This window comes from Salminus brasiliensis, chromosome 1 (genome assembly GCF_030463535.1).
Source record: "Salminus brasiliensis chromosome 1, fSalBra1.hap2, whole genome shotgun sequence".
Taxonomy (NCBI): Eukaryota; Metazoa; Chordata; class Actinopteri; order Characiformes; family Bryconidae; genus Salminus; species Salminus brasiliensis.
The window spans coordinates 82852558-82924646 of NC_132878.1; the positions used below are offsets into that span (position 1 = coordinate 82852558).

General features: G+C 40.2%; 1 protein-coding gene across 1 annotated transcript; it reads left to right on the forward strand.

Annotated features, from left to right (window-relative positions):
- Positions 1–405: 405 nt before the first annotated feature.
- Positions 406–60290, forward strand: tmx3b (thioredoxin related transmembrane protein 3b). Its single transcript, XM_072691214.1, has 16 exons — positions 406–464; positions 710–770; positions 1714–1753; positions 2667–2790; positions 5500–5545; positions 8574–8654; positions 9131–9230; positions 16390–16467; positions 18358–18424; positions 29138–29236; positions 31611–31668; positions 32030–32083; positions 35923–35979; positions 43414–43543; positions 45455–45523; positions 55086–60290. The coding sequence occupies exons 1-16, from the start codon at positions 431–433 to the stop codon at positions 55362–55364; spliced, it is 1377 nt and encodes a 458-aa protein (XP_072547315.1). The 5' UTR covers positions 406–430; the 3' UTR covers positions 55365–60290.
- Positions 60291–72089: the final 11799 nt, after the last annotated feature.

Sequence of the window (72089 nt, forward strand, 5' to 3'; positions counted from 1 at the left end):
AAATTACAATAATAACAATAAATAGATGTAAATGTAATGATAAAAATAATGATAAAAATATATAATAAAAAATATTTAAAATGTGCATGTGAACCAAGCGGAGATGAGAAGGCAGTGCAGTTAAGTATAAGGAATAAGTAATGAATAATGCGCAGGAGGGGTGGGTTATTAATATGCTTTCTCGATATTCTGAGACGATTTCTCGTTATTTTTAGAGACCTGTAAATGGTTTGTAATTAATCTAAATGTTTAAACAGTATTTAGTGAGAAGAGGGCCTCCATACAGAAGGCGATCTTTGAACACATCAACAAATCAGAGCCTCCTGAACTTCCCCTCTGCCCGCTCGTCGCTCGTCACTGTTACTGCGCATGCTCAGTGAGTCCTCAGTTACTTCTCGCGTTTCCTGGCCGTTGCTCTCATTCGGAAAAGATGGCAGGAGCGAGAGTCACTTTAGCTTGTGGAGGTAAAGTACACTCGCCCTTCTTTCAGTTTTATGTGGCCGGCGTGCTTCTTCATTCACTAAGAGCTGCAGCCGTATAATCACAAACCTTTCATGTGCACCAGAAATGTGATTGTAGCCCCAGTCTCCCTGTGTGAGCCGAGCTAGCTCGCTAACAGGCTGAGGCGTCGTTGAGCTGTCCGTGCTGCTGCTGTCAGTGTGGCTCGCTTTTTTCAATGACTGTTTTAACCCCACTTGTCTTTCCACAGTTCTCATAACGGTTCTCCTAAGTTCAGGGGCTTTTGCGTTTGTCGAGGATCTAGATGACAAGTAAGTGCTTGTGTGTATTCACTTCATTTAGCTTTGGAGAGGCTTTGCCCGTCGTGGCTAGCTACTGAGGGCTATAACTGAGCACACTGTGCAGTGGGACTGAACGATGCGCCTCTCAAATCCTTCACTGTGCCATTTAGCTACCCCCTATTATAAAGCACTTAGCACTAAATAACGTTATTGTGAAGATGTTGCACTTATTAAGAGGCCGATCAACATTTTTTCCAGCTCCTTTGCTGCCGGAAACGTGTCTGTAAAGGTCAGCTATGTTAAATGCAAGCAGAGGAAACGCTATTTCAGCTTTCTTGCATGTTCTCCTAACTTGAGGTGAACCTGGGACCTGAAACACCAGCTAGACAGAGAGGAATATACAGTGCTGTGCGAAATGTTGAGTGTAAGAATGGGGAAATAAAAGCCTTATCTGCACAGTAAGTGTTTAATTGCTCAGTGAAACACTAATATTACAATAAACATGAACAATTTTCATAGAAAAAGGAGTGGTTTTACGTCACTGTGTCCAGTAATGATGTGCTGGTGTTGGAATTGAACTAATCTATGCGCTGGCTCGGGACGTCCAGCAGAAATCTGGAGCCAAGCTTCGTTCATGTTTAACTGCACCTGTTCCGGTGTGATCTGGTGTTTTTACAAGCAAAGACCCCCTTATTGCAGAGATGAATGCTTTTAAGCAATGTGCTTTGGTGTCGTAAACCTCTGTGCAGTACTGTATGTACTGTATGAGGCCATGTGATGTATCCTCTAATCCAAATGTGGCCTACACTGATGTCTCAACCAGCCATTTCAGCAAATCATAGTCAGCAAATATTGGGAATCGGAAAAGAAGAGGCATCATGTGTAAGCACTGGCATCTGTGGCATTGACTTCTCCTTTGCAGGTGAACATGGTGACTGAAGTTAACCTACCCGTGTCCCTTCTTTTTGTGTAGGTTCAAAGACAACAGAATGGATGACGTTTGGCTGGTGGATGTGAGTGTTTTCTTTTCCTACACTCACACGCTGTCACCAGGACCACATTGTGGTTTAGTCCAGGCGGAAGCACCAGCAAGTAGAATGAGGGGCTGTGCACCAGGGATTTCACTGAAAGGGAAATCATGCATGCAGGCACAGAAGAGAGGCGTTTGTTGGTATAAGACTGATGGGGTGGTGTTCGGTGGGTGATGGGGTGAATGGGTTTTTTTTGTTTGTTTGTTTGTTTTTTAAGCCCTGGCTTCATGTAACTGGGGCCCATTTGAGCTGGCTGCTTCCTATGGTTCTGCTGTCCGCCAGTGACGAGTAACAGGTTTTAGTAGACACTTAATGAAATCCAGGAATGGCTGCCAGAGGCCTCCCCAGATCAAACATGAAAAGCTTGGCTGCAATACCTGGGGAAACTCCACTTGGATGGCTTTTATTTCGTTCACTTTAGTCCGATGGTGTTGAACAAGTTTGTTTACGCAGGTGTGGTTAAAGGAACTAGCAGGATTTTTTGGGGGATTTTTGCATTTAAAAAATGTAAAAAAAAAATGACTCACGGGAGAATGTAAGTCATTGTAAAATATGTAAAGAACAACTTCAGTCAGATTCACATTGTCAAGCGAAGATGATTTTTTTGCATGACAGCCATGGTAGACATGGGATAATATTGGATATTGGCATCAGCCCATACTGGTATATCCCTAGTTAGTATCAACTAACTTTATAAACTACCTTCAGATCCTTGAGTAATCAAACTTAATAGGAATCAAAACAGATGGTAAACATAGCCATTTATGGCTCACAGCTGCCCAAAGTGAGCTTGGCTTCCCATGTTAACCTTTAGTTGTTTTATTACATGAGTCTGGACAAATGTGGCAAATCATGGCAAGCTAAGTGTTTAACAGCCTTGTATGGTGTGTTGTAGTTCTATGCACCCTGGTGCGGGTACTGCAAGAAGCTGGAACCAATCTGGTACGAGGTAGGAGCAGAGCTGAAGAACTCTGGATCCCCGGTCAGAGTGGGCAAGATGGACGCCACTGCATACTCTGGTATGTTTGGTTTGAGATTTATTCTTATTCTTATTGAAGGTGGAATCTATGATGATCTAGATATTGTCTCTACTTATAGAGGTGATCAATATGGCTGTGCTGTTGTATTGTCATACAGTATTATTGCGATACACAATATTAGAGATGTAAGGATCGATTGGCTGTGAATCAGTATTGGCGATTCAGTCGGCAATCGCCCAATAATTAGTCGATTTCAAGAACTGCTCAGATCATTTGATCAATATTCCAAAGCTCTAACTGTTTCTGCTGTTCCTGCAGACCTTGTTCATGGCTGCAGAAATCCATTAAATCCAGTGTTAAAATCTGCTCCCTGTGTACCTTCATCCTAATGGTTTTTACCATATCTGACTCAAACTACATATTTGTAGAATTTGTAAAGCTAACAAAATTGCTGATTGGTCCATCTCTACACAACATGCTTTTTCTTAGCATCTTCTGTGCTTAAAGAACATTAATCCACTCCATGTTTCTTTACAAACAGTGAAAGTCGTACTAGATTGTGGTGAAGTTTGTACTAAGCTTGGGATAGGACATGAATAGCAGTTTTTAAAATCTGCCACTACTACGTTTTGTCTTGCAATAAATGTAGTGTATTGTAAAAATATCTTTTTTTTTATAGTATCTTTTTATATTTAATATTTTTACTTATTACCACTGCCTTATAAAAATAATGAAAATGATTAAGACTTATAGGGTGCACTTCAAAACCAGGTTTTAAAAAGCTGAAGAGAACATCTAACCATTTATTGAATGATCTGTGGTTTGTTTAGGACACTTGCACTTAGTAGATCATGGCCAAAACATTTGCATGGTCAAATAAATACATCATAGGTTCTCCATTGTGTTTCTAATAGATTTCAGTGCGCACTGCAGTAAGAACATATTGCGATTGTACTTTTGTATGTTTGTATTTCAGTACATGTTGTAATGTATTAATGCTGGATATTGGTTTAATGGTGTATTGCAATGAGCACATATAGCAGTGTGAGTGCAATATAGGTTCAATTTGCGAGTAATGAGTGTGTCTGTGAAACACAGAATTTCTCTTGTCGTTTGGAGTGGCCAATCCTCTCAAAGGAACTAATCGGAGGGAACCAGCTGAAAGGGCAAGTGGTAGATTACTGCTTTGAGATCAGGCCAGAGTTTGAATTAGAGAAGACTTAAAACACATGAGGCTGGAGCCTCCAGCTCTCAGTGGGATTACAAACCAGGTGAGCTCTGAGGAGTCTGGATTTGAGACAGCACATACAAGATTAAAGCTGTCGTTGTCAGGAGCTGCAGGTGTTGTGCAATAAACTCCACTCCTGTATTGAATGTCCAGCAGTATTTGAGGCATGAGTCAGATTCTAATGCTTTTAAAACTTGGAGAGGGTGAGTGTCCCCTTTTTGTATTTGACTTCATAAAATGATTCCCCAGACTTGGAGTAAGCCTGGTTCTGGGCTAGATTTTACCTTCAAATGGAGGCTCTCCATTCAGTTCATTTCTTAGGTTGGTAATATTATTGTTGACAGGTAGTCATATTAGGATGCATAATCATATTAGATTCATATTGGTTTCGGTAGATATTTGCTGAAAGCAGTGGTCCAGGAGGATCCTCTGTCCTGGGTTAGCTGGGTTAGGTGTGTTGGGAACAGTATAAACACTAAAATGTGCAGGCAGGGGTCTTCTAGGACCAGAGCTGGGAATCACTGGCTTGAATAATGATCAATATCATGATTAGATTTGGTGAATATTTCAAACTGATATTTAATGTATTCATTTTACTTCAGAATTGCTGTACATTTAGGCAACACTGGGCTACTACACTAAGACACCTGCATTTTATTACTTTTACTGCATTTGTGTCCCTTAACAAATTGTCACTGTTTTGCTAATCAAGGTAGATGTAATTCTTGTTTTTTATGCATCTTATAAAAAAACTTGTACTTTTCATAATTTGGAGACTAATTGATTGGAATTGCACAGCCCCATTCTTAGCTAAAATTCATATTGGGCTGTTGACCTTTTATGCGATAGAACTACTGTTATGAAGCACCCACATTTGGTTGCACAATAGTTTGGCAACACACACAGGAATAGCCTACTTGTGACAGTGTGTTAAAAAAAAAATCCTCATTCAAAAATAGCTTGGGGAAATCAACTGGGTTTCTTATCAGATGAGAATGGAAGTTTTCTCTTTAAAAAAGGCAAAAAGTGTACGTTATTAACCAGTGGAGTTTTCTGCTCATTGAATAATAAAACCCATCTAACATCAAAGTAGTTGCAGCTATGCTATCTCTGCCTACTCAGTCATGTTTTTTTCAGTCACATTAACCCCTTAAACCCTGTATGGAATTATTATTGTCATAATTAACATTTTTCCAATGCCCCATTGCTCTGCATTAGGATCTATAAGTGAATAATAAATCTCGAGTACAAGGGTTTATGGTAGAACAGTGCAAGTGAATATGTAAACTTACTTGCAAATACAAGCAAAATGATCACATTTCACAGGTAAGAAAACATGGAACAGTTTTGGGCTGCATGTTTTCTCTCTTTCTATAATAAAATAAATTGTGATTTCAGTCTTAAAATGTTTGTGCCTTAGTTCTGGGATTTCTGCCAGCTGAAAATAACTGTGTTGGTGCTTCCCTTTTCGTCATAATACATCATATTTTGTGTGGTGTTTTTTTTTCCCCTCTCCACAGGTGTGGCCTCAGAGTTTGGAGTACGAGGATACCCAACGATAAAGTTGTGAGTATTTCCAAACTGAAAGTTTGCACACATTCCAGCCTTCAGCTGAAAAGAAACTGGAAAGATATTAGCTTAAAAGGTGTATGTATTACAGTCTGTGATTTGACATTTCCATTGCTGTAGGACAGATAGCTGCACTGATTATAGGGCTGTGCCACCGATCTGCTGTTTACATTCTGCATGCGTTCTGACTGGCTTTACAGTCTCCTATAGCTTAGAAGGTAGCAGAGCTAAATTGGCCTTTAAACACGAACAACTTAGCTGATTAATCTCTAGTGGTTACCGTTGCTTTCTGTCTAGGACCTTCTCCACGCTTAGTTGGTGAGGTCTGTAAATAGGGGGTTGGCCAAGCTGAGCGGCCCTACGGTAGCGAGACACCTCAGGAGATCATTCCCAAGTTACCCTAGGTCTATATACTAGCAGGGGAATAAGGTGTTGATGCAATTTATCTCAGAGGTGATGCACAGCCTAATGAAAGTCTAGCTCTCATGCCCAAGAGACTAGAGAAAGAAAAAAGAGAGGAAGCAGCACTTGTATTTGTGAACTGTTAACCGACCTCAAGTTGTGACCTCTGATAAGAGTACTACATAATCTGTTGGTGAGAAAGCTGGAGTCTTTGTGCTTTTGTTGCATGATTTCAATCTGTGGTTTTCAATCTCGCAGTCTGCAAATCCCCCCCAAAATAGCACACATTGGACTTCTCAGCTAACTATCACACCCTTTAGGAGCTAGATGTTTTGTAAAAGGCAAATAAAGAGCTGAACAGAGCACAAGGCCTTATAAGATTATGTTTTAGAATTGCTGCTTTAGGCCTTAGTTGTCTTGTGGGGGACTTTTCAAAATATTCAGATGTTGCGTGATGCTGTCTTTGTAGCTGCATGAGATGAAGCAGTGGTGGGAATGTTGCCAGAGGTCTTTTTTAATAGCTGAACCTCTGGGAGAGAGGCACTCTCATGGAGATGCCTTATTCAGCCTCATTAGATCTCCTCAGAAGGGTTTTGTGTACTGCTGTAACCTTAGCAGAGGAGTCATTAATGTCGTGCAAGTTATATAATTGTACTGAAGAAATTGCAGAAGAGTTATGCTTATGATTTATTACATCAGCTACATGGGTATGGACTGCAGTTAGGGTTCTGGTGAAAAGCTTGTTAAGCTATAGTTGCCTCTAGTTTCACCATTGCTGACACAGATGTGAAAATGCACACACCTCTTGCCTAGTCCCTGTTGAGAACAGTTCCCTGTGTTCCCAAATCCTCACAGTAATGCCCTGAAATATGCTACTATAATACTACCAACAAAAACTGGATAATTAATTAATTAATTAATTTTTTTGGAATACCCTTGATTTCGGTTGATTTTCAAGTTTTAATGTATTTTGGAGCAAAATCAAATCAGGATTCTGAAAACTCACTATTCACGATCATAGGAAGTAGCAGCAGTGTTTCTCGTATTTATGAGTACAACGCCCTGAATAGTGTTTTTCATCATTAATAAACACCCTAAAACATGTATATATGAACATACTGCTTTTCTTAGTGTGCACATTAGTGCTGCACCATTTATTTTTTCAGCATCACAGATGCTGTGAGAAAAAGAAAAAGTGAGATTTTTTTCACCTCAAGAGGGTGCAGATGATCAACAAAACATCCTGCCAGGCTTGCAAAGGAGAGAAATTATTTTTGAAAAGGTGCAAGGCTAAATTAACAACAAAGGAAATAGGAGGAGTGAGAATCTGATTAGTGTTTATTTATTTATTTATTTTGAAGAGCAATTTCTATACAGGGTGTTGTCTGTGCTTAGAAATGCTTACTAAGCATGGATCCATCAAAGCTTTAAAATGAGTAATGCATTAGATTTGCTAATGGTATTGGAAAACTAAGCATTAGTACTTCTTGCTGACTGCTTGCATATGGTAGATGTATGACATAATGCTTTAATTATTATTTTTGTTATTATAGAGTGTTTGGAAGTCATAATATGTCCTGGGTTTGGGAAACTGCTAAGAGCAGGTACAATCTGTTGTAATATTTAATGATACTCTTGTATCACTGATTGGTCCACTACCAATTTACCTTCTGGACCTTTTAGATATAAAGGTGCCATAGAACACATGTATTTTTATTATGTATATTTTATTATTCCTTGTTTTATGATTATTATTATTTATTTATTTTTTAATAATGAGCATGTGACTTTAGTTAGGGGCAAAAATGCTCGGATACAATGTTTCAAGCCTGTTTACAACCCTGTTATTTTACCTCTGAATTAAACATACTGATTTTTCTTTTAGGGTAGACTTATTTGTTTTTTTTTTTAAACAAATAAATAAAAGGCAGATAATATTGGTTTATGTAGCAGTTGGGCCACATTACATATCCATCACTTTGTTTTTAGCACTGTAACCTCACCGGGGGAAAAATCATCCCTGCGTGTGCGTGCGTGCGTGTGCGTGCGTGCGTGCGTGTGCGTGCGTGTGCGTGCGCGTGTGTGCGTGCGCGTGTGTGCTGCGCGTGTGTGCTGTGCGTGCGGCTGCAGTTTGGTAATCAGCTCAGGTAATCTGCATTGTATTTGAGGAAGTGGACGATGAGTAGAAGAGATGGTGAAAGCCTTTTAGCCTAGCACGCGGGCCACTGACACAGAAAAAGCTAAGGTCTCGAGGCCTGTTAGTTTGCAGTACAGAGTAGAGTTGCATGTGTAAAGTGCATTGTGCACGTACAAAAGTAAACATTATTGGTACAACAGTAGCAGCGATTCCGCAGTATATACAGTCTTGTGAATATCCTTCACGAGTAGCATCGACTGGATTTGAAAATGAATGTAACCTACACTTTGTGTATTTGTCTGTTTAACAGGTGTGAAATAAATGCACCCAATAGTTGTTTTTTATTTTCTCTCTCTCTCTCTCACTCATATATATATTCTTTATAGTGAATTATTGTAACTTTAAAACATTAAAGTATTAAAGTTTTAAAGTTTAAACAAACTCTAAATTAAAACATTCTCGCTCTTCTCACTTTCCTTCTCTCAGGCTAAAGGGGGAACTAGCCTATAATTACAAGGGTCCCAGAACCAAAGATGACATCATTGAGTTTGCTAACAGAGTGGCAGGGTGAGATGCCTTCTTTTCATCTAATATTTGTTTTAATGAGTTGTTTTGTTATATATAAAAAAATGTATCTTTGACATGTGTCTAATTTTCTTTTTTTTCTGTGAATCAAGTGGTATATCCTTTTCTAACCAGTGCCAAGCCTAGTTGTTAACATCTCAGGCAGGCTGGCTTAGGATCTAAAGTAGGCTTTAAAAATCTTTGTTTAAGGTTTAAAGGATTTGGCATAAATCCTTACTTATGGCCACTAGATGCCACTAAAACTGCACAGAATCTCTGGAGGCTGCTGTGATTTCCAATCAGACCGAGCTCACACAAGTCATTAGAAGCCGTGAGGGTCTGGCTGTGGACTCTGAATCTACAAGTCTGTCAGCTGGAACTAGCTGCTATTTATTTTGTCGTAAACATACAGCCTGTCTCCCCAGCTGATGTGGAAAATGGGTGTCTTATTTGTTTGTTTGCATGTTGTTGGAATGTAGGCCCGCAGTGCGTTCGCTCCCAAGCAAACAGATGTTTCAGCATGTCCTGAAGAGGCACGACGTGTTGTTCGTGTACATAGGGGGAGAATCTCTGCTCAAGGTAAGTCTTCCAGGGCCTTCAGTGGGTTGTAGCTTCAGCTGGCAAAACACGGACAAACAAAACCTTTTCCTTGGCCCGTTATACATCCTAGGAAATATATGCAGTGGATGTTTCACACCTTACAGTACAGCCAAGTGGCTTTATCATATGAAAATGTACATGCCTGTACCGTATGACTGGTTTGAATAGGCTTTTATGGATTAGTCATGTTCCTATGACATTTGTTTTTGGCTATAAAGCATACATGCAGAGTTAACAGTCTGCTCATCTCAAGCCTTCCCTTCTCTGTATGTATATGAATTATGCATGAGTTAGATGCAAGTGGAGACTACGCTTTCCTGAGGCGCTCTCTCACAGTCTCATAGATTTACACTTTGGCTCAATATTGCCACCTGAGCCCACAACTTACATCAACATGAATGCTGGACATGTCAATAACATGGATTTTAAAATGATGATCTTTGGTCTCTAGGGTCAGCACAGTCATCGTGATGGGCTATTAAAACAGTAATTGTCATCCATTTCAAGATCCTTTGCCATGTCTCCTATTTCCAAACTCAGTCCACCACAAATAATGTAACTAAACTGTAGGTTCAGGAGATTTTGATTTGCTCAGTCCAGTGGTTCTGTTAGGCCCATGTCTATACTTCACAGGACAGAGGATTAACTGGGTGCTTAGCACTGATGTACAATATCTAAATTCTGTTCTTGAATGTGATGCTTCACTCAGAACAGGGCATTACGTTACTTTGAGAACGGTAAATTAGTTGATATTGGGAATGTGCATCTAGACAGAGCTGCTTACCAAACGGCAGTTATCTAAAGCATCAATCAAGCGGTTTTGAAATTCAAAGTGCATGTGAGATGTTTTTAGATCAGATCTTACTTCTGTTTTGTTCCTCATACTGAGGAACAGAATGAGGAACAAAAAAGCCAAGGAACGAACATTTGCCACTTCAGCATGCCATTTTACGTGCTAGATTCAGTAGGAGTGTATCCATTCACTTGTAACAGTGCTAGGGCAAGATAATGTGTCTTAGTAATTTATTGTCTGTTTTGATTTATTGAGTAGGCTGTGAGTTTGAGAAAAAAAAATGTCCAAACGGAGTTGATGGCAGATCATACACAGATCTGCATCTGATGTAAGGCACATTCAGTTTTAGTGAGGCGGACACGTCGGCAGCTCGTAAGGCTGTCAGGTAAGATGTTCGAAGGAAAGCTAACCTAAGAGCCTCAAAAAGACCCCACGCGTCCGCTTCATTGGAGCTTCAAAACCGAGCCACTTCTTTTGGGTACAGATGTTCTGGTGTCGGTTTCCCATTCCACAAAATGTGAAGAGCACACGTGTGGACGTTTGATGGCTGGATGCTTTAAATTTAGTGCCTTTAACCATAGATGCAGATCCTCTTCTTTAGATGGTGCTCCACAACACTCCAGTCTTTTTGCGTTGTGTTTGTGACCTTGTTATTCAAGCAGAATTCTCTTCCTCATCTACTTATTGTGTTTATTAAGTGTGATCATGTTTATTATCACTGTGGTTGTACTAACACAAAGTTCTAACACAGTAACAAAGATGCCCCCCCTCCAATTGTTGTTGTGGAAAATAAAGTGAATACAGTCTACCCTTTTTTGGAGGGTTTCTCTGGAGAATTATGTTATTTGTAATGAACACATGGATGGTTTGCATTCTTAAAGTGCACTTGAAATCCACAATATGGTCATATTGCACAGCTTTACTAAAAAAAACCCTCTTTGTTGCACACCGGTGTGCCAGTACTCATCAGAGAGTTAATGTACATCTCCCCAGGTTTACAGTTTTATTCTGCAGCTGATATGTAAATGTACATTCTGCGACTGAATCACAAAAGAATCTTGACAAATTATCATAACAATGAGCATGAGAACCAGAGTGACCTGCAGTGTTTTTTATTTATTTTTTTATTTTTTTTATTCTCTGCATGAATTCTGTGCTACTAGAAAATTGTAGTGCACAAATTGCTTTGCCATAAATGCTGTGTTTGACAGCTGTTGGCTGTAGATAGCCTATCGGCTCTCGCAGTTAGGAGAAAAACATCCCGAGGGTGCCCTTTTCCTAGCAGAAAAGAGTAACGTGTATCTTGTTAAAAAGTTGAGACTTTGTCATCTTCCTGTCATTTTTCTATTCTTATACAAGAATACTCTATTCACTCAACACCTTTTTTGAAAGATTGATCCTCATAAGCACTTGGGTACTTGGACTTCCCTGTGCATAGGACTTTTTGTGAGGTAATTACCCGAAACTCCTGAAGCTGATGAAATCTCCCACATGCTGCTGTGATTCGACACTGATGAGCTGCTGTTGTGTCTGAATAATGAATCACAGAGAGGTCTTTATCTTTTGTGACGACATCAAGCCTTTTTTTTGTACTGTACTCTAGACAGACCTGAGGTACGCTAGAAAATGTCCTTGCTAGGCTAGCATGATGAGCACAGCAACATCGAGGACTGGGATGAAATCCTTGATTCTGATTCCAGTTCTCCATACTAGGACCCTGTTATGTTACTAGGACTCTAGGAAAGGCAGGTTTTTACTCTATGCAATTTTGCCACCATAATGATGTCGGCACAATTTGCAAATTATGATAAGGGGTGTAGTCACAAATGGCTGGTTTTGTTTCAGCATAGTCAAAACCGCTTATGACCATGCCCTGACAGTGTCCGAATAAAAGAATCAGTGATGTGATCATCTGTAACCATTATACTACATTTAGTCATAGAAGAGATTGGGGCTTCCTAGGTGGTGTTTCACCTTGTAGAAAGATTGAGAGTTTGAATCTCCGCTTTAGCTGCATGATATGGAAGTAAAATGCCATGGTTGATAAATTCCTCCCCTCCAAACACAGCAGCTCACATCATTATTCAGCCAACCTGTAGTTATTATATTTTTCATGAACCTATCAGAACTAAGATAACATCAAAGCGTGATAAAACCCAAGTGTGTGTGTGTGTGTGTGTGTGTGTGTGTGTGTGTGTGTGTGTGTGTGTGTGTGTGTGTGTGTGTGTGTGTGTGTGTGTGTGTGTGTGTGTGTCATTTTTAGGACCCCAGATTTTATCTGGAATAGATTTTCGTTGACTCGCGTCACCCTTACGAGAACTCAGTTCCAGTCTTCTAATTGTACTGCTAGCATTTATGTCGTTATGGAACCAGTACAGGGCAAACGATGAGTAATGTTTTTAGACTGGCTTTATTTATAATAGATGAGAGGTCTCAAAAAATGAGATTTAAGGACATGACCTGAATTTGCATAGTTGTTGAACTAAATAATTGAACAGCAATTTGCACTGTATTTTAGTCTCAGAGTGCACCAGAATGTTCAGGGTAATCACTGAAGTTTTCTTTGTGGAGTTGTGGTGGTTTCTGAGTATATTACATTTATTTATTTATTTTATTGTGCAGAAAATGGTTATTTTTTAGAAATTGAACACAGGATCTATGATCTGATCATCTGCATGTAAAGCCAGCTGATTCCAGATGCTGTTCTGCAGATGCAGAGCCGATGGTGTGTAACGTCATGTTCCATAAGTGTTAAAGGAACTGGCTCTGGGTGGGCCGTTACACATCGATAGGACCTTTTTTGCGAATGGGACAGTTCGCATTATTCAGCTGAAGTTGAGAACTTGTCCTAAAAAGTGACACTTCAGAAGTTTTAGTCAACAAAAAAGGGTCATAATTAGAGATGGACCAGTCAGTGTTTTTAGGGCTGAAGCTGATCGCCGATAGCAATTAAGGGCAGGGCTGAATGCTACATTAACCTTTCCAGGCAAACTTGCTAATTTGTTGTCATGCAGGACTGTGTTCTGTCTCAAGATGAAATGTACTGTTAAGATGGAAGTGTAGTAAGCAGCATTTGTTTGCTTTGCTGATACTCACAGTACTGGACTGAGTGATGTATTCTTGAAAGATTATTCTTGCATCCAGACTGGTTCTGGACTAGCAGCTTTGTGGATTTCAACACTGGCTTTATGCAGGGTTCTGGGGTTCTGCAGCTGTGAGTGAGTTCCGTATTGCCATCTAGTTGAATGAAGAACTGTAGGTCTAATGGAATGTCGCAGCACCTTGCAAAATATGGATCATATGACATGACCAGCTTTCTGGATTGGCCAAGTTGTCAGCCCATTGCATATTTGGACTGAAGATCAGACAAAGCATCGCTGATCAATCCTTCCATTTCTAGTCATAATGTCAAAAATTCATCAATCACTCTCAATATTTCTGTTCTAAAAGCTTTCATTAGCTATATTGTTTGCTCACACCACTGCATACGTGTGTAGGGTAAAAACATGCATGTTAACATTTATTTGAGGATAATAACAAAATAGATAAAATAATGTTAGTGTTTAGTTACTAGGAGTAAATGTTCACTGCAGTTTGACTTATTAAAGCCGATCCGCACCAAGAGCCCTTCGAGCTTCAAGTACGGCTCGGCTCGACCCGCCATCCCTCAAAATCCGCGGAAGACAAGCGTCCAGGCTTTTTTCTGTCCTGGCACCAAAGTGGTGGAACGAGCTGCCCCTGGATGTCCGAACGGCCGAGTCGCTCGCTGTCTTCAAACACAGACTGAAGACCCACCTCTTCAGAGAGTACTTGGACGAATAGTTCTATGGTCGCCTTATTGTCTTGTGTTTAGCAATGTCTAAGCTTGGAGGTATCTTTTGTATTAGTCTATTCTAACTAGCTGAGGTTTTCTTGAGTAAATAGCAAAGCACTTTGTAAGTCGCTCTGGATAAGAGCGTCTGCTAAATGCCGTAAATGTAAATGTAAATGTAAATTAACATTGTTTATTGCTAGAATTGCACCTTAATGAAAAGCAGGCAAGCTGAAGAGAAACTGCTAATGGAAAACAGGAGCACTTCATATTTTTGCAGCAGGCCAGTCTGACATACAATATACATTTACAACAAGCCTAAGGCAGCATTGCATTGACTGTTCGAATCTGTGTCCAGCGATTGAAGGAGTTTGCTGATGACGTCACGGTCATCCACAGACCTGTAGCAATTTCACCGGTGTCATGCCGGATTCACAGTCTTTCTTTGAAATAACCACAAAAGATGTCAGAATGAATAAGTTGCAGCTTTTCCTTGGGCCGGCTTGTCAGATTCTACAATGAGTTGTCTGTCCATCCTGTCTGAAAGCTGTTGCTAAAAAGTGGCACTGAGACAAAAGCTGCTCTATTGATTGCATCATAAACCTACCCTTGCCAAGGCCTCAATGCCAGCAGTCCTAACTGAAGTGGAGCGAGTTGATGTTTGCTGAGCCCCGGCATGGGACATTTCAAAACCATGATGAAGAATTGGCCATAAAGTGATGCTGATGTGAAACAAGCAGAGCAATCATATGCGCAGTGCTGTGTGGCTGCTACCGTGGTTCAAGATCTCAAAAGCCCCGAAGTGCATGACTGTTTTCCTTCCTTCCTGCTTTAGGGTGGAAATAAACTAGATTACTGGATACAGACGAGAGCTGGATTAAAAGGATTTGTGTTGTTGTTGACTTGAGCTTAATTGGGCTCTATGTATTAGCAGAACTTTCTATCACACAGTGATAATGGTTCGTTTCATATTTGTTTGGTGATTCTGTTCTGTTGCTTCAAACTACACTTATACTTGCATATCTTGTTTGAGCAACTTTTTATTGCTGGAAATTCTTTCAAAGTTTTTAAACTCACTTATTACTTAAATCTTGTTAGACATAGTCACGGCCATGCAAAAACTTTGCGTCTGCATTTTTGTGTTTATTCTTTTTTTTTTTTTTTTTTTTTTGGACATAATGTGAATTTGGCAGTTGCTTTTTTTGTGGTTTACAAAGTTCATAATGAAGGGCCCAATAGAAATGCTCCAAAATGGAAAAAAATAAACATTTCTTTGATTGTTTTCTCCTAAAGGTAATAAGGATCCATAAATTATGAAATAACCTTTGTAATAATTCCCCTCTCTGAACTGGGAGGTCCTCTTTTGGTACTGCCTGTGGTAGTACCCTTACTAATTACGCGGAAACTGTGATGTAATATAATCTGTTCTGCCCACACGTCTTGCTCTACAGTCTCTACTGCAGTTTTACTCTATTCAGTCAGAGAAACCTAACACGCGAGTTAACTCAGCCAGCATACCCAAAAACGGCACTGGTATTTACTGTTTACTGAAATTCTGAACACTAGTTATGGGGCAAACGTAGTATATTGTCACCCACCAAAACATAACTACCTTCAATGGAAGACTATAAAAATATTTAATTCCAAATAATTTGGAACATTTCTGTTGGTCCATTAATCATTCAATTTAAACACAATTTAAGCAACTGCTAGATACAAATAACACCAACCCCCCAAAAAAGTAGTTAGTTTTTGCTTGTTTCGTCTATTTGATCATTCATCTGTCTGTTTGTGCTTCCAAATGCCTCTACTTTTGTCTGTTTATTGGTTTGTTTGGTTGTCAGTCTTTCTACTCTCTGTTGATCTAACCAACTTTGCCAGCATTTCGTGTGCGTAAATCTTACTTTCTCTAAAGAACATAGGCTGGATAATTATTTTTGGGAAGGGCTGGATGATGTTTTTTAGACATGACTTAATGCAGTTGCACACTCAACTGAAAAAACTGGTTTACTTATTTCTCCCCACTTTGCTCACACTGTTATGTTTAGTTTTGCTTGGTAGTCAACGAGGAGACGTTGAAGGATGGTGGTTGGTGTGGCGCAACAGATAACACCACTACCTGCCAGTGAACTACCACACCATGTAGGAGACTGGGGTTCGATTCCCGGTCTGGGTGATTGTGCTGCGCTACACCAATAAGAGTCCTTGGGCAAGACTCCTAACACTACATTGGCCCACCTCTGTAATACGAGTCACCTTATAAGTCGCTCTGAATAAGAGCGTCTGCTAAATGCCGTAAATGTAAATGTAAATGTAAATGAAGGATGGCAGTCAGTTGCGTTTATTAGAATATTAGGACCATATCCATACACTTCTCAGATCAACCGTTTTTAAGCTCTGTCGGATTGTTTTCAGATCTGTCAAGCCTTACTTAAAACCAGCAGTGTGTAAATGGGTATTGGGACAGCATGCATTTATAGCATTATTACTGCTAATATTACTTTGTGACTTTCTATCCTGTCCTGTGGTTTCAGGAGAAATACATCGACGTGGCCGCTGAGCTCATTGTTTACACCTACTTCTTCTCGGCCTCTGAAGAAGTCCTACCAGAGGTGAGTTCTGTGTCAGGGTTCATTAAAGTGTGTTGGGCTGGGGGAGATTACTCGTAGCTGCACAGGAATCTTGAGAGTGACCTAAATTATATCCTACTTTTATACCTGGGTGAGAAAGTTTTTCATTATAATTAAAAGAAGTCCCAAGTTGATTGAAATTTAGGACACTTTGCAAGTCTCCTAAAGTTAGAAGTTGTATGATAAACACTTCAGAGAGACTTTTTCATGTTATGATATTTTATTAGAGAGATTCTAATGCCCTGCTCATTTGCATCTGAAGTAATGTTAACATTGGCTTATGCTGGTTATAAAATGCAGGGAATGAATGTAGTCATAGGCAAAGATTTAGACATCTTATGTTAAATGACTTGCCTTATTAAATTGGGTAGGGAAATGATTAACAAATCCTTTATTGGGAACACGTCTCTATTCACTTCATTGCTGTTTACTTGCTTAATTTAAGATATGGGGAGGTTAAAAAACACATGTTGAAATGTACAGTATTTATAGAAAGTGTTGTGGGGTTTGTTTTGTGTGTGTTTTTCTTTTTGAAAATAAATTGTAAATTTGACTTAAAATGTGATTATCTTCCTCTAAACCTTAAACTGCAAAAAACAAACAAACATCCAACATTACATACTTTCAGACAACAATGTTTTAACTTCAGCAAGATTTGGGTTACAGAGGTAATTAACGTCAGGTGTTTCAGTCAGTAGAAGAAGTGGGCAAGCGGGGGTGAGTTCAGAAAGCCCTTCCATGATTCGAGAAGATAACCTGAGCTCAACAAGCTGTAAAGGCTACAAAGCCATTCTGAAAGAGTTGTTCACTGTGAAGCACTTGAATACATACAAAGGCACAAACAGAGAACATCATTACTACTGCTCTCTTTCAGGAGTGTTTGTCCTGCCAAAATCACACAAAGAGCGCAGTGAAAATGACAGGAAGTCACAAAGAATGTCTGACTGATGTCTAAGGGCATGCAGGCTTCTCAAGCATTGAGTAATGTCCCACAAAACAGATCACTGCTGCCTGAGTGAAGTTTCCTCAAGTGCACATGAATAAGCTAGAAGGACCTACAAGGAGCGGTTCATGCAAGGAAGCCCACCAGCATCAAAATTCAGAGCGTAAATTCTGTGTAAGATTGATTACCAATTTACAGAAACACTTGGATAAAGCTGTATGATTTTGCTCAATAAGAAAATATTAAGACTATTTTGTTGCATTATTTATCTAGTTTTGGGACTTAAAGTATTGTCTATAGTTTGCAAACTGTCTAGCTGCGCTGCATAAAGATTGTTGCACATTTTGTGAGTGCAAAATGTGCCATAAGTGAGTTTGTGCTTTTCTCTTAGAAAATGCTATAAGCTAGTGTAACTAAGGTCTGTAGTTCTAAACAGTTTATGTCTCATTTTTCACCTATAAAGGGGTGAACAAACTAAGTGTGTCACTAAGTGTTAATGTAAAATGTTATGTCATATGATGATGATAATTCCATCTCTTTAATCTCTTTTAACTGTTGTCAATATGAATGTTTTATATCTGTGTTCCTCATAGTTTCTTGAATGTTTCTTTGGTTATAGACCTCTTGCTTCATTGCCTATATTTGTGTGTAAGCTATGAGCAACAATTATGATGCTTTATTGCTGTCTCAATGATTAATCATAATGTTTAATGTCAAACATCACTTTTCAGAATCAACGTTTAGTTTAAACTTTTGCTAAAGCTATGCCTTTGGCATCTTTAGAGAGATGTATCCTGTTATGAAATCAACCATAATGCACAAAATGCTGTCTGTAAGTTTAAGTCACTGAAATGGAAAAATCCATGAAGGTATTCATCCGACAAATCTGACTCTTTCTTGCTCATGCTCTTCTCCCCCATCTCTTGCAGTCTGTGACTTTGCCTGAACTGCCCTCAGTAGTTGTCTTCAAGGACGGCAGCTACTTCACTTATGATGGTGAGTGATGATTCATCTGAATGTTTCATTATGACCAGTGGTGAAATGAAATGTTTTAGAAGCTCCTTTATTTATTTATTTATTTTAATTTTTTTTGTAAAAAAAATTGTAGTGATAAAGGCTATAATGTCTGTGTGTAGAATCACATGTAGCACTTGAATTGCACCTGGTGTACTAATGCTTCTGTCAGAAAGGTTCTCGGTTGGGGTCTATGAATATTTTTTTTTATTTACTAAAAAGTGATATTTCCCACATAAATGTGTATGAAACCACAGTCAGTCCCTTTCTCGGTCCTCTGTTCAGTATTTGTCTTTAATTATTAAAGTTGCATGTACATTTTGACAACCTACTCTTAAAGGTTAATTATCTTACTTTTTAGTGTTTTTGTAGTGTATTTTTGCTAAGTTTCATTGTCACACAAAACTCTAAAAACTTAAAAAATAAAAAAGCCAGGTTGTAATCGTGTTACAGAAGTAGGCAAATCTACACCTCAGGACTCTTACTGATAAAACTTGGTGTTCTGCTTGAATGGAGAATCAAACCAAAGGAGGCAGCAGCTGTTGCTCATTGCTCTGTACTAACTGTGATTTTTGTTTTTCTTTTGCATTTCTCAGCTGGCTGATGTATATGATTCAGCACAACAATCCTTAGCACATATTGAAAAAAGTAGCACATATTGAAGTGGATTATGTCCATCATCAGTATTTTGGGTGGCAAGGAGGAGGCAAGTTCTCACCTTTAGTTGACGGCACACTGGCTTTAACTTCATGTCTGTTTTGAAATGCCTACTTTTCACCATCCACTCAGATCTTGATATAAATCTTAATGTCCTGCCCATAATAATTCCCCTTTCATACATGTACCATGGTAATGAAGGACAAATGCTTTCTTATATCCATTTTTGTGAAATACTGATACTGCATCACATGCATAATTGAAATGACTGCTGGTTGTGGTTGTTGGACCATGTGTTGACCCCTCCCCCCCACACACACACACACACACACACACACTGAAAAATCCAAATTTAACTAAATTCTTTGAAGTTCCTTTTCTATTAAAGACATGATGTGCGCTTCTCCTGCCATAGAAAAAGAACAGCTCTAAGAAATCAGTGAAAGCTTAGTATTTTCATGACATTTATGTACATGTAAACTTCTGAACTTCTGATCGCAACTGCATCTCTGCAGACCACACTCCTCACATGAAAAGTAAACACACTAGGCTGGTCTGCTGTCCCGTCTTCTCTTGACCGCTGCCTCACCTGTGCATTTGCAACTGCACCACTTGTTCTGCTGGGAGGTAGTTTGAGGCTGGAAAGAATATTGTGAAGTCCTGTCAGTGTTTTTGTTTGTTTTTTCCTTCTTTTCTTGGCCCCTAGTTTTCAACTGTTACAATGAAGCAGAGTTGAGGAAAAATAACAAACATAAAATGAAGCCTTCAGAAGACCAAAATCAATATCACAAGTCCAGATTAGGCAAGCCAGACAACTTGGAAAAATAAATGTATTTTGACGATCTTACACAATTCATTTGTGATTCTAAGAGCAAGCCTTCATTTATAATAAACTGCTTGGAAACCAAGTCAATATTTGTTATCTGAAGTCCAAATGAACTCTTAGCAAGTTGTCTAGAGTGACTATTCTTTTTTCTTTTTTTTTTTTTTTAATGAGTTCTGAAACTCTGAACAAATATTGATCCATGCAGTGTAGCTAAATACCAGTTTTCATCGGTTAAGTTAGTTTCGATTCTGCGTTCCCCACCGCTGTAGCTCAAGCTCCCCAGCCTCTTGCATTGCCTCCTGAATGCCCATAGCCTGTGCCCAAGGTGGCAACAGGAAGCGGAAGCGCAAGGCATCCAGACACAGCCTGAGGATGAAGGGACTCCAGTAGTGAGCATTTCCCAGGCCAGGTGCTCTGTGCCTGACTCTCAGCACAAATTCCAGCCCCAGGCTATGGTCTGGCCCGGTGGTTCTCAGCGTGCCAGTCTGCTCCAACAGCTCATTCTGGAACGGCTCTGTGTTCCACCAGTAGCCCAGTAGGAAAAGGTCATCGCAGGTCACACAGACCACAAATAGCCCGCTCGCCACCACGTCCTCGAGGACCTGGATGCGAAGTGTCTCACATCTGTTGAGCGTTGTCATGGTCTTGAGGGCTGAGCTGGAATTGTCAAAAGGGGAAAAATGACTAATAGATGACATCGACTTTAGCATTTAACAGCAAGGCCTTGTAGGTTAACCCCTTCATGCTCAGGCTTTGACACCCACTGTGAATATTTTTCATCTAAAGTGGCATGAAATCGACATTAACTGTTCTCTTCTTTCAAGCCGTTGGATATTATATATGACCGTTATGAGCATGTGTTTTTTTAAATTAGATGAATTTAATCACACAGACTTAATTTAAATTTCACTGGTTGAAAGACATGTTAAGATGTGTAGACATGAGAAGTTTGTGATGGCATCATTAGCCTAGCATCTCCCATTGTAAGCTACAGAAGCACACTTTAGATACCCAACATGTCTTGACTGATCAAATGCATCTGGGGTAAGTGATATATTTTTGATAAACTTTTCCTTTAAGACAAGCAGGACAGAATGGCCCAATCATACAAGCAAAATTTCAAGTTGGTAAGAAGCTCTTTTGACAAACAGTACCGGTACTCAGCATGTGCTCATTAAGTTAGTGTTCACTTCTTCTTAGGAAAAATATCTGTCCTCTTATACTGAATTTTAGCAACACTGCCTAGTGTTACAACATGTTTGACAGTCATCTTACTGCTCATGTTTTACACAACAGGCTTATATGCATCATCACAGCAATTTTAAATCCTAGTTAGAAAGGAAAAATACTTTTAACGTACTACCTTTAACCACCCTCCCACTTTGTTCCCATTACCTGCTGAAGTCGTCTGCTCCGAGTTCCTGCTTGTGGCCGTGTGAGTGTTCAGTTTACAACAGCAGGGCTGCTGTTTCATTTGGTTCTCGCTTGCTGTTGAGATCGGTCGCTTAGCACCACATTTGCATGTAGCGGTTTCTCCCACTGTAAGCTTCTCATTAGCAGTATGATTGTGTGTGTGTGCATTTGTGTTGAGTGGCGTTGATAACAGTGTAGAGACTCGCTGTATGGTGATGCATAACACATTTCCATGTAGTGATGCTTGTTGTGTTTCAGAATGTGCAGACCTCTCTTACAGCAGTGGGATGATTTCCATGTAATTGGAACTAAAGCTGTTTGTCATGACTCCTCGACCTTCAGCATAAATGTTCTTGCACTGTAAAAACACATTAGAATCACAGTGTGTGTATACAGCAGTGGTTATTAGTTATGCTGATGCTCCACTGACTTGTAATAGGGAGAATGGCATATTTGCCATGGTCATGCACAAGACCTCTCACAAGAACTGACGCTGTGTATAGTCATATTTGTTTAAAGTCCTGTAATATCGCTCTATGACCTCATTCCACATGATCCCCCACCCCCCTTTCAGTGCTGGTTCTGTATCTCCATGTACCCTGTGTGGATTTGTTTGTCGAATATTTTTTCACTTTTTCGGTACAGCCAATTAACCCACTTCTTCGTAAGGACTTCACACTTCTTCCCTGATGCATGCAAAGCCAGCCACCGCCTCCAACTCCTGTGCCGGCCAGCATCGCTTAAGAATGATTAGGGGGAGAAAGCCCCATCTACCCACCCAGTTGTGCTCATTCGGGCTCCGGTCACTGTTGGCCACCCAAAGACCCTCCCCATAGCTCCAGTGCTAAACACATCAAGCTTAGCAAGTATGTCTTGCCTGATAATCTATATTTGGAGTTGAAGTTACATTTTTGTTGTATGTCTGCTGGTACTGCCTCAGTACCCATGTGGTTGATTTCTAACTAATTGAGTGATATCGACTGATGTTCATCTTTTATTAGATAATTACTTGGTGTGGCCATCAAAGTGTACTGTGTGTGCACTTGTATGTTTGCTGAAGTGCATGACTTTGAAATGAATGTGTGGGCAGTGATTTCAGTTGTTACATAAATTGCAACAAAACCTAAATTGAACCATCATTGAAATTCACTGCTAATGTAGTGGGAAAATCAAACAGTATGTCAGCAGCTTCGTTTTGGCTGCTTTTCTCTGTATCTGTGGTGGCTGTGGGGAAATGGCCTCCCGGGCCTCCCAGGGGCACCTGCTCGGTTTCCATTTTGCAGAAGTAGCACAGCACCAGCATTAAAGGAAAGCTCTGTATATATGTCTTGTGTTTTGAATTTTAGATTGCGCTCATCAGCCAGCTATTAGTGCATGCGTCCGTCAGTGCAGAGCCAAGTGTTTTTAATTAATATGCCTGTGTGTGTTCAGACGCCACATCCCTTTCTGCGTATTCACGCTGCGTGTGGAATTATATTGCCAGTTCCACATGAACAAAGGAGAGCTTAAATCCTGAAACATCCTTTTCCTGTCTCTGAGCGAGAGAGCGGGTGAACGAGCCGGTGAGAGAGAGAGAAGGAGAGAGAGATGGAGGCAGGCTGTCACGTCAGAGATTGGATAAGCACAAAGCCAGTTTGCTGTCCAAACAAGGCGGCCCACTTTGCGGCAACCCTATTTGACGGTGCGCTGTCAGAAGTTTGATTGTTTTACAGCTGTGAGCGAACTTCAAAGTCCACTCTGGAGGACGCGGCAAGGGGGGGGGGGTGTGAAGAGAAAAAAACATCTGCGGCTTCTCATCCATTTTTCACCTGCCTAAGTGCTGCAGTTTTGGGCACGCCAATGCCACAACATGAGGAGAGAGGTTCCTTTTTCCTTTTTGTCTCTCTTTTCCTTATAAAAGATCCCTCAGAGATCGCGAGCACATCCAGGGCTGCTCTTAAACTGAGACACGGCCTTAAAATATACAGCTTACAGATCCTTATTTTCTTTTCCCATAGAAAAAGCTTTTCTCCTCCTGCAGATAAGTGCTTTAAGGTCTGACTGAAGAGGTGTGCAAGATATTAAGAGACTGGCCCATGAAGGTGGTCCGGATTTTATTTTATTTTATTTTTTTCTTTATTTTTTTTTCCTCTTTACCCCCCCCCCCCTTTCACTCTTGTTTTGGTAATGGTTTTATCTGCTGCTAAGAGGCATGAGATAACTCTGCTAGAAATGTAAATTAGAGGCAGTAAATGAGTGTAAAGCGCTTTTCTGTGTGGATGACCAGGAATAGATGTCTGCAGGGGCTGATTTGCCTATTCTGGAACACCTACACTGCTTCTGTGTGGGAAGGCTGCAAGTGGAAGAGGGAAAACGTCCTCATGTTGATGAAAAACAGATGCGGAGAAAGCATCTATTTTTTTTCTTTTTTAGTTTTTTTTTTTTTTCTTTTTTTCTTTTAAAGGTTTTTGGGAGCTGACCTTGTTAGCCAGGTTTTGTGTGTGTGTGTGTGTGTATGGGGGGGGTTTGGCCTCGGCCTGCCACTTTGGTGAAGCACTGACAGATCTGTTTGGTCTTGTAGGGAAAGGTTTCTGCTTCTTGTTGTTTGTGGGCGCTGACAGAAATGTTCTGTTGTAAAATTCAGTTTTGTGCGGGCAGAATGTATTTCTCATCTTTTCAGCTTTTCACCTGGCTTACACTGAAGCCCAAAAGCTTGGAAGCAACAATGACTTGATAAGGAAGAAATGTGAAAAACAGTCATTTTTAGAGCAAGTGATCTGTCCTCTCTGATTAATGTGATGCCAGCCACCACCAGTCTTCAATCTGCTGGTCAGTTGACACGCTCAGAGGAAAGTTTTGCGTCCCTGGCTCTACCACAACAGCTAACAGGCGCCTGGAGAGAGAGTATGGCCATAGTTTTAGGTTTATCAGCCATAATTCAAAATGGCATTTCCCCACATAGTTTTGGTGGCATGGGCAGAAAAGTGGCTCAAACTGATATTATGTTACTGTTTTATGTTCATTTGTAAAGTAGTTCCTTACTACAAACTATAAACTGCTTTATTATCTTCTGAGACTTCACTAATGTCTGTTTATGGCACCTAGAGGACACCAGAGGGTGTTTTGTTAGACATAAAAACTAGGGATGCGAACTGGATTGGGATAAAAAAAAATTGCTGATACCTGATCCATTTAAAACATACCTTGATCAGCCTCGTTTCCCATATGTCATTTTTCATTCACATCTGGTTAAATGTTTGATGACCCAAATCATGTGTATAATGCACTAAACCAGTGGTCATCCACCTAGCTTCTGGAGATTTACCTCCCTGTAGAAAGTAGCTCCAACTGTAATTGATTTTGCCTTCAGGAGGTGTGTTATGCTGCGCTTATGACCAAGTGAGAGCTTTCAAGTTGGAAAAATTCATTTGCAAGGACACCCAACTTATAACTTCAGATGTTTGACATCACACTAGCATGCCAGCACACACCTGAACAGGAAATAATGGCCTGATTTTAAGGTTCTCAAGCAGCCTGTTGACATTTGCATATGATAAAGCCAAACACAGGGGCTATATTGTAGGATAACTGCAAGCCAAAGTCATTCCATACCGTCATTCCAAGATTTACATTAAACTCTGGTCTTTCTTTCATTTTCATTCTCTGCACAGTCTTATTGTTGAATTTGCCACAGCCTGTATCCTCTTTTAAAATAAACGATGCACTACCCAAATAATACTCTAGCTTTTGAAGAGCTTTTTTTCCTGCTCGCTGCAGTCAAACAAGTGCTAGATTACTGTGAGCATCCTTTTCCCCCCTGGTTTCAAACCCCCCCCCACCGGTTGAGGTTGGAAATAAGAAGTTCAAGTTTGAAGAAGTTTAAATTGAAAAGCTTAAATCATAAATGCGGCATTAGATTTGGGTTGGGTGTGAAACCTGCAGAAAGATGGGTGTCCAGGAGAAGGAGGGGTAGTAACCACTGCACTACAGTAAGAGTACTTAAACTGCAAACCGGTGCCCTGTTTTGGGTAAGCTTCTCTGGATATCCTAGATGTTGATAAACTACAATGTCCCATTTCAATTTCTTTACAGCCACATAAGCAGGTTATTAGTTACTCAAGATTATGATCTTACTGACCTTTTTTGGTATCGAGCAGCACAGGCAGTAAAGTTTTTCATTTACTTTTCCCCTGAAGCTCACATTTTGCGGGGTTAAATGAACTGAGTCATCACAGATTCATGGACGTGCTTCACTTCAGACACCGCGTTCAGAAGAGTGTGACTTTTATCTATGACATGCCACATAAACAGAGGTTTTTATAGCCTCTACCAGTATGAGTCTTGGCACCTTTCTAGTAGGAGTCCTCCTTTATGGTGCAGAAGATGCATTCAGATGCCTAACCTACTGTAATCATTTTTAGCAAGCTGAGCACACAGCCCAGAGCAGCATAAAAAGCCCAAAAGAATGTGTACACAAGGCACAGAAAAACAGGCTGTAATGTCACATGCATCAAATGCCAAAACTATAATATTCAACAAAGTGGATTGTGGAGATGAGTAACTTACACAGGGAACGTATAACAGCCTTCAACCGACCACCAGTCACGCCTCTTGATTTTTTCTTTTTTGAGAATGTGATGAATTGAAGTAGTTGCCTTATTGTAGCTTTAACCACAGTTCTCTCTGGCAACAAAGGAGAGCATATCCCTCATATAAGCACATTTGGAAAAATGCCTTTTCTACTGAACTGTTGGGCATCAGCATTCAGTGACCGTCAACAGTCAAGAAGGCTTCCCTCTTCACGGAAGCAACAAAGCCCTCCACTCAAGCACCTCACGCTCATAATGAAGGTTTATTTTAGAGCGAGTGTTCATGCTGAAAAACAGCATAAAAATATCAGCTCAGAGGATACAACAATGCTGGAACTGCGGTTAGTATTTCCCAGTGGAATTCAGTTCGTACAAACACAGTGCCTGACTGGGAGCAGCCCTGAAACTGATCCTTTTCAAAGACCGTGGGGAATTAGAAGTGCTAGGGTCAAATGTAAAGTGAAGTTGAGTTTTGTGCGACAAAAGCAAAAGATGGTTTCTAAAGTCTGCTGGAAAACAACTGTTCTTTGCCAGCTGCAAGTGAGAGTGTGCGTGCCACCCATGCTTCTCTATTACAGTTCCAAATGATTGCTGGCACATTACTGGCACAGTTTTACAAATCAGATCTGCTCTGGTGGTGAAAGTGGACCAGCTAGAGGTGTGCACCCTGGGTTTATTAAAGGATAGAGATTTTTACTGGGTGCTGAATAGCCCCCAATATCGGGTCTCAACCACTGACTCTTCCAGCCTATACCAGCCTGTCATGGGTGCCAGTGACTGGAGGACTTGTGGGGTCATTATGGTCCACCATGCAGACCTTCCACATTTTGCGGCTTCCCTGTACTCCTGGGAGCTATTAGACCCAGAGAACAGCCTTGCTCACTGGAGATAAGACAAAATTATACGAAGGAAAAAAGCACCTGCAAGAATGTATTCCAGTTAACAGATGGTTTAGGTGCCTGAAGATTCATCGAGGAGTAGCATACAAGATCTGTGAACGCTTCCCTGAATATTACCTGGGTCTGTCTCCACTGCCTCGTATTTCAGGAACTATTCAGATGAAGGACTTCCTTCTTGAACTTTAATCGGTTAGAAGTCCACTGTTCATTATTAGCAGTTAAGCAGTTAAGTGGCCTATTTCACTCATTATCTGCATGATGACAGTTTTTCGTAGCAATGTAGCAGCACATAGCACTAGAGTGCTTTCTATGAATGACAGTGTCTAAAAATAATTATTCAGCTTTATCTGCCGTAGACTCATTTATTTAATATTTTGAGCTGTTTTTGGTGTAGATGCAGTTTTACATGCTCATATAAACTATTTTTGCTGTCTCCTTGGTGCTAGGGTTACCTTTAAGACTTTTAGCCTACTACCAGGTTACGAAACCTGGTTTGCATAGAAACCTGTAGTGATTTTTGCTGGTCTTGCTTTGTAGCTAGCAATAAAGCAATTCTCATGTTAAGCTCTTAGCTTCTACATAATGCTAACAAGTCCAAACATCTTCAGATGTTTTTGTGCCAGGCATCCTACAAAGATCTGGCTGCATTGTCTTCTTATTTTACAGTTTGTGTTGCATCTGCCAAAATATATATGCAAAAGCACTGAAATTGGCTTGATGTTACCTACTCTGTGTTGTTAGATATCTGATCTCTACTTTAGCTGATGTTAGTTAGATGCCATTTACTCTACTTGATGTTAGATAGATGTTAACATCTTACAGATGATGTGAGATGCTATCAATATTAGCTAGGCGGTAAATCATTTAGCATCTGAGCTACTCTAGGTAAGGTTGGCTAGATGTTAGCTACTTCAGGTGATGCTGAAATTGGTTTCACCAGCTCGATCATCTAAAAGTCACCATTTAGATCTATGTGTACTTTGACTATTTAACCAGTTGTCTTTGTTAACACTTATGGTTACTCTGAATGCATGGTATTACCTATGAATAAGCCTACCTATGATTTTTCAACCTTAACCATTAGGTACCTGCTTGGGGGTGGGGGGTACAATTCTCAGCAAATGACAACTGCAATCAGCGAGGAAGCTTCTGTGGAGCTCTGAAGTTGAGGGGCTTAGCGATAAGGTTTGAGTTTCACGTTTTCAGCTTACGAAATGGCTTTTAAAAGGAATCTGTTATGAGCTTACAGTGCTTGGTATCTTCTTTTTTTTTTTTTTTTTTTTTTTTTAAGAAGAAGAAGCAGAAGTGGGACATTTCTGAATCAGGCAGAAGCTACTGCCTGGAGCCTTGATCATAAAGGAATTTCATGAATTAGTTGAAAGGATATCGCCGAGTGCTTCTCTTCAAAGCTCTGCGGCGGCCCATGACTGACAAGTGAATCTGCTTGTGATTCAGGTGGTGGATGGCTGGGATTAGATCTTGCTAATGATTTAAATGGGCACTTATTGCTGTAGTTGACCCCCAATTACCTCTCTTTGTTTTCATTCCTGTCATTTAATTTTATGTCTTAGAGCCTTAGAAATATGATCATTAAGGTCTAAGTGATTGCCATGTTCTCAGTTCGTACCAGGTTGGGAGTTGAAGCAGTGAAAGCCATCTTCTTATGCAGTGTATTCAGCCTATTTTTTTAAGCTGTGTTTTGCATGGTACCAGCAAGAGATGTGATGCTTAGTTTATCTGTCCAGGCAAATGGTAGTAATGCTTTCCATCTAAATCGCTCAGTGTCCCCACATTTCAAATATTTGTAAAGCCTTTTTAAACATGATTAACGATGCTTGAGATCATTAGCATTTTTTAAGCATACCTCGAATACTCCAAACATTAGCACGTGGTTAACTTTGACGCACAGGAGGGTGTTTGCAGGAGCTAGCCTTCATTAATAGCCTGTCGTTTGGGAACGTCTCTCCCAAAGGCAAACATTTGTCAAAACATTTGTCCGACTGCGCTTCTTCAATTACCTCTGTTGCCGCCACAGCCAGCAGTCCGAACTTTGATTGAATTCTCCTCCTCAGGCTTAAAAAAAGCACTGTGTCACAATACCCATGCAGCCAGATGGAGATGAGATTGGAAAGCCAAAAGAGAAATCAGAAATCAAAACTTTTTTTTTTTCTTTAAATGGTTTAAGAAATGAACTACTTGACTGCTTTCACAGTCCTCTACTTTGCTTTATTAGGAAACTGGAGGTGTGTTGTGTTTACACAGTAGCACATGTTCACTGGTTTCTGAGGAGCAACCCTAATCTTGTTACGTCTGCTTCTGTTTGGTGTTGCAGAGTACGAAGATGGCAGCTTATCTTCATGGGTGAACCGGGAACGTTTCCAGGGCTACCTGCAGATTGATGGCTTCACACTCTACGAGCTGGGAGAGACTGGTACTGTCTACCATTACAACAAACACCATCAGGGTTCCTTAAAAAAACATAAACAAGCCATTTATCCCCTTATGAGTACACATGGAACAAATGGCCATTGCATGCATCTAGAATACGTATTAACATGTATTTTATTATGAGGCTTTTTGTGTCGAAACCTATAAACAGCTTACTTGCTTGCTTGCTTTAAAAGTTGTTTAATTTTGAATTAAGAACAAAAAACATTTTAATAGTTTTACTTATGTAAAATAGATTTTTTTTAATGGTACTTTATTTTGCAGCACTCACGTTCCTTGAATTGAAGAGTAGGTTTTGTCTAAATTATGATCGTAATAAGGAACAAAATCCAGATTACTGTGTCTCGAAAAAAAAGATGCTTTTCAGGACAGCTGGAATAAGTAGTGCCCAAATATGTGCCTTGTGTTAGTACATTAATAATAATGTAACAATGTTTGTACTGTGCACCAGTTATGTAAATAATTCTACAGAGCTCTTATGATGATCTATACAGACTGGTTTAGCTCAGTTAAATAACAGTCCTCCTTTAGAACTGCTGCACTGCCAACTAGAAGTAAACCTCTAGAATCAGCATCCCTAGAATTTATAATTGATGTAAACCTGTTTGGGGGCGTCATGGCGGCACTGCACGTAGTGCAGAGGCCTGAGGTTGTGGATTCAATCCTCACTCTGGTAACTGTCTGGAGGTGTGTTCTTCCCATGTCTCTGCTGGTTTCCTTCATGTACTCTAGTTTCTTCCCGTCTCCTAAAAGCACATATGGTAGGTGGATTGGCTGTTCTAAATTGTCCATAGGAGTGAGTGTGAGAATGAATAGGGTTTGAGGTACCCTGTGATGAACATGCACCATGTCCGAAGGGTATTTCTGCCTTGCCCCAGATGATCCCATCTAGGCTTCAGACCCACAAATACCCTGACCAGTAGGAAGCGGATAAGACTATGGATGGATGAACAAATTTGAGCTCGAGTGTTCGCATATTTCTGATTTTCATGAGAGATCACTGGATAAGACAGGACTATATCGGCAAGATTTTTTTTAGATTTATTAAAAAAGAAAAACACATTGACAATCTTTTGCAGTGTTTGTGAGGCAGTATGGTTAAAATTCAAAGGTATGGACATTCCCAATGTAGAACGGTCACAAACGGTGTCAGAAATAAGCCCACAGTCATGTACATCATTTCTTTTTCTTTTTTAATGCTTGATTATGTGTTCCCTTGCTTTAATAACAGCATTAATCCGGTCAGGAAAGGATTACAGCGGCCTCCCGAGACAAGCCTTGTCTATTTTAGCCCACTTTACCTGAGCTAGGTTCACATTTCTGCTAGAGTTTGAGTGTGGCTATTTTGGTGTTTCACCTGCTGTTCCGGATTGAATTGGGATCAAGGTCTGATGGTTTTGCCAGCCAATTAAAGTGTCCCAGTGTTCTGTCATGTCTGTTGAACCAGTCACACACAGATTTGGACCAGTGCGCTCTTACAGTCATCCTGGAATGTGAGAGTGACAGAGTTTTCTGTGTTGTGCTTGGACACTGAGCGCAAAGTTATTGGAAGAGTGGGCTAAAATGAACAGGATGAAGAAGAGACTGATGTAATTCTTATGTCAGGATGATTCTGTTATAAAGGAAAGGGGATGCTGTATATTTATATTTATGATAAAATGAAATTGGGTTAATCTTTAAGTTCCCATGTGTCCTGGAAAATCTGAAATATAAATGCTTGATTTCAAGGAAAATAAGAAATAAAAAAGAGGGGAAAAAAGTGTCAGATCCTGGATTGTTCAGTTTATCAAGAGCGACCAAGAAACTTTACATTTGGGAAAACACAGAATTTACAGAGGGAACAGCATCTTATCGACTAATGGCTGTAACTCGAACACCGATTTATATTCAGGCTTTTAACACATTCATTGTAATCATTCTATGGAAGGCATAAAAAAGTTAATGGGAAATGTTTTCATAAAAAGAGTGGGAGCCCTGAACATGTTCATGTTTTGAGAACATGCGTCTCCTGACACCATTTGTGTAAAGCAAGCTCGATTCCACCAGGGGGTGCTCATGGATTCTCTATTTATCCGTTCTGACTTCCCAAGTAGCGCAGAATGCCACCAGCATGCAAACACATTAATCCATTCACTAGAGGCATCAAATCACTTAAGTCTCTTTTCTAAGCCCAGATGAAAGCTCTGTGTTTTTCCCCCTTAATCAGTAATTAGGCATAAAAACTATTATTATTGTAGAAATGTCTGATTTTCCTAAGCTTAGTTTTAGGCAATGACTGCTGTTCCTCTTTTCTTCCAAGCCACTAAAGTTGACGCTCCCCCCCACCACCTCCTTCTCTCCTCTCTCTGCCTCGACAGGTAAATTGGTGGCAATTGCAGTCATTGATGATAAGGATCCAACAGAGGAAAGCACGAGGTACAAAGAGCATTCCGGATTTTTCCTTTTTCTCCTATTCGTAGATATATCGCAAACAGAAGCGCTGCCATGGCAACGTGCAGAGCTGCATTCAAATGCGCCGCGCTCAGTGTCAGTTAAGCTTTTCTTGGGTGATGAAAAGATTTTACACAAAACGCTACCCATTGAAATCCCGTTCAACCCGAAAGAGCCTCATTTGAATTCTTCCTTTTTCTCTCTTGCGCTCGCTCTCTCTCTCTCTCTCTCTCTCCTCGCTCTCTCTCTCTCTCTCTCTCTCTCTCTCCTCGCTCTCTCTCTCTCTCCTCTCTCTCTCCTCTCTCTCCCTCTCTCTCTCTCTCTCTCTCTCTCTCTCTCTCCTCAGGTTAAAGAGTCTCATACAGAGAGTCTCCAGCGAGTACAGGAACGACTTCAACAGGTAAGCCGTGAGATGGACGCAAAAAAGAAGCTAAGCTAAAATGAGGCACTTTAAATGACTCCGTGTTGAATGAGAGGGGTCGTGGAAAGAGCTGCTTTGCACATCCGTCCCGTCAGCCAAGTTAGCCTCACCTTTTAACAGGTTTCATTCATGTTCAGAGCCTAGCTCTGCTCCAGTCACTCCCAAGTCTAACAGCAGATAAACAGCTAACTTTTAGCCATCAGAAAGTATAAATAAAAACCATTGCAGCCCTTGCATTCACAGCTCATCAGTGGCGTCTCTCGTGAATTAATTCTTTAAAGCAGGCACAGCGGGAAGCGTACTTAACACTGTCTTTAAGACCGGTCACGCCTCTCGCTTTCTGCTACGCCGGCGCTTCCAGCCTAGATAAACACTTCATCCTCTTCTTTAACATCTTTCTAATCAAAGTCTCGCTTGCATTCGGCCCCCATTAGACCTGATTGCGTTTCTTAGATCTCCCATATCGGCTGTTAGAGTCTCAGCCTTGCTGTCTCACCCCTCCCCCCCTCCCTTTTTTTCGGAAATGAGTCCCTGCAGATTCGGCTCGAGATTGGCGATCTCGTTCCTGTCTTTGACGTGTGCAGGCTTAAACGGTTGTTTTAATTGCGTTAAGCCGAAGACCTCACCCTGAAGATGTCTAAAAGCGATCAGCCCCAGTGGCTGCTGGAAAGTCGCATATGAAATGAGGCAGAGGGGTTTGACTGGGTAATGAGAAGAGCTAACCAGCCCAATGCTGACAGCTACAACACAATGTATAAAGAGACAATCCACTGGATCAAACACACTGAGAAGTGTGTGTGTGTGTGTGTGTGTGCGTGCGCGTGTGTGTTTGGCATACCAGTGAGTGAGACGATGTGGAGGGGAAAAATACAAGAACAAATTTGACAGAGGTGGTTTTATGGTGAATCAGTTTTGATAGCAGATAATAACATGTGTACTCTTTCATTTTCCTTCCATTTCTGTCCTCCATCCTTCCCTTTTCTCCCTCTCTAGTACTTTTGCTTGCTTTCACACTCTCTCACTCACTCACCCTCATTTTTCTCTCACTTCTTTCCTTTCCTTTCTCCCTCTTTCTTGCTTGCTCGTCTTTCTCTCTCCCCTCTCTTACCTCATGTTTCTCTTGCCTTTACTCACTTGCTCTGATCTCTCTTTACTCTCTCCTTCCTCATTCATCTCTCTCCCACTCTTGCTCACTAGCTCTCAACTTTCTCCCACTCTCGCTCATGCTCTCATCTCTCTGCCCTCCTTTTCCTGACTCATCTTTGTCCCTCTCTCGCTCACTTGCTCTCCTCTCTCTTCTCTCCTTCCTCACTCATCTTTGTCCCTCTCTCGCTCACTTGCTCTCATCTTTCTCCCTCTGTGGCTCACTTCCTGGCTCAACTTTTTCCCTCTCTCTCACTTCCTCTCGCTCTCATCTCTCTCCTTTCCTTCCTTCCTTTTTTTTTTTTCTCCCTCTCCCGCTCACTTGCTCTCATCTCTTTCCTCTCCTTTCTCTCCTCCCTCACTCACCTTTCTCCCTCTCTCTATTCTTAATTTTCCCCTCTTTGCTGTGTCATCTTTTCTTCCCCACATTCACCCCCCTCTCCCTCACTTTCTCCCCCATCTCTTTCTGTCTCTGTGTCCCTCTCTCTGTCTTTCATACCTCATCGGGTTCACTTAAGTTGTACTCTGCTGCTTTATTCGTTTTTAGCCAAATAGAAGTCGACTCCTTTGCCAAATAAATTCTAAACTTGTCATCACCAAACAAGCAGATGACTAATGGTATTGACAGACACGCTGAATAATAAGGACACTCTGGTGACTTGCTGTCTTTTTTTCTGATGTGTTCACAGATGAAAGTCATAAACATATTTATCCAGACACCCATAATCCTTCCTAGAGAGCGAGGGAGAGATGAAAACTCTCTCCCTTTGCCCTCCACCAGCTCCCAGGGTGCAAATTGAATTCCTCCCAGCCTCATCACTCAGATGAATCACACTGGTAGTTTGATTTTAGAGAAGATGGAAAGAAGAGAGGAAGAAATGAAGCAAAGTATTCTCATGGTCAAACTTTTTAAAACCTCTTTGTCCTCCTCTACTGAGAATAATACGAGAGTGGGAGAGAAATGAAGGCAGTGTAGAAAGTGGAGATGGGTCAGTTCAGTTGTTTCAGGACTGTTTCAGGTCTGTTAAAATTTTTGCGTTTGTGCAGTTCAACCACAAGAAAAAAATGGATGTCCGTCCATCCAGGCATGTTTTATTGATCCTCTGATCCTGTTTTGAAGCTTGCCACCCTGCACTCAGACGAGGCCTCAGGCGTTTACAAGTGTTTCAAATGTCTTCAGTGTGATGAGCAGAAAATAAGCATAGCTCAGTGGGCACTTGTAATATCTGTAATTATGGCTGTTGAAATGTCTCTGTGGGACCCCTTTCTCAGTTTTAAAGGGCTAATTGAAGGAGAATGCTACTTGCCAACCCTGTTATGTCTGCTAACAGACAATCATGTTGGCTAGCATCACGCTGAGAGTGGTAGAGTGGATAAGGCCATCCTACCCCCCCGCCCCCTTAGAAAGAGGGGTGGTGGGTATACGAATGTGAATCGATACGAATCAATTCAAATTCATTGAAATGAACATCGATTTGAATAAAAAAAAAATAATAATAAAAAAAAAACGAGAAGACCAAAGTGCCCCCTCTCACTCTTAGGGTTTGTCATTGATGGCCTTTAGTCACCAGTCAAACTAACACCATCCTCCCTTATGTTTCGGAGTTTGTAGTTTTCTCTTGAAATTGATGGAAGTCTGGAAGTTGAACTGACAAATCAATGAACCAGAATGTTCCACAGGCTTCTCCACAGTCTAACACCTGCCTTTCACACCAAGCCCATGTTTGTCTGGATTATTTTAGTTGGTGTTGAAAGGGCTTCGGGTTTTAACATGATTTGTGCAAGTGAAGTGTTGAATGGTATATAATCAGAGGTGCCATCTGCTTGCACTCGGATGAATGTTCAGTAGGTAATGTGCGCTGTCATGACGATCTAGACACGATGATGCAGTCCTGTTACATATAGAGAAGAGTTGGATTGTTTGCATGCTGCATATGCAATGTAGATTTGAGACACTTTGACCTTTTACCCAATGCCGTGAAAAGGAAAGTCTTGAATAATTATTAGGCATGCTCATTTACATAACGACTGTCAGTGAAAACCTTTTATTATTTTTTTTGAGGAAATAATCATTTGAATTAAAACATTTGTTCTGATATAAGGCAATATTAACCTTTTATGTGTTTCGGGGGTGGGGGGGTGGGGGGTACTTACTGCCCAGATAAACATATTTTTAATTATCATTTTCTCAAATGGCCAAAACTTTTGTGTGGTTCACACAACAGTGATACACTTGCACATGCACACAGATCTGTCACCAGTGATGTCTTCATAGCTCAGGTGAAACACTGTTATTGATTGGCTGATACAAAAAGAGAGAGACAGTTGTACTGCAGAATTCCCACAGTTTGTTCATTGAAGTCTTCTTTGCTTATAATGAAAGCGGCAGGCGGGTGAGGGAGAAAGATAATGAGCTACACAGAGAGAGAGAGAGATAGACATAATGCACAGATCACTAGCTAACGCAGGTAAACAGCAGTTTTTCTCGAAAGTTTCAAAGCAGCCAGGCTATGTTTGAGAGCTTCAGACGTGCACTGGCACTCAAACAGAACCAAGGGCCTGTGGGATTTCCAGTCAGAGTGATGGAACATGTCAAATTTATTTAACCATCAATCAAATTTGTTTTTTTCAATAGTGCATATGTAATCGTAATTTCTTTCCCTTTAAATCTTCAGGGATTTCCAGTTTGGCCATATGGACGGCAATGACTACATTAACAGCCTCATCATGGGGTGAGTATACTTTTCTCGCTCTTCACCGTCTTGTCTCATCTCATCCCCTGAGCATCAGCACCCAGTGACCTCAGACAGAACACCGTGCCTGCTCACTAGAAAAAGCACTGATGCTGCTGCAGTGTGTCAGACTGGAGGAACCTTTTGTTGTTGTAATGTTGCTGAGCTGAACTGAGCGGAACTTACAGTGGGATGTGGATGAGAGTGTTTTGTGACTATAGTTAGAAATACTGTATACAGGAGTCAGGAGACTGGGTCTTCAGCATCAGAGTTTATTCATGTGCAGACAAAATCATACACGGACACAGCTTAGTTGATCAACTGTCTGTCAGCAGTCTGATCCAGTCCAAAGGAATGCATAGACTGTCAGGGTTTAGGTACACTGAGGTGAGGAGGAGTGTGAAAGACGATAAAAAGGAGAAAGTGGTGAGGGTAATGTGACAATGTTAATGTTGTCAGGGGAAAGGGGGGTAGACAGTAATTAAATTAATTAAAATCTGGATTTACATGGATTTCTGCCTTGATTTAACAATAGAATGTGGGATATTCATGTGTGGTCAGTTGTAGATAGAACACAATCTTGTACTATTCATGTATTTTATTTAACACATTGAGTAAACCTCCACAGTGCAGGCTAGGAAAAAGTAAGTGAACCTCTGTGTTAACGACTCCAAGAGTAAATTGATAATGTTTTACAGTGGGTTTCACAGGTGCTTTGTCCATTAAATAAAGCAATACACAGACTGGTTCCTGACAAATAACATTTTTAATGTAATTCATAAAACATATGTTTTATTGTTAGATTTATTAAATGTACAGCAAAAAGTGAGGTTTGCTTACAGGTTTCTGAGTAAAAACATGTTTTTCTGTGGTTTAAGTAGCTGCCCTTGTGTTACCACATTACCTAGCTCTCTCAGTACCTGCGGCAATCTTTTTCTTTTTTTTTGGAAAACATTTGTGCTTTGTGGCAGGGGGCAGTGACTCTACCTCGCTAATAACCCCCCCCCCAGGTTAAACACGATCAGCAATGGCTGCGAGGTGCCACTGAATAATAGTAAAGTTCACACAGTCTCACAAACCTGCACAGATAATTTGGTTTTACTCAGAGGAAGGACAAACGCTGAAGGGAAATAGAACTTTTGTCTGACGCTAATGCAGGACTGTAGGCCTACTTTTAGGTGATAGTACTGGTGTTAACAGGCAGTGCAACATTCAGTGGGGAAACAATTTAGCAGCACACAGGAAAACATTTGAAACCATGCTTATTTCAAAGTAGCAGAGAGGTCAGTAGGTTTTAACGTTGGATAAGTGACCGTTAAGACTCTATTAAGACTAATTAAGGTAACCATTCTAGCTGATATGTGGAATTCTAATGTTAAAGCAACATTTATCAGACGTTTTACCTTAAAATAACTGATCTGAAATAGAATAGCATATCAGTCATTCCCACTCAAAGTTCTGTCCGTTAGTAACTACACTGTAACTGTGGTCAAATGGGCAGGACAGTTAGAACTGTGTAACTCTGTAACGCAAGACACATTCGCGTGAAATCCTGCAATAGTACTCTGCTGCCTCAGTCCTCATGCTTCTTTCACTTTCAGTGACGGTTCTGTATCTCTCAGCTTGTCCAGAAATGCATGTGTAAAGTGTGTCTCTTTTAGGGGTGGCTCAAAGTGCGAAATCCGCTTTCCAAATGTAGGGGAGCCCAGTAGCAGGATGTACCAATTATAAAAAATAAAAAATTAAGATCACTGAATAGAGACCCATTATAGGGAACAGATTTTAGGAAGGTAGTGAAAGATTTTGGATGTTGTTATAAGAGTGCGCTCACGACCTTGCGACAGCAGAGTGCGTTGCATAAACATCTGAGGGTCGGTTCCAGAGAAGCTGCAGAATTCGTCACTACATTTTCAGTCTTCACTACAAAATGTTGGAACCTCAAAGTAGTGCACTATATAGAGAACAGGGAACGGTTTGGGACACAGCTAAGGTCTTTTTTCCTCAGTGGATGATGAAATATAGAGAAATACAGTTTCACTCTTTCGGAACCAGTCTTACATCCACTAAAATAGCTAAGATCTAGTTAACATCAGCTAGTATGTGTTCATAAACGTGTGTGTCCAAGTGACAGCTGAGCTATTACTGCCTTTTCACTCATGTTCCTCTCAGTCATTGGTAGTATCGTGTCCCTGGCAACGTGCTGAAGTTAAGACACTCATGTTTCAAATTTGCAGAATAATATACATATTTAAATGCAAACATGAGCGAACCTGTCACATTTTACAGTCCTCGAGATAGCATGTGCATCTCTAGCGTGCAGCATCATTATCATTCAGTGCTTCTGCAGAACAGGAACGCAGCTGTAGACCTTGTATGCTAAGTCGAAGAATAAAGTTGTAGCACACTTGTGAATAGACATACAGCAGTGCTGGTGTGACTGTCTGCTACATGCAGAGCGGTTTGCTCAGGGGGGGGAAGGAGGAAGAACCCGCTTGCAGCCGCAAACCTTAAAGCTGCATAATGGGGTGTGTGTGTGTGTGTGTGTGTGTGTGTGTGTGTGTGTGTGTGTGTGTGTGTGTGTGTGTGTGTGTGTGTGTGTGTGTGTGTGTGTGTGTTCTCCTTTTTCCTGCATTTGGTGTGTTGGTCATTTTGTAAGTCAGTCTAAAGGTCTGTAGACCTGGATGAATTGAATGTTTTACCTAGCACTCTGCACCAGTCATTTTGTGAATTGAGGGGCTGTGTGTGTGTGTGTGTGTGTTACCCTCTGTCAGTTGGAGGATTAATTGGCCTCCTTTGCAGAATGAAATCCTGGCCTGTCAATGAGCACTAATCCCGTCCTGCGGGATCTCCATGGAAATAAATCTGATGTTTTATATTTCCCGAAAACAGCCATTCACCCAGTCTTCCAATCACACACTCGCGCTCTTTTACTTTTTCCCTCTCTCTCTCTCTCTCGTCATTCTCTCATTTTTTCCCCCTCGTTTTCTATCTTTATTTCTCGATTTTTTTATTCTCTCATTTCTGTTACTCTTTCCTCCCTTTTACGCACTTATTCTTTATGTCCTTATCTCATGTTTATTATTATGTTATGCTTTGTGACGTATTATGTAAAGCTGCTTTGTGACGACAACAGTTGTAAAAAGCGCTATACAAATAAATTTGACTTGACTTGACTTGACTATTATTTCTCTCCTCCCTATATCTCTCGCTCTAGTGTTTTAGCTTTTCTCTTTCTCTCTCCTCCCTTTCTCATGCACTATTCTCTCTGGATCCCTCTTTCTCACTGTCTCATTTTTATTCAGTTTCTCTCCTCCCTCTCTCGCACTCTCGCTCGCTCTCTGGATTTAGTTTAGACAGTCTGGGTGTTTGACCGTTGATCTGCACACTCGTGCTCTGAATCTCAGGCTGAGTCAGAAGCGTGTTTGAGTATCAGATTAACAGTAGGCCAGCCTCCTCCTGCTGTGCATATTGAATGTAATGGCGCGAGAGCGGGGCAGGCAGGGGGGCAGTTCCAGCTAAAGACACTGCACAAATCTGACAGACTGCTGGTGGCCGCTGTATTAGTTGCAGATTCGCGCAATAATTTAGTGCTCTGTTTGTAGCTTGTGCTTGGACTGACTTATGGGTGCTGCTTGGGTTCGCTGCTACACCAGCGAGAGTGATTTGACCTGCTCTCCAATTGCAGTTCTGTGCTTCTCTAGTCTAATTGCCACTCAGTTTCATTTACAAATGATGGGGGGGTGAAAGACAGAGACAGAGTATGTGCTGTATGTTGTAAATTTCATCAAATGTTTACATAAAATAACAGTTCAATCTAATGGGTGTAAGAATATGATGCAATTAGTGATGTGGTTGGATTAAGCACATAATAGGGGTGTCCAGATTTTGTATGCTTTTCAGTTCAGCAAAATGATCTACAAGTATATTTCACATTAGTGCTGTATGTGCGATGTGGATGTTTGTGCGATTCCTGATTCCTATGTAAAGAGGAATTGATGTGATAATCTGTCCTTGTTGTGGGTTTTCATGTTTAATTATTGTACTGATATATTAATGCATATGATTAGCATTCAAGCAAGTATCTTATTTGCGCTGGTCTGTTGAATGTATTGTTTGAAACTTTAGTGTATTGAATTGGCCTGTATTGGATGATGGTGTTTAATTTGCCTCAAGTTCACTGCTTTTCATAAATTTATAATAGTTAAAGTTTGTCGTAAAAAGCAAAATAAATGAAAAGGTCCGTTATTCGGATCCGTAAAGGCCACAATAAGACCCTAGTCTTGCACAGAAAGTCTGTATCAGCACAGAAAGTCTGTATCAGTGTGTTCCTGTATGTTTTTGTCTCCAATCCAAAAAACCTTTCTCTCAGACAGTTAGACAACTGGAAGAACAGTCCGTTCCTGCTGTAGTCATCCTGTTTCAGCGGAACCGGAATGCTGTGCTTTTAAATCTTGCTGCATTCAGAATCTTTCAGGTGTTCAAATGCTTCCCTTTTTTGCTGTACTTTTCACACCTGACTTGTGTTGTGCTCTGGAAAGCATGTGAACATACACAGCATGTGTCGTGTGTAGGTGAGGCTGTGTTTGCAGTGAGAGTTGTCTGCTCCTGTAGCGGTTTCATGTTTCTGACAAAGCAGGAGCTTTTAGCATCTTGTTCATTTCATCGGGGCCGGTTGCCAGGCGCAGGATTCAGTGTAGGATGTCCAAGCAAACATGCTGACTGTCTGGTGGGGGAATGCTGTGTATTATAAGAATACAGTCAGAAACTCGCAGTAGTGGATTTTCCATCCAGTTCTTTACCATTAGACTCCCTTGAGGAGACAAATTCAAATAAATCCCTAATTATTACAGAAGAGCTTTTGTGCTTGGATGAGGTGGAAGTTACATCATCTCATGCCAAAGTAACAATGGCGCCGACATCTCACCAATGTCATATTGCTAAAGAATAGGTGGAAGTTGTGAGAATCACATGTCTACAGTTGTTTTTTGTACAGCTGAATATGAAGACAGAACTGTTTACTGCAGTGACGTTTCCACTCAGGTACAGCAGTCAGCTTTAAGTGAAAAGGCCATTTCAGCACTCAATAAATGAGCTGCTGACCATTCTGCCGACCAGCTAAGAACTGCAGTAATACACTTTTATCGTGTCAGAATTTCATAATGAAAACTGCAGATAAAAATAGTAATGTTTTATGTTTCTTTGGCAGTTTAGTATATAGAGTACACTAAAACTCTGAGACAGAAGGAGAGAGAGGTGGATGGGGCATGCGAGAGACAGAGATGTGAACTCAAGGTAAAGTAAACGTTAGTGCAAACAGGAACAAATGACCATACACTTGGAAATAAAGTCACAAATATTTATGTAGCTGGCAAGTAGAGTAATTGAGTGTGAGCAGTGTCATCATTTAAACTAAAAAGCAGCCAGTTTAATCAGGGCTGTTTAAAATATACAGACCAGTTTACGTTTACATTTACATTTACGGCATTTAGCAGACGCTCTTATAAAAAAAATCATTAGGTACATGAGGTATTTATCTCTATATCTGTTTTTAAACTTGGACAGACACTACAACAAGGGAAGCTCTTTTGCTTTGGTTTATTTTGCAGCATGCTAACAAAAAGATTCTTATTCTCTCACAGGGCAAAAAGCCTTATGCGCCCGTTATACTGGCATTCAAATGGGCAGCAGACAGAAAACACTGATTCTGGGGGCACGAGAAGAGGTTAAAGTAAACCTGGTTTTGAGTAGCTGTCCGTTGAATAGACAGCACTTTGATTATTTGTTACACTCCCCGTGCGCTCTTGTTTGTCCTCATAAACAAAAGACACAAAATGTAACCATAGAAACAGAGGTTTTGATGATATTGTTGGGTTCTGTTCACTCAAAGTTATGAGGAAAATTGAATTAAATTGACTACAGACCTGCATGAATTTCCGCCGTTTGAGACAGAGGTCACATTGCCATGTATCGTACATACAGAGACAGGTTTCAGTACCACATAAGAAATTGGCCCAAAATTAAAGACTTTAAAAGGGTCATATATTTGCATTCATTACATTTCTCTCAGTGCAGCACAGTTTCTCTCCAAAGTGTGTGTGTGTGTGCTCTCTGAGCCACATGCTTATGGCCTGTGCTGTGTTGCGGTTGTCAGCTATCATTTGTAAAGGTCAGGGTGAAAGTGAGTGGCGGACCCCCCACTGTGGCCTGGCCAAGCGCACCATTTACATAAGGATCGAGTTCAGATTTACAATGGCTGCTGCTTTTTTGTCTGACAGGATGCACCTGAGCTGCACTAATTATTTCCACAGAGAGTGCCAAACTGTAACACTGCATTTATACAGCATGACAGGTTTGATCTTGTGAACTGCTTATGCATTCCTGCTCCATTCCCTCTTTACAGATGTCGGTCTGTTTTTATTCATATTTATGCTGAACTAATACACAGAACAAAAGAAAGAAAGAAAAAATATGGCCTTCCCAATGTATGATGTTTTCAGAGAGCTCAAGTGAATTTAAATCTCGTCTGCATGTAAATGTTAGTGGGAGAAAAAAATCCTAAAGAAAAAAACAAGCGAGTCCGTGTTTAAAGTAAAAATAAAAAATGAATAAAAAGTACACAAAATTCTAACTTTATTACCATTTTGTCAGAATTAAATAGAATAGAACTAGAATATGCAAATATCAAATAGAATTATAACTACTAGCTAGACCCCTCAAATTGTCAGAAAAAGGGGCGAGGCACCAAATACCCAATATAGCTCTAATCTTTGGAACTCTCTTCCAGTTATGCATTGCAGCATTTCTAGAAGCCTTAGGTATGAAAATGTTGTTAATTAATTATTTTATAGAAAACAGTATTACATGAATTCCTTATTACATACAGCAGGGTTCTATAGAAGGTGTAGTTTATAATCGAATGTATCATAAAACCCATAAACATTTTAAATGTTATCACAATACTCATAATCGCATAATACAAATATTTAATACTAGGAATAGCATTGAAAATCGTGTGGATCCAAATATCGTAGAGCTTCTAGGATTGATGGTTGGAAGTTGGATAGTTTTTATGGTGCAGTACTGTAGCAATGAGCAATTAGCAATGAGCAATGTTTTTTATTCAGTATGAATCTGTATTGTCTAGTTAACTGTGAGAATAAACTACTTTTTAATTCATTTGGAGAATATAAATCTTCAGTTTCAGTTTTAATCAACACCCAGGTTTTGGCTCTCTGGTATACATAGATCCTTTATGCCATGCGGTTCTGTAAGCCTCTCCTCTGAGTGACTTGTACGAAGAACATTGTCAGTAAAGAATGATCTTCTGTCTTCCGAATACTGTATATTGTTATAGGAAGTGTACAAGCATCAGGGACATTTTAAGGAAATACTAACCATACCATGGCACTGCTGTTTCTTCTGTTCTCTCTACAGCGAGGTGTCTGTGCCGTCCATCATCATTCTTAACACGTCCAACGAGCAGTACTTCCTGCCCAGTGAGCCGGTGGAGAGTCTGGAGCAGCTGATCCATTTCATTAGGAGCGTCCTGGATGGCACAGCTCAGGTACCCCACTCCCGGCACTTACTGGTTTTGGTATAGCATTCAAACCTTATGACAGAATTATGCAGTAGATTGCGTAGTTACCCCTATGTTTTGAATGTTAAACTGAAAATTTCAGAAGGATGAAAAATGTTTGTCAGCCTATTTTCTTTCTACAAATAGCATGAATAACATTAAAATTATGGTTATTCTCATCTTACCAACACACGTGGTATTGATTTAAAGGTTGGACTCCATATTTTCAAATAAAATTCTCAGAGAAATTATTCAACAGAAATGACTGTTTGGTTTATTGGGATTTCTAAAGATTTAAACACGGGGTTCCCAAGCTTAAGCTTTTTTTGTGTATGTGCTATAGTTCTTTTGCTTCATTATTATGGCAAACTTCACAGCTGTGTGTGACCGTGTGACAAAGGCTTGTAAGATAATTGTGCTATGTAGTTCAGCCAAGAGGAGCATGGGTCCTTGGTTCCTCTCAGCATTTCGACCACTGATTAGCGGACAGTTTAGTTGATTTTGGACAGTTCCTGTTGCAGTAATGCAATATATGAAAGAAACGGGTGTTTTGTTGAGGGAGAAACAGAACTGTCAGTACTACAGACCTAAACTCTACTCTTTAGTAGATCACCCTGACCCTGATTTGTTGTTTCTCTCAACAAATTTGGTGCTGACATTTACCTGATTTAAATGTGTGCTACCTAGCTGATGCTTTAGCAAGCTAGCTGCTTCCACTTAAGCTGATACTCAAGTTGAGCACTTGACTATCCTGTAGCTGCACCTTGCTCAACTCCTGAGCAGTCCTTAACACCACTCTTCTAGTCTTCTTTCCTCTGGAATGATTAGGATTATGCTCAGGTACTGTGTGCCTGTACCACTTTTTTATAATCAGTTCTTTCAAAGCCCAGATTGTTTGGGGTGCGCACACCTTTCTTTCACTTCGGTTCATTATCACAGATCATCCTCGCCTATCTACTTTCCTGTAGCTACTCTGTGCACTTCCTTACTTCACTTCATTATCACATGGCTCTCTCATTTGTTCAGGTGTCGACGTAGGGCACTGCCGCTAATGTTCCCATAACCTACCACCTTTGTGCAGTCTCTCATTTTCTCTGAAACATCTCAGGGCAGATTTAAAGCCGGATTAGTTAATTCTCAACATTCAAATTCTGGTTATACTACAGCAAGTTGTCATGTTGTTGTATTTTTTTTTTATTATTGATATTTTATTTATGTATTATTTCTTTAAACATATTTATATTTAATATATTATATAACATTTTCTTACTACTTTTCTATGGCTCAACTGTAAATACTGGTTATGCAAGGCTGTTGCATTTGTTGGATATTTTCCATATTGCTAATTTCATAATTTAATGTCTTTCAGATTCTCAGACATTCATTCCGGTACATTTATTGTAGTTTCAGCTCTATACCTTGATAGTAAATCTTTTCACAGGCCTCTTACTGCTTGTACAAAAAATCATTTACAACCTGCATATTAAATCTGCAGAAAATGGCATATTAGTGTGTACTTAAGTGCATTGTGTGTTTCTCAGTCTGCTGATGGTTAATCGTAACATGGGGGGAAAAAGCTGATACTTTTTTCCCTCTTCTTTAACTTACTGGAAAGCAGGATTTGTGCTGAACAAGATTATAATTTAAATAAACAAGAAGGTAAAAGGCCAGAATGGTTTCTTCTTTTCCGGAGTTTCCTTCTGTTATATTATACTTGGCAAAACAGAAGCTGGCCACCATATAAACAGCCGCTGGCCACGTTGTTGTGGAGACGGTCAGGCATCTACCCTCGTGGCACGTCTGGTTTGGGACTGTTTTGCTGGTGGCTGCTTTTGGACTCTAGGCTTCCGTCCAGCTAAGCTAACACCAGCCTCTTTGTCCTTCTGTTCACATGGACAGGCCTACGGCGGGGATGGAATATTCCAGAGAATCAAGCGTGTGGCATACGATGCCAGATCAACAGTCATGGTGAGTAGAATGTAACCTGATGTGACCAGTGTCCCAACAGGTAGGATCTGAGGTACAATATTCATGTCTGTTTATGAAGAATCAAGTGCAGGGCTGTCACTATTATATTGTAATAAATATATTGCTAAACTTAAGCATAAATGGACTTCTAAATGGATTCTAAAAATACTTTATTGAATTCATAAAAACTAGGAAGTCTTTAAAAATTAGGACATCTTTACATATTATTTAAAACTTGCATCATCATCCAAATTTCCAGCTGACCATTGCCAAACCATTAGGAAGGTATAATTTATTTATTATGCAGAAGAAGATAAATATTTATTTTTAGAGACCATGAACCTGTATCATTTTTCACTAGAGTTGAAAGCGATGGAAAAGAGACGTGACAGACAATAAGCCCATCTGCAATACACAAGGGAAAATACACACTGGTTTTCGAGGTCAGCTTATACAGTATGTTGACCAGTGAGCACTCTCAACTCCCTACCTTATAGATCACTGGCCTTAGCTTGTGTGGTGTTCTTTTAAGTGATGTTTCCATCAACAGTGTCTAACCTGCAACCGGAGTTTTCAGAGTTCAGTCCCAAATTTAAATAATGTAGCGCAAAGTTCACACCAGAACACACCAATGGTTTGATTCATCAGTTCGTTCAAGGTATTGTTTTCACCCTGTGAAAGAATGACCCGCTGTTTTGGTCCAAATTGGGGCATTACCATGCCAAGTGCAGTGCAGACATGTCCATGCCTCCACCAACTGAATCCATTCAAAATGAACTCTGGGAGATGAAAGAATAAAGCTTTGTAGGTTCTGGAATAAAAAAAATATCTGTAGAATAGTACCACAGGATGTCCTGATTTTAGTTCTAAGCTTTTTATTTAGAAGGCTAAACATGATCAAGACACTGGTGGTCACTGGTGTTTATTAGGGAGAATCTTAATATTCCCAACATGTTTAAAAACATATAATTTTTGTACCAAATGATTAACTATGATAATAAAGCTTATTACTAAAATGTTTACAGGTACTGGAGATAAAGATACTGTATACGGGACTTATGTTTGTGGACACCCCTTCTAATGAATGCTTTCAGCTACTTTGCACCATTGCTAACACTACTAAGCTATAGAAACAGCAGATAAATATTAACCTATTGGCACCATGCCTAATGCCTGGTGTGGGCTAGAGGGGGTTTAAAGCCCCCAGCCTTGAGCTGTGGAGCAGTGGAACTGTGTTCTCTGGAACGATGGTGCTCCATTTAATACTTTTGGGATGAGTTGTGGAGTTGAAGAAGAGGTGGGGTGGTGAACGAAGAGGTTTTGTTATGAATGCAGTCGGATCCTCACTGCAATGTTTCAAAATCTAGTAGAAAGCCTTTCCTAGAACATGTTACTTCAACAAAAGCAGGATAAACTTTTTTTCATTTGAATTAATGTAGACACCCTTGATTTCAGAGCAAATGATGAATGATCAGTTGTCCCAATACTTTTATTTGTATAGTATATTTTGGTTCCTGTGGCCAGCATGTGCCATTCTTTTGTCAATTTTTTTTATTCTTTTATGTTCCTAAAAACAAGTGTTCGTCCATTCTACTTGAATAAAGGCTCTTTCTTACTTGATCCTTCTTCTAGCCCTGATCCCTGCCCACCATCATAATTACCACCTGCATAAGTTTAATTAAAATCCTTCATATGTATTACACTGCAAGACCGTAAAGAGGAAAAAGGTTGAGCTTGAAAGTGTTGTGGAATGTTTCAGTGGTGTCAGCAGTGACGTGAACTTTATCTGTGGGCTAGCAACGGTGAGATGTTGGAATGGAAGGCAGAGACACAAGCATCACACTGCAGATGAAGAAAAATATTATTGACGTTTCTCACCATTGCGCAAGTACGAGGGAACTCAAGGTGCCCTGCAGTCGGGGACATAGGGGCGCAATTCCAGGAGCAAAATGATAGATTAGATCTCTGGGACTGCTGATGTTGCAGAACACGAAAGCGACTTGGGGAGGGGAGATGGGGCACGGCAAGGGTGAACGGGAACGTATTTTTTTTGTTTTTTGTTTTTTATTTAAAAGCACCCTGAACTTCCTCTCTGCTCTGCAAACCCGAAGTTCTGCAGCAATCCAGGAGAAAAATGTATGGAGTTTCTGATACAAACACCTGTCAAAGGTTGTTGTATTTTTGCACATTCATTAGATTAATCTGAAATAATCAGTTAAACCAGAGGCAGTCGATCAGCCAAGACATGTTTGATATCTGAAGTTTTCTTCTTTAGTTTAGAACAGGAGATGCTAGGGTAACGTTGCCAACAAACTGTTATGCTCCCTCCACACTTCTAGGGTTCATAGGATCAATAACGTGGCATTTTGTGTGCAAACCAGTGAAATCAGGGAAAGATCAGCAGTCCTTTCTCTCCCTCAGCCATCATGGTTTCTGCCTTTCTGCCTTTCCCTCACTTACTCCAGCAAGACATCTCATTGGGCAGTAGGATTCCACCTATGAGGCCTAGTGAGCTGGACTACCTGTAAAAAGGAAAGAAGGGGAAAGGATGGACCCACAAATACAAAAACAAAGTGCTTGTACAGAACACAAGTACTGGACTTCTATGTTCTCTTTGTAAATACTTTTTCTTTTCTTTTTTTAGCACTGATAAATTGATGTGGGTTGACTTTAGCCTATGAAAAGTTCATGCTATTTTACTAAATAGTATGCATTTGTTTACTTGTTCACATTACCTTTGATCGTTTTAAAGCAGACATAGAAAAATATTGGCTTGTGTTTATTGATAATTGGCTTGGTGATCGAATTCCATTATCTGTTAACATCCAGTCCAGCCTAGCATCTCCCATTGTAGACTACAGAGACACATGTCAGATATCACATCTTGGCTATTTGACTGCAGTTGCAGTAGTGCTGGGCGATTTGACCTTAAATCAATATCACAATTAATAATAATTAAACATTTTACCTGGATTATAATTAGTAAATGATTCTACCTTATAAGCTACTAGAGTTCCTCAGTTGGCTTGGTGTTTGAGTTCTGCTTCATGTTGTTACTATGTCACAGACTGAACGGGGCTTGTGACCACACCTGGTAATATGTTTTTAAGGGGACAGTACATGAACACACACAGTGGAAACAGTATAAACAGAATAAAATAAAAGAATTGTAAGGAAACGTGATTCTTACATCGATTAGAGGTTCTGAATGTAGGTTTCTATTCATTTTTTATTCATTGCCCTAACAGCCCTAATCTGCAGTAAATGATAAAACATGTCAATTGGATTTTTTTTAAATCTCTAAATAGCCAGTGGCCTGCTGGTGGACCAAAGGTTTTATTACATTTCAGGGAGGAGCCCCTCCAAAAAACCTTGGAGTGTTAAGGGGTTAACTGTAATTAGAATGACCGTTTACGTTCTAAAGGCCAACTTCACTTGGGTAAGCCAACATTTTAATGACTGGAAATAATGTGGAATCTCCAGTGGCCACCATTGTAATTTAAATGTTCTTGCAAACTGCATTCAGAAACTTTGTATGACCTCAAATTACTTTTTTAAAAGCTCCTTGTGAATAATGCTGTCTGTTTTTTTGTGAATAAATGAATTAGCTGACAAATTGACAGCTCCTAAATGAATGCAGAGTTCCAGCAGATAATTAAAAAAAAACTACAGCCCACTTCATTTATTGTTCTTTTGAGATACACCAACCTCTAGCAACACAGTGGCACCGGTTTAATTGACTCTGACCTCTGATTTGAAAGCGACGTGTCCTGCCTATGGTCACTCAGCACTACTCTGCTGGCGTTCTGTTTTTAAGAGATCAAACCGAGTGGTACCTTTGTGTCCCACCTTTTCAATTCTTTTGAGTTGAGTTGAGTTCTGCAGAATGAATAACAATTAGACGTTGTAATTACAGTCACAGTTGGCGTGCCTTTAAGGTCTCCCCCCAATCTCAGAGAAGTTACGGACATAGTTTGTATGGACTTCCTGTGTTCATGTATAATTACCAACATGCTGGTAAATTGACTAGGCTACTTTCCATGTCGATGGTAAATACTCTAAAGTATGACCAGTTAGCATTCACATGCAGCTGGAGTTTCCTGACATGCGGTTTGCAGAGAACACACTGAATTATCAGAAGTTTTAAAAGATTTCTAAACTCCGTTAATGTGCTGTTCAGATTACTAATGTAAAACCTAATAGGTTCAAAAACCAGAAGCGTCTTGCACTTTCCTGTCAGTCCTTTCCTGAATCTCCTGTCTTTTTGTTTGAGCTTTTGTGCACATAAGCAGCGTAGCAAAATGCAGTCTGTACGGGAACATGGGGTTTGGGAAAAGCAGATATTCTGTTTTGCAGCTGAAGAAACATTTAACTTCACACTGGCAACCTGACATGAAATTACAAACTAAGTGCCTTGATGTTCCCGCTCCATACATTATTAACATTATAAAGGCACTCTCGTAGTGTAACAAGCAACTTCTCAATCTCTAGTAAACACGTCTCTCTGCCTTTTATTCTCTCCGTGGCTATTGCCTGAACCTCTTATTTGTTATTTGCCAGACCATTCTTAGTTCACAAGATTTTTTCTTTTCGCTTGTGCTGTAAATGCTGACAAACCCCAAGGTTTCAAGGAGGAAAAAAGTGCAACACCACTGTCACTGAATCACTCACACGCTCCTGATTAGACAGAGAAGTTGAGTTTTGTTGCATTTTCCAGTGTGAGCACAGGACGTTATGGTGCATTGTAATGAAAAAGTAAACTCCTCTACAACTGTGTGCAAGTTAACATTGTGCCCTCAGTGTTTTTAAAAAGCTGTATTCTGCTGCAGTTTCCATCCACATGAAAATACACAAGTTCTCCATCCCGGAGAGTGCCTTAGTTTTACGCAACCAGGGGCGTCTGAACTTCTCCTGCAACCATTCAGGTCATCTAGTTTATTCCACTGCTATGGTTGACTGCAGAAATGAGGAAAATTGAACTGCTGACAGAACATTCCCTGTTTGTTGCACCGATACACTATACGGACAAGCGCATTTTAATCATTGAAAGCGGATGTTTCATTCAGTACCATTGCCACAGATGTATAATATCAAGCACCTAGCCATGCAGTCTGACTTTATAAGCATTAGTGAAAGAATGGGTGGTTCTAAAGAGCTCAGTGAATTCCTGTGTGGTTCTGTATTAGGATGCTACCGTCCACCATCAACTGTGAGTGGGTTTATTGAAAATTAGAAAGGTTTAGGAACAGCAGCAACTCGGCCACAAAGTGGAAGACCACTTAGTTACAGAGCAGAGTCTCTAAGCGCTGGGGCGTATAGTGACCCAAGAACATCCTCGGTCATTAACATCAGCACAAAATCTGTGGACAGGGGCTTTTAATGGCATGGTTTCCACGGCCTAGCAGTTGCATGCAAACCGTACAGCACCAAACACAATGCCCAGCATTGGATGGAGTGGTGTGAAGCATGCCACCACTGGACTCTGAAACAGTGGAAACGTGGTCTGTGGAGTAAGGAATCCCCCTTCTCTATCTGTGCACAAAGCAAGGTCCATAAATGCACAGACCCACTCCAAAGTGACCCAATACTTTTGTCAATATAGTGTGTATATATTAGGCTTTCAGGTGATTTTTGCTGTTCTTTCCAAATTTTATGAGAAAACCAAATATCATGATGCATGTTGTGTCTTGAAGCTTATCTAACCATGCTTGAAGTATCACAAATTTGAAAATCGCTGAAGTGTTGCATTATCAGGCATTCTGTGCCAACATATACTTCAGGCTTCTTGCAATTCCCAACCCTAGGTTTTAGTGCCAGTGGCTTTATTGCAGGTAGACGTTAACCCCCCCTGCATTTGTAAAATGTGATTAGAAGGTTTAATGAGCTAGGAGCTCATTATCTCATGTTGGACTTGTTCGCTCAGTTAACCCATCTAGCCATTATGTGTATTGAGGTATATAGCCATTGTGCTCGCATATCCTGCGTCATGAAGGCCTGTGTGACTAAGTGCACACTCTGACTAGTGTGTTTAATAGAAGAGCTGGCACAAAGGTGAGCTGTCTTTTATTCTCTTGAAAGGCATATTCACATCCACACAGCCTTTCCTGTTTATGTGCTGCTGTGTTTGGGTTGCTGTCAGATTGAACCTCTACAAACTCAGTATTCTGCAACCCAGCAGCGTCATATGGTGAGAGAGCCTCTCCATTACTGCACTGTTAATAAGCAGACTTTGGCGTATCCACAAATATCCCCGGTTTGGATCTTGTTTGTTTGAACACATGTCAGAAATAGCTTGCACCCTGTTAGCAGCCCCTCACTGGATTATTTGTATGATTTCAAGTCAAACAAAACTGTGTAAACAGCCAGTGGAGCTGTGTAGTAGCTTGTTGACACAGTGGAAATAGCAGGAGAATATATATATATATATATATAAAAGCTGAATCTATTGATTGTTTAATTCAGTTTAATCAGTTAATTAATGTTAATAGTCTATAAATGTAATAGATAGCCTTAATATTAGCATTAATAGTAATAATCATTTTGATTACATTTCGCATGCAGGTTTTACTGACCAACAGACTGGATGCATAGCGATCTGATTACATTTACATTTAAGGCATTTAGCAGACGCTCTTATCCAGAGCGACTTACAAAAGTGCTTTACTACTTACAGAAGAAAAACCTCAGTTAGTTTTAATAGGCTAAAATTCAAAGATACCTCTTAAGTTTACACACTACTGAACTGAAGTCAGTAAGGAGATCACTCTGCTATTCACCCAAGTACTCTTGGAAGGGGTGGATCTTCAGTCTGCGTTTGAAGACAGCAAGCGACTCTGCCGTTCGGACACCCAGGGGAAGCTCGTTCCGCCACTTCGGTGCCAGGATCTGGTTATGATCAGATCAGTACGTTTTCTATTTCGACATACAGTGGTGCACTTTCCCTCAAATTAATTCAAATGTCTGCCATCATACACAAAATAGAAAAGACTGTAAGACCTGTAAAAGTGACTTTTCTCCCATTAACCTGGCTTCTTTCTCATGTCCAGAGTGTCTTCACAGTAGTGCTACTGTAGTAATCCCAGTAGCTAATTTGCAACCGTCTTCAGCAGGATTGATGGCCTGTTGTAAACAGTTTTTCCCTTTTTTAATATTTAACAGTGTATATGTATAATACGCAGGTGGTAACAAAAAAAATGAAAAGCTTCCACTAGTTAAACATAAATGTTGAGATACTTTTAATGCTGGAAAGTCTTGTTTGGTCACTCTTTTTATTTTAGTCAAAAATCGGATCTGAAAGTGTATCCAGATATGATCTGGACTGGAAACCCATGTTCAAGCAAAGTGTGAACAGTCTCATAGTATCTTGTTCTGGCTCTTATTGGAATGCATGCAGCGGGCGCCGTCATCGTATCAGTATTCAGTCTAACAGCTACCCTGTGGACAGTTGGCTGACAGAAGGGTTGTGTTCAGAGCTCAGCCTACTGCTGAGCTGGACCGTGCATTAGAGGGGCTGGTGCTGTGGCACCATTAGGCTCAGTGAGTCATGCAGGTGGGCTTTGCACCGTGCAGTCATTTCCCTTCACCCGGCATGAACATGGCCCATTATCATCTGTCTTAAACTTCATATCCACAGGTTTCACAGGAACTCTCCCACTCTCTCTCTCCCACTCTGTCTCCATCCCTCCCTTCCTCCACCACTGCTTTCTCCTGTTTTTCTACAGCTGTTCGAGCCTGTACTCCGTACTATGAACCTCTCTATGAACTTGTAATGTTCAGCCCTGGCTTCTTTTTTCATGTATTGTATTTTTTCTGTAGTTCAGATGGTTTCAACAAAATGTGAAGGGGTCTTCGTATTGACCTGCTGGAGTGATGTAATGCCCAGTATAAACACAGAAAGGGAGCGAGAGTGAAATATGTGGACAGAGGGAAGAACTGGGATGAGACCTTGGGTGAATTAATTTGTCTTGTCAGGCCAGAGGTGCTTTATGAATCACACTGGAGTGGGTTTTTGTACTGTACTCATTGTGTACATAAATCTCTCTCTCCCATCTGCTCTTCTCCACTCCTGCTGAACTATGCCACTCTTTCCCTTCTTTTGCTGTTTCCATCCTCTCTCTCTGTTCTTTTTGTTTGTTTGGTCTTCTGCTGGACATTATCAGTATATGGTCTTTTTCTTGTTTTGTCTCTTCTGTGCTCCAGCCCTCTTCCTTTTGTACTCTCTTGCACACTGTGTGCTCTCTTCTTGGCTCTGAAAGGCACAACTGCCATAGCTTCACTTAACTTGGAGCTAAGGTTGCAAAGGTTTTTCTTTTGTGCATTTGGCAAGTGCTGACAAAAGGGCTCCACACTTGGCCAAATCCTCACATGCAAAGCTGGTTAAGTGTGCAGCACCTTTAACCTCATTAACCTGGACAGACACTATATGGACAAAAGTATTGGGACACATGCCCATTCATTGTTTCTTCAGAAATAAAGGAAAATAGAGTTTATCCTGCTTTTTTTTGTAGTAACAGTCTCTATGGTTTCTCCTAGATTTTTGCGAGGTCAGGATGCTGGATGATCACAACCTTAACATTCGGACATATAGTATATCTACTGAACATGCCATGAAATTAGCTTCGTATGGCATTCGTGTTGTAAACCACTTTTTTTAACCAAATCCCCTCCAACAACAGGTTTGGAGAGATGACTGGTTCTCTCTTAAAAAAAAAAAAAATACTGAAGCTGAAGTTTAGTTTTTTTTTAATCACCAGCTTGGATTGGATTCCATTACACCTTAAGGCGTGAGCTACGTATTTCTTTATCTAAAAACATTTTCACACACATCACTTGTTTTGCCAAAATGCTACGTAAGGAGTATTTGTCTAGCAAAAACTGTTTTATGCTGCTAAATTACACTTTTACTGTTCCAAACTTGTCTTGTGCACCCCAAGAGGTTGAACATTCGGTTCCACCCTCAACCGAGGATGAAATAAAGGGTTTTGTTTTCTTTTGTTACGTAGTGGTGGATGTCAACCTTTCAAATGATGATGCTCCCATTGGTGGAGGCTGTGATGTATGAAGTAGAAAAGGTCTGATTGGCTGCTTTGTACCCTACCCACCCTCACTAAGCCTTTTCTTCACAAGCTTGTTGTCGATCCCCGAATGTGCACTTTGCAAATGTACCGAGAGGGCGGGAGACCTACTGATGCTAAGGGTGGATCTTCTCTTTAAATGCTGCAGTTGTTACATTGTGGTGCCTATAACGGCTCCACCTTTTAGGGTGAATTGAAAATCCAAAGTCAGCTTCAGCCTTGTGTTAAAAATGTAGCTGACTAGCTGTAATAACTAATGCCAGTGGCAGATAATGCAATATATAGATGCTTGGGGGGGGGGTTCTAGAGGGCATTCCTTTTTGAGCTGTAAGTCACGACTGAGGTGGGGAAACTTTCGAAAAGCAACAAATAACAGCGGGTGCGCAAGCTTGATATAGGTTATTTCATTATTTCATCATGCTTTTGTTTTTTATTCTCTCTCTATATATATCTCTCACTTTCTGTCTCACTCTCTCTCTCGCTCGCAGTCCGTGTTCCGCAGTTCTCCAGTGCTGGGCTGTTTCCTCTTTGGCCTCCCATTAGGCGTCATTAGCCTCATGTGCTACGGGATCTGCACGGCTGAATCCGACGATGGCACTGAGGACTTGGAGCTGATGAAGAGAGAGGGCCTGACGGACGAAGAGGACGAAGAAGAGGAAGAAGAGGAGAGACGCCGCCAGATTGGCAAGCTGGAGGGACCTGGAGAGGAGGATGAGGGAGAGGAGGACGTGGAAGAAAAGAGTGCGTCGGAGAAAAAGCTTGATTAACGCAGGGGAGGTGTGTGAATGAATGTGAACGAATGGGAGGATGATAACAGTGACCGAAACCTTAAACACATATCTGTAGGGGTTTTCTTTTCCTCCCTCTCTCTGATTTTTGAGCCACTCCTGCTCTCCAGGGGATCTGCTTTGGCACATTTCTTAGAATGTTTGTTTTTCATTCATTTTTCTTATTCTATTTTTGAGCATTAGGAACTGTAGTTTCTTTAAACGACTTTAAAAAGCACGTTCCAAACCATTGTTCAGTTTAAGGGTTTCTAGATGAGGAGTGTGGATGACTGTTGTACTTGGGAGTGGGCAGGGAAATTAAGCCAAATATTTGGACTAAGTGACTTATTGAATCTTAATGGCCATCTTTCATAGCTTATCCTGTTTAACCACTCGTTTAGACCAGTGCTAGATAATGCCCCGGCAAACTGTGCACCTTGCTCGTCTTTTGTACAGCACTGTTTTTCCATGGGTTTTTAGCTTTTAGGCTTGCGTAATTTCAGTCTAGTTTTTGTTGCCAAGTATGACTGGATTTCTTTTTCCTTTTTTTCTCCTTTTTTCCCCTTTTTTAAGTACATTGGTGCATAGATAGCCTCCGATATCCTTTCAGTCCTGACCACGTCTTTAAATCACAATCACTCAACTACTGTAATCAGTTGGAAGGCCACTTGATCTTACATTCAAGCTTCCATCCACTGCTGATTAGCATCAGTTTTCAGCCTGTAGTTTGGCCTGCAATCCATGCACTACTTCAAATGGACAAATCTCCACATTTAACCCTTTCAGGATTAGAATGGCTAAGATGATGTATCTACATCATCTGGTCATGTCAAACAACATTTTAAAGCCCCATTAGAAATGTACAAAAGTACACTTGAAAGGGTTACGCTCTTAAAAATAAATGTGGATGTGATGCCGTAGAAGTATCTCCCTACAGAACATTTCAATGATGCAAAGGGTTTTTTTTTAACCAGTTAAAGGTTTCTCAAACAACTGTACATCCAAACTGAGCTCCCTTTTGAAACCATTATTTTTAAGAGTGTAGAGGGAATATAGGTCATTTAATGTAGTTTTTCACTCCTAACGGTTTCTATAACAGTCCAGGCATGACTCAGAATACATTGGACTGATCTAATTTGTGCGTGGTGCCTCAATCACTCTGGTTCCACAGAGGCCAGTGTGAAACTCCTAGCAGATTCTTTATGCTTTCTGTAGTTCATTACTGTCAGTTTGTTGAGCCATAGTTCAGATTAGTTTGAAGGAACAAAAATCTATTCCTTTTAGTTTTTCCCAAACTAAAAATGTTTAAATCTGCTTAGTAATCCTTCTTCAGCTGTGTTCTCGTAGTAAGTAGAGGGGGGGAAACAGTACAGTGTTCACTGCTTTTGACAAATGAGGTGGGAGTTTTAGGAATCCTTAGACTGGGTAGTAATATTCATATTTATAATAATGAGACCTAATTGACATTGCATTTAAATTTAAAACATTAACCTAATTTATATTTCTTCAACACACATGCTTCTTCCACTGTTTGTTCAGTTCCACTCTTTCATGAGTCTGAAAATGAAAACCAGATATTCTTGTTACATGTCGTCACTGTTGGAACAAAAGTACTGTATCTTTCTTTGTATTGTTCATTTGTTTTACATAATTCAAAAATGCTTTCTTTACATTGTCAAAATTTTAATGATATAGACCTACAAAAATGGTCAGAAATGCAGTAAAACGCTTTAAGTGATTTTCAGAATTTTCTAACTATTATCTCATACATTTTGTCTTCTTGATTAAAAGGTGTTTGATATTTCCATCTCTAATTTCATGTATGTTGTTCATTCTGAACTATTGGCTTCCACGTCTCCATAATCTGTTAATCAGGGCATTCTGTTCATTTTATTTTTTTTCCCATTTGATCCATTTGAGAACTTTTCATTTAGAAAGACTACAGTCTTTTCTGGACATCTCTCTCTGTAAAAGTTGAAAAGTGGCAGAATTTTTTCATTGCTTCAGTCCAACCAAGTTTAGCACATTTCCAATACACCGATCAGCCGTAACATTAACAGGTCCTCATTGTGCCGGCAAAACCAATCTGAGAGTTCAAGGCATGGACTCCACAAGACCAGATTCTTATGCATTCAAAACATCACCTTCAGGAACTCCCTGTTCACTTGCTGCCCAATTTATCACCCTTTGATTGACATCACTGTGGAGGATCATCAGTGTTTTTCACTTCAGCTGTCAGATGTTATTGTTATGGCTGACCGGTGTAGGTGAGCCTACATTGGTGCAAAATATTTTAAGCATTAAAACATTTGTTTTAAAATCCTTTATATGGCAAAGTAGCAGTGGTTTGTGTCATCAGAAAGTTTGAGGCAGAGGGGTTTCATATCAAACACATAACTTATTTGAAAGTGCACAAAAAGAGAATTTCTGGGATTCTGTTCATTTAAAAAAAAATAAAATTCAATCACAAAATTCCTGAACTGCATAAAACCTCAATAGCGTCCTTTTTAGGGTTTACCATAAATGTCAAAGCAGCTGAACATGGGTAGTAGCAGTCACATATAACTTCATTTTAAAGTAGACTCTTATTTCACTTTTGATTCAGTTTGCGAATAGGGAAATTCGCAGAACTCTTTACGTGTCGTAAACTCAAGAGAAATGTCCCGAATTCCTCTAAACTGCTTTTGGAGCATGTTTCATATTTGACTTGATTGTGGGTCTCTAAAATAGCCAGTGCGATCTTGGAGGCTCTCTGGACGATGGCTTTTATGAAATGTTTGGAAAGTAAGAATTCAATGTTTTCCAGGTTCAGAATGAATTCTGTCTTGCAAAGTGTGTTGCTCAATATGATGCTTTTTTCCTGTCAGCATACCAGTGACAAGCAATCAAAATAAAATGTTTAGAATTGATTTTTAGGTAGAATTTCTCAGTATGGGTAAGGATGTCTGTAGTCCTCCATTTCTCAGTTTGGTGGTTTGAAATAAAGTCTGTCTCTCCCGGAGGTAATACAACCTGCAATGCACTGCGAATAAGAGATGTTTACCCTATGCACTGAACACATCCACAGTGTGATGCAGACAGTTAGTTCAAAATAAAGGATAACTTTTGACCAAAAATCGCATTTATAAGTTTATTTTCTCTTTTTTTGTAAACACAGAATGAGGAGTGTTGCACTGTTGTATGTTGTCGGTTCAAAATGCTAATATATTTTTAAAAATCCAATTACAATTGCACTGATTTCAAAATGATCACAAATTTAGCAGAACATTGAAGGTAAATGGCATAAATGTTTGCGTTTTTATCAGTACTATTCCTAAGCGATTCAGTATAACAGTTGGTAATTATACAGTGGCATGCAAAAGTTGGAACCCCTGGTCAGAATGTGTTAACATAATCAGTTAAGAGTAAGGTTGTTAACATATAATGTGTTTAGCTCATTTAAAGGATTATTCAAATGCATACATATATTGAAAGATAATTCTTTAAAAACAAGATTAGTTTATTTTTGTTTTGTCTAAAAACACGAAAATGGAAAACAAAGGAAATCAGCAACTATCTGAAAACTTGTCCTCTAAATTAGCTGGTTTTAGCTATGACACATTTTCCACAATCATCATTAAGAAAGAAACAAGTGATGCAAATCTCTTAATAAATATTCAGACTCCTCAAACCTTGCCCTAACAATAAGCCATGGTCTCCTCTAAGCAGCTGCCTAGCACTAGCATATATGAAAATAACTGATGCCCGCGAAGCAGGAGGCTATATAAAGATAGCCAAGTGAACCAAGATTTTACAGTTAAAGTAACAGATATTTTGACCATGGTGCCCATAATAATTTAAGAATAAATATTATTTCTGGTTAAAATGTTTAAAGCTTTATCTCTTTCAGGTTTCAGTATGATAGCGTAATCTTAAAATCCATTGTTTGAGTAGATTTGTCAAGTTTTATTAATTTATTATTATTTTTGTATTATTTAAGAAAAAAGCCAGGAACGAGACAGTAACAAGTACAGAGTGCTTATAAACTCCTTGTAGAGCCTATAATATGATACTTTATTTTTATGACCTGCTATTTATTTCTATTTTTTCCCATGTTTTTCTTTGTTCTGTTTCACTTTCTGTTTGCTGATCCAACTCTATTTATCTCCATTTAGGTCAACATTTGCATATACTTTACATGAGGTCTTATATTGTTACTTCACTTACTTTTACTTCTACTAGGCTTTAGTGCATCACACTTGTAACTGTAACTACTGTAACCCACTAGTTGTGGGAAAAGAATGAATGTAAGGGAATAATGCTTTGCGTTTAATAGTTATTCCTCACTAAAGTAAAGTCTTGTCCATGCTTTGTTCTTTTTCTTCCTACCTCCCTTATACTTGTTTTTCTTCTAAAAGCTTAGCACACTTATCTGTAAGCATTCCACATTAGCTGTCGGCCCCGAACCTAAGCACATCTTTTTCTATGGTGACATTTCCCAAGAGAGTCAAAGTAAAAGTTCTAACCACTGATTTATTTGTGTTAAATTTCTCAGTGTTTCTAGTAACTTTCATTTACTAGACACATTAATGTCATATCTGATCGTTCCATTTTCCACAGGTTTTTAGACCCTTCTCATGTCCAGCTCAGAGGGATAATTACATAATTCTCACTCGGTGTTCGATATTGCCTTATGTGGACGATCTCATATGGAAGTGTCACCAGTAGTTTTTAGGATTGGGAGTCATTTTGTTACTATGACAATGACAGTGTGGATCCCTCGTCCTCACCTTGCCTTTTGGGTGTTGTTGGTTCATTTTTATTTATTTTATTTTTTTTACATTTTTTTTATTTTTTATTGTTTTTTGCCAAACTCTGTATTGGTTGGTACAGAGATTGTTTCATGACAAATTTCAAATTAATAAAATAAATATGGTCTTTTCCTTTCTTCTTTGTTCAGAGTATTTATTTTTAAGAATTTTACACCGTGGCTGATTCTCTGTAGTAATCTACACATCTAATGGGGCTGAAATAATCACTTTCTGGAGTGTTTGCACAATTGCTAAGATGTGAGACCCTTTAATTGTTTACTTTTGATCAGACAGTTACATTGTTTTGCATGTTTGTTTGTTTGTTTGTTTGTTTTATGAAGTCTGCTGTTAGAAGGTACATCACCGGTCATAAATTTCAAAACACCCCCAGTTTTTCAGGAGTCCACTAGTAGTGTTGAATAGACCAGGCAAGCCTGCTTTTCTTAACAATGGCTCTCTTACTGTCACTTGATCTGTTAAACCTTCAGCTCCTTTCAGTCTTCCTTTACAGTTGAAACTGAGACTTGGTCCCAGTGTTCTGTGCTACAAGCTGTTGACTCCTAAAAACGTTTCTTCTAATGCTGTTGCGAATTTGAGGCTGTCAGCTCTCTTCCTGTACCAGACCAGGTCAGTTTTCTTCAGTTTCCGAGAGGTGCAGGAAACTGTACTCGCAACACTCTGGCTTTATCTGTAATTTTTCTGAAGGAAAGAGCTTTACTGTTAGAAGTCTGTCTGTTTTCCTGTGGCAAAGGTCTTCTCGACATGGTAGCAGATGTGCAGTGTTTAAACACTGTGGTAGAGTGCAGTAAAAGTAACATTTGCTGTAATACTGACAATGGGTTTGTAAAGTGTCAATTTGCTTACTTTACTTCCATTGATACTGACCGACCAGCTGCAAGGTGTTAACCAATGTGTTTTTAACAATTTGCATTGCTTATCAGTTTATTTCATTTGTTTCCCTAAAAAGGCCTGTCAGTTTACTGCTTATCTTTCTATTATTTAAGGTCACTGGACTTGAAGAGCTTAAATATAAATAAAAGTGGAAAGATTGGGGCTATTCTAAAACTTTTGACAGGTAGGGCAGGCTTTGCTTTTAGGTGCAGTTGTTGAAATTGGTCTCACTTGGCCCATGTTCTCCTTTTTTGGTAATTGATCCTGTGTTGGCTTCATCATAGACGTGTGTGTGTGTGTGTGTGTGTGTGTGTGTGTGTGTGTGTGTGTGTGTGTGAGAGAGAGAGAGAGAACAGCTGCAATCAGAGTTGAGAATACTTTGTGGTCAGTGTAGCTCAAAACTGTTTCACTACAACAATTTTTGGCTCATGTGTGTTGGTTTTAGATACACACTGCGAGTTCAAAGCTACTTAAATTGTGACAAACGTGCTTGAAACTCACCCACCCAACAGCTCAAAACGGAAGAAATCTAAAACGATTAATCAAATATCATTACTGCTTTGTGTTTAGAGTGTTTTATATTAGATTTTATTTAGTTTAGTTAAAGTTGAAGTATTATATCCACATAGGTTTGACTTTAAATTTAGAATGATCAGAATCTGACCCTAAACTGCATTTTCTAACTGGCCCAGTTTGGCAGGAAAAACTGTGAACTTTGCAACCCAGCTGGTAAATCCCACTAAAAATCACCCTTGGATGGAGAACTGTGTTTAATTGCCCTGCATTAGTTAAATAATGAGAGTTTGGTACATGGAATGATGTAATGTGATCCTCAAACACTGGTGTCAGTTGGGAAAAAATGCTCGTTATATTTATTCCCTCTGATTTGCATATACCTAGCCCACTGGTAAGCCTTTCAACACTAAAAGCTGTGGCACAGTCAAACACTTAGACAGCAGCCCCACTCCGGCGCACCCACTTCCATATTTAACAATTGTGATTTTATAAAACCGATATTAGTTATATTTGATAAACGCACACCTTATGATCACCTCACAAAATCTGCATTCCATATGAATGTGCCACTTTTTAAATAGTTTAAGGGTAAATGTAACCTTTTCTGTTAGACTGCTTATAGACCAGAGTTTACATAGGCTGGTGGAGGAATTGTCACATATGTAATTTATTAGTTAAACACTGAAGTCTCAGATTGCTCAGTTAAGCTAATGCTACTCAGTCAGCTTCCAGAGCTAAAAGCTAAAAACACAGTCCTTGGCTAGCCCTATACTTCCTGCAACTTCAGCTTTAGGGTAAGAGTCACCATAAACGAATCTTCCACCACACAATCTTGCTAGGCAATATGAAGGCGAAGGTTTAGCTACAACAACAATATAAATAATAATATTGATGCATTTCTATTCACCAGAAGAAAACCTGAATACACATTCATATTTTTAATGAAGCCGCTATGCCACATTGTTGTTATTATTAATAATATTATTATTTATATTATTGTTGTAGCTAAACCTTCGCCCTCATATTGCCTAGCAAGAGAGCTCACTGTTAACAGGCTGCATTGTGTGGTGGAAGTTTTGTTTGTAACTTTTTTGTTAATAAACACATTTTTTAAAACTATGGTGTATTTTATCATATTGTATGCTGGGCATTTTATAAAAGCCACTCGAAACCGTGTATTACTATGATGTTATCATGGGGAGAGGAGTTCATGTAATGCCAAAAGCACCCTTCTGTGTGAAATCGCAATAAGCATGGCTTCTCTCATGGCTCATTGCTTTATTTTATGTGAGTTCTTATTCTAAATTCATCTTGAATTAACTGTTGCATGTTGTGTGGCTGTGGACCAGTTGTACTGTAGTGGGGTGAGGGTTCTTTCTTTTTTTTTTTTTTTTTTTTTTTTTTTTTTTATTTCTCCACAATCTCATATTAATTGTGCTATTATCTCTAAACGGCAGCATTTAATGACGTGAATAAATTGGTGTCTTGAGAAATAAACGTATTTCTGGAAAACTAGTTTAAAATATGGATCCTCGGGTTGTCAGGGCGTTTGTCTGAAGCAGTGCGTGAAGCATTTGTGTTTTTCTTCCTCTTGCTTTTCAGATCGGCTCGTGTTTGCTCGTTTTGACGGTGAGGAAGCGAATGAGTACTTCTGTAACTGCGTACATTAATCAGATTTTAAACGAGTGGTAATCCTCCTGTCGTATCGCTGCAGCCCTTCTCGTCTCCCTGCACTCACGTGAAAAGCAATTCACTGCTCAATTACCTCTCATCGGCCTGAGAGCCAATCTCATTGTGTGCCAAATGAACAAAAATTGCTTATAGTATCTACTAGTAACCGGTTTTCTCTCCATATTTGTCCATTTAGGGACATTTCCAATAGCAGACAAACATTCCAAGTCATTACTGTTGGATGTAGAGCCTTGCATTGTTCTTCTGGTTCATTTTGTTCAGTCTGTTCTTCTTAATCCTGTACAGTGGAACACCACACACTCGCTGCACACAGTTCTCTCTGAGGGCTCCAGCCCGAGGTGCAGAGTTAATCTGCAGTGGAATAACCTGCAGCAGCAGATACTTAGTAGCCATTTAGTAAGCTCTCTCGCTCGCTGTCTTTCTGCCGGTCTCGCTCTCGCCCTCTCTGCCTGCGCCTCTTTGTCTGTAACGTCACACTGATGCAGCCGCACTTGCTGTGAGGTTTCTGACCTGCGAGGGGTTTGAAGTTAGTTCTGGGGGAAGAAGACCGTGTCTGTCTGATGGAGACCTCTGCAGCTTTGCTGATTTTTATCAGTAGACTGTCTGCTGAAGCAGAACCGAGAGGGAAGAGGAGAACAGGGCAGGAATATAACACTGCCAAATGAAAACGGCACATTAATGTGTTAGACTGGGGGGAGAGAGAGAGAGAGAGAGAGAGATTAGCATGTTTAATAATTCATCAGAGAAACTGTTACACATGATACCAGTTCTCTGTATCTCGTTCTCTGTCACATGCTCTCACTATCACTCTCGCTCAGTCTCTTTCACTATTCCTGCATTTCTCACTCTTGTTCTCGCTTCTTTACTCTCACTCTCTCTCTATCTCGCTCTCACTATCGTTATTTCTCTGTCTGTATCTCTTACTCTCATTGTCTCTCCTCTTGTATTTCTCTCTCTTTCTCTCTCAGACCTCTCTCCCCCTTAGTATCTCTTTCTCACGCTCACTTTCACCATCTGTCTCAATCTCTTAGTCTCACTCGCTCTCTCACTATTTCCAAAACTTCTGTGGAAGCACTTTTCAGGCCTATGGATCAGCGGTATGTCTGAAGGAGGAAGCATGATGCATACACTGAAAAGAACACCCTGCTTATAGTGAAGGATGGCAGTGACTCAGTGATGCTCGTTTGCTTCCTCTGGCACTGTAAAAAACAACAACAAAAAAAAACTGCATCTTGTGGAGGGCAAGGTGGATTCAATCAAGTTCCAGGAAACCAAAGAAAATGCCTTCTGAGAGGAAGCTGAAGCTTGGGGGTCACTGGACCTTCCAACATGACAGTTATCCCAAGCATACCTCAAAGTCCACCAAGGCTTGGTTTCAGAAGAAGTCCTGGAAGATTCTGGAGTGGCCTGACTTGAACCCCATAGACAGTCTTTGGTGGTATTTGAAGAAGGCGGTTGCAGCAGCAAACCGGAGAGTTTTAGTGAAACTGGAGGTCATGAGGAATGAGCTGAGACTCCTCAGGAACGCTGCCAGAAGCTTGTGTCTGGCTATACGTCACGGTTATAGCAGGTCCTAACAGCAAGAGGGTGCTCTGCTAAGTACTGAAGACGCTGAGTTGAGTAATTCTAACAGTGCAGTCGTTATTTAAAGGCATTTTGGGTTGAATTTGGAGAAACCGCTTGTTCTGTTAGTTGTGTTGAGCTGATCACATTGTTTGCTGTCTGACTCTCTCTTGCTCAGTCTCTCTCTTCCTTTTCCACCAGCTGTATCTTTCTTTATTGCTTGCTTTTTCCCTGTGTATCTCTCTCTCTCTCTCTCTCTCTCTCTCTCTCTCTCTCTCTCTCTCTCTCTCTCTCTCTCTCTCTCTCTCTCTGTCATTGTTTGTCTCTCCCTCTTTTCTCAACTCTCTTTCTCTCGAGCTGAGCGCTCTGTTGGAGTCTAAGTGCTAAATGTTGTGCTGCATGCCTGCTCGGCTTTTTCTCTTCGACTCCCTCGGATAGATGAGTGTACAGCCAGATTACTTATTCTCAGCCATGTCTCTTCGTTCTTTCAGTTTTTTTTCCTCTGCTGTCTTTTTGAGGCACATTCACGTCAAATTGTCAGGCCTGTGAAGTTCACCAGCATTCAATAACACCTTGTCACGTCTGAAACAGAGGTATTTTCACTATTGTTTCTCTTGACAGCCTCCATAGAAATGAAAGAAATTCGCTTTACTATCTATCCATGGATTTTGCACCCATCACAATCGGTGCATCCTCACATTTTCAAAAGGGCAGGGTTTGAAAAACAGCCAGTGCGTAATAATGCATTCTGTCTTCAGATGGTTCTTACTTTCTCCCCCCCGCGTTTCATTTCTCAGAGTGCCTGCAAAAATGCAGAAAAATATCAATAATGGCAGCCTCAACCTCTCTGCAGCTCTGGCAGCTGAATACCTAATTGACCAATTATCTGTTGTAAATGAGCTCCTAATCACCAGCAGAACTCTTGACTCTGCTGTATGCTCAGACGCTGGAACCGCTCACCTTAGAAACTGTCTTTTTCACGTAATGCAGAAATGTGAAGTTAGTTTTCTGGACCAAAAATCGTAATGCGGCTAACATTGTTATGAAGAGACCACAGAATCAAAGCAGTGTTTTTTTTTAACCACTGCATCAATCATGTTTTGATGTACAGAATTGTTGAGACCAATTTAATGAGGACAAAATGTCATTGCAGGCCTACTGGAATTCACAAGATCACAACCTGTAAATTTGAGCGGCAGTCCAACCTTGATTCAGTGGCGGCAGCCTTGCGCCAGGACTCTGTACTGAAAGAATCGTGGTTAAACTGCTACCGACAAGGTACAACATATGCTGATGTCTGTTACAAGCTAGATATTAAACATATGCAGTGTTTTTATAAGCTTCAGATGTCTATTTAATCTCAAATGACCATCATTTTCAGTGCTAAGCAAGGGGGATCCAGCAAAAATGAGCATTATCAAAAAGGTGTTTTGATATTTACAGCCTGAACTAAAGACCTAGGTATAAGTCATTGTTTACACTGGTATTTAATATTCAGCCATTTCTAATTATACAGTTATGTAATCAAATGTGTAGCAATACAACAATGACTTGACCTCTGAGAATTAAACATTCCAAAGGAAAGGCTCAGGTAATTGTCTGACCTGTGTGTGCTGTGAGCTCATCAGTGGCGATGGATGAGGCAGGATGTGTCTGTCCACCCCCTCCAGGCTCTCAAGGTTCTTGGTCCAGCAGCTGGCCTTCCTGCAGAGAGGAAGTGACACGCGCACTGCAGGAACCGTCACTCATGTCTTAGCTATTTTGCCAGTCAGGTTGATTATTTAAGGAGCTTGAAATCAGCTTTCACTGCCCACAGTCCTGCTCCATTTATCTGTGTATGCATTCATTAGTCTAGCACAGCATCTGGGTCCTGCATTTAATCTCTGTCCTGCACAGATGTTCAGCGATGGCTAATGCTTTAATTCCTCCTGACCGTTGCTTTGCTGCGTCATGCACTAGAATGGGGCTGTAAACTTTCGGTAATGAAGAGCGAGCGCTTGTTTATCACCTTCGAATCCGCATCGCGGCGTGAAACGCTTCCTACAGCCAGGGCCGCTGCCCTCCCTCAGGTTCCACCAAAGCCGGCCAAAACGCAGCAGGAATCTTCTGCAGATGGCAGGTAGCTCCCGGGTCTCCTGGCTGCTCCACAGCAGGCTGCTGTTCAAAAAAACAAAAAAACAAACAAAAAAAAAAAAAGTGAAGAGAAGAGCTCTCAGTGCTGAAAGCTTCCCAGACAGAATTATCCCACTGCAGCCTAGAGGGACGGGGACAGCAGGAGCACTTCTCAAACAGTTCTGCTTATGCTGATAACTCCAGTGCTTAGAGATACTGCTGTTAATTTTCCTATCCACGCTGCTCTGCCTGATACCATTTTATTTTCAGAATAAAGTCTCACTTTATTTGAATTTGCGTTTAAATTTTTGTACCTTTTTTGATTAAGCCCTGGAACCCCAGCCATTTATTCAAAGATTAATCTTAACCATTTAAAGACAAGTGTTTCATATTTGATACACATGTGAGGCCTCAGCAACGTCATTGTGATCATTTGGACATATTTATCTTAAGTATATAAATAAGTATATAAATAGCTATTATTTAGTAAATGTATTATGCATTATTTTATTGACAAAAGTATTGGGACACCTGCTCATTTGTTGTTTATGAAGTCAAGGGTATTTTAAAAAAAAAAGTTAATATGCTTTTGTTGGAGTAGCTTTCTCTGCTGTCTAGGGAAGGTGTTTTAATCATAAATGTGAGGATTTGATGGCATTCAGCAAGAAGAGTGTTAATAAGGTCAGAAAGTTAGATAATCACTACCCCACCTCATTCCCAACTCCTGGAGCACCGTCATTCCAGAGAACGCAGTTCTACTACTCCACAGCTCAATGCTGGGGGGCCTTATACCCCTCAAGTCCATGCCTGGCATTAGGTATGGTACCAATAGGTTCATGTTTATCTGCTCCAGGGAGTCCTATTCTATTGGCAGGACTTCGCAACAGGGACTAGACAAGCTGTGTGAGTGCATTTGCACATCTCTGTCAGCAATGGGTGCAAATTAAAGCAGCTCATGCATGAATGTATTATTTGATCTCAAATAAATTATCAACATTGTTGTTTAGTTTTTTGCGGGTTGTGTTGGGTCTTTGTTGGGTGGGACTGTATTTGGAAGATGCTGACATCAAGTGATCCATCTAACCAATCAGAATAAGGGCAGATTTTCTGTCAGTGGCTTTATCTCAGTTCCGCCCCTCTAAACTTGAACACGCCTTAGTTGTGGATGACTGACTACAGAAAAAAATCTAAATTAAAAGGTGGGCAACAAAAGTTCTACTTTACAAACAAAAACTTTTCTCTAGACTGAATGGTTACGGTCAGTAAAGTCACAACACTTACAGATCACTGAGCTTTATAGTTTAATTTGGAGATGTGGACAGCAGGCATGATTTGACAGTTTTCTTTTCCAAACTGGTATAAAAGCACAAACTAAAGATGTATGTTTCAGTGTCAGGCTTGGAAGAGGGCTGTTAACCAGCCCAGTGCAAGCGGGGGCAGACAACACTTATTAATGTCTAAAGATTGAGGCATCCTGCCAATCAATAAATATCATCCTGAAGCAATCAATCATGTGAAGAAAATTTGAAATGCGTTTTTACACCACCGACTTGGCAGAGGCTTTAGACGTTTAAGTTAGCTTATGAAGAAGTCAGTAATACAGAAGTTCACTTACTTTTTCTAGCCTGCACTGTGGATGTTTGCTCTCATTAAAAGCTATGAACAGTAAAACTGTTTGTGTTATACGTTTGTACCATTAATGTTAATCTATGACTGCAGACAATATACAGACAATATAGACCATAACAATCAGACCACATTTTATTAGTAATCAATGCAAAAATCCAGGTCATTCCAAAGAGTCTTACTTTTGCCTGTATCTGTACACATTCTCTACAAGGAAGCACAATTTGTGGATAATTTGGGGAGAAAAGCAGAAAATGTAGCATGTGCAAAAGTTATGGCACAAATCAAAATGATAAATTCGGCAAGTAAATTAAAGCTGTGCTCTAAAACGAGCATAAAAATGTCATATAAAAGTGTTTTCTGTTGAGAATTTGAGAAACTTATTTACACTTCGAAAATCAACTAAATGTCAAGTCAAATCAAGTCAAGTGGGTTTATTGTCATTTCAACTACATACAGAGTACACAGTGAAACGAAACAACGTTCCTCCAGGACCATGGTGCAACATAGACAGTGCATACAAGACACAAGTGCAACACAAACAAACAAGTGCGGACAGACAACACAACACAGTACAGACCAGAGAGTGTCATTAGAACAGGGTGAACGTTGCTTATGACTAAACTTATTATTTTATTTGTGGTTACTTAACAATTACTACAAGTACTACACAAGTACTACATTTTGAAAAGCCAGGCACCCAAAGCTGTTGATAAGAAGTCTATATTTTCATTAGTTCTACTTTCTTGATAGATCAGGTGTTTTCACTGTGGCATCTTCCGGCTGCAGTGAGTTTAACAGACTATGTGTCATTGTAAGTGATACTTTATTGGGACTTTAATAGGGACTTTCTTTTCTTTCCCAAAACAAATAACCCTGGATTACACCTTTGGGGCTTTTTGAGGCTTAAAATTGTGTCATACATCCTTATACAGATGTACGCAATCCGGCACGACCTTCCAGGCGGAGGTGTTATTTCGTGTTCTTGCCCTTTTCTAAGGCTGTTCAATATAATCTAAGAACATCCTGGGGGGAAAAAAGAAAAAAAATATTGCAGAGAATTTTCTTTAAATCCTCTCATTGCTTTTTTTAATTGCTTGCTTTGACATCACAACCTTTCTCCTTGAACAGCCCTAAGCCTTCTCTCCTGCCACCATACCAGAGCCTTTCCAACGTAATTATAAAATAATTATAATTACTCTGATATACAGTAAATGTTGACGTTGCTCTGTGGGGACACACCCTGAGCTGTTTACTGGGTTTTAACCCAACCTTAAACATGTTCCATTAAGGTAAAGGTTTCTATTAAGGTTACTTAAGGTAAAGTGTTTCCTAAGGCTGGATGTGAATTTAGTACAGAAAATGCTCTTCTACAGCTTCTGAAATTGAATTGCCTATATAAAACTTTTCTGGTGGTCAGATCTGATGTCTAATTAGGTTCTTCTTGTCCTCTTAGCTCTGAGTCTTGCGCTGTCGCTTCTCAGACAGTATTTCTGTCCTAAGGCTTTCTAAAAAGAGCCGCAATTAAACATTTTTCCTCCAGTGAATCTGGTAATCCCCATCCAATGGGAAGAAATGAAGAGCTTTTGATGTCAGAAGTCGGAATATGACCTGTCTGAAGTATATCCCAGTGTTTCTTTTCCCTCTCTCGCTCTCGTTGTGAAAGATTTTTCAGAAGCTGGCTTTTACCCTTGCCTGCCCAAGGACATAAGCGGAGGATGGGAGCAACCGAAGAGTTTTTACTGAAGTGCCAAACCCACCAGACCGACGCTGACCACCCAAGCACGCTACAGCGTAGGCGGCCTTCAGGGACAAATCTACAGCGGTCTGTCACCCCCCCCCCCCCCTTCTCATTTCTTTTCTACTGTTTGAGAGAGATTGAGGAGAATGTTGCCTGAGTGGTCCTTCCTGGGCACCAAGAAAAAAAAAGCTAAAAACTGTGAACTCTTTTGCCTGAGCAGAAATGTCCTCCAGACCCTCTCTCACTTGCGCCTTCATGTCTGTATCTTTCTATCTCTATCGTTCTGTCAGTCTCTGTCTCTGGAGGACAAAGCAGGTGGCGCACCTGGACTCAATCTAAGAATCTGGCTTCTATGTATAACGTTGCAGGCCCTGCAGGATCAGGGTCTGTCTCAGGCAGTTAGAGGCTACATTTATCAGCAGCCTGACTAATCCAGATAGAGAGAGAGAGAGAGAGCCAACTGGAGACTCATACTCTTCCTCCTTCAACATTTCTTTCTGTCAGGATATCTGACTGGGCACAGCAAGAAGGAGAAACACGCCGTCTTCAGGGTCAAAAAGTAGAGCGTCTTTGCTGCGCGTATAGTTTTCCTTTTAAGTTTGAGAGTGATCGAAGGTGGGAATCAGTAGGTCAAACAGCATGGGAAGAAGAAGGGCATTATTTCTCATTAGTAGCTGTAGTAGCCCTCTAACGGAGCAGGGTGAAATTGAGGTATCGATTATTAGCCCAGCTCTGGTCAGGAGGGAGGTCTACTACTACTACTATGCATTTTGAGAACGGCTGTAAGCTGCTCTGCATTCTAGTAGCGCTGCACAGCTGAAAATAGCAAGCACTAATACAGTTCTTGGAAAGATCTTAGTTTTGATCTCTCTTTAGTAGTCTGTCCTCTCACACATCTCTATTACAAACATGAATCTTTATAAACCATAAAAGAACCATCTGAAGCATGTTTCTTAGTAAGAGTGTGCTTGCGATGGGCTTGCAGTGAGGTCCAGACGCCTACGACTACACTGGAAATATGGGATTCTTAGGTTAAACCTAGTAAGTAAACATGAATTGTTTTAAATAAAAAAAAATGTAATGGAATCCAGAAGAATTGTGTATGGTTTTGAATCAAATCACATGGTCGCCGTTTGCTTGCTCACTGGGGGTCTTTGATCCATCACGTCTTACATTATTTTCTTCTTTCTTCTTTGTCTCTGTCTTTTATTAATCACTATTTATGTAAAGCTGCTTTGTGACGACAACAGTTGTAAAAAGCTATACAAATAAATCTGACTTGACTTGGCCATGTGAAGATGAGAGCACAGCAGATTCTAATGAAATAGATCACCTCACCACAGCTGAGCAGTAGGGTTCAATGGAGAATTTCACCCCCTGCAGGACACACCATGTGAATCAAGAAACCAGATATAGTATTTAATATTCAGTATTTTGGGGCACTGTTCTATTTAATGCCAGTGCCATATAATGTGACAGTGATATTAAATCCTTTGTACAAAAGGGTGAGATTTGTCTTTTTGAGTTGTATATCTCTCATTGAGGCATGTATTAAAATGAGTTTTTGCACAAACTTGTGGAGTAACCGTCAATAACCCATGGTGACACATGCGTCACAGACCCTTTTAAAGAACTTTGACCTTTATTTTAACTCATGAATTCCCTAAGTGATATATAACAAACATCCTGGATGCGTCATAGGACAGTGTGCTTCATTAGTGTTTGGGACAAAACCAGCTTATGTGTATTTAAGTGTATTTTTATTTACTATTCTGACCCCATTTCTACAACAAA

Excerpts from the sequence above, each read along its gene's own strand:
- tmx3b (XM_072691214.1), top strand. The coding sequence starts at position 431 with ATGGCAGGAGCGAGAGTCACTTTAGCTTGTGGAG. Across the intron at positions 2,791-5,499 it reads GGACGCCACTGCATACTCTG|GTGTGGCCTCAGAGTTTGGA; the intron begins GTATGTTTGGTT and ends CCCTCTCCACAG. Across the intron at positions 29,237-31,610 it reads CTACGAGCTGGGAGAGACTG|GTAAATTGGTGGCAATTGCA; the intron begins GTACTGTCTACC and ends CTGCCTCGACAG.